The sequence below is a fragment of the Pituophis catenifer genome, unplaced genomic scaffold (genome assembly GCF_029215685.1).
Source record: "Pituophis catenifer annectens isolate HBS135680 unplaced genomic scaffold, rPitCat1.0.hap2 SCAF_4, whole genome shotgun sequence".
NCBI lineage: Eukaryota > Metazoa > Chordata > Lepidosauria > Squamata > Colubridae > Pituophis > Pituophis catenifer.
In genome coordinates this window covers 125,047,200-125,098,399 of record NW_027256884.1, presented here as the reverse complement: position 1 = coordinate 125,098,399, position 51,200 = coordinate 125,047,200, and the positions used below count along the sequence as shown (strand labels likewise).

The following is a 51,200-nucleotide window of genomic DNA, read 5'->3' as shown; positions in this document are numbered from 1 at the left end:
ATGATCCATAAGATCTGTGTAAGCCTTGTATTTTCTTCTTTTTGAAACATTCCTCCCACCTCACCCTGTGTCTTTCTCATTAGGTCTGTTCTAAAGGCCAGATCGCATACAGATCGGAGCTGATCACTGCTGGGATTGAATTCCTGTCTGACTCAATCGCCCGGTGGCTTGACTCATAAATATAAAGTAAACACATCAGAGTCATTAGCCAAGGTGATTCACGTTTCATTCGGTAAACAGTTTAAAAATCCAGCCGGGCAGATCTCGAGAGACTCTGAGACTCAAGATCTCCGAGAGAGGGATCCCTCCCCTCTTGCAGTGAAGCTCCTTTGGCAAAGCTTCCATATAATCCCTCTTGACAAGGCTAAAGTAATTCTTAAAGAACAAAAAACAAAGGTATTGTGGTCTGCTCATACAAGCTCAGGTGATTTGCATAAGATCTGATCAAAGCTACTGGCATCCCACAACAGTAGCAGAAGCCCATCAACTGGTTTCACCTTTGTGGTGTCACAGAATTCTCCCCTTATTGCAAACAACTTGCTCAACAACCTCTGGAAATCGGATTAATGCAGACTAGGGAGGTTGCAAAATTTAAATTAATTGTTGTTGTTAGTTGCGAAGTCGTGTCCGACCCATCGCAACCCCATGGATAATGTTCCTCGAGGCCTTTTTTTTTTTTTTTAATTTGATTTATATGCCGCCCTTCTCCGGAGACTCAGGGCGGCTTACAATGCGTTAAGCAATAGCCTTCATACTTTTGTATATTTATACAAAGTCAGCTTATTGCCCCCGCAAACTGGGTCCTCATTTCACCTACCTTAGAAAGGATGGAAGGCTGAGTCAACCTTGAGCCTTGGAGAGATTCGAACCTGCAGTAATTGTAGGCAGCTGTGTTAATAACAGGGTGCTTTAAACCACTGTACTACCAAGGCCTTCCTCTACCATCCTCTGGAGTCCATTTAAGCTCACGCCGACTGCTTCAGTGACTCCATCCAGCCATCTATCCATCCGTCCCCTTCTTCTTTTGCCCTCCATCGTTCCCAGCATTAGGCACTTCTCCAGAGAGTACTTATTTATTGATTGATTGATTCGATTTATATGCCGCCCTTCTCCAGAGACTCAGGGCGGCTTACAATGCGTTAAGCAATAGCCTTCATAGTTTTGTATACACTTGCTTAGTAGGACTTTCGGCCCCCCCTAAGCAGTGTTCTTTTTTATACAAAGTCAGTTTATTGCCCCCACAATCCGGGTCCTCATTTTATCTACCTTGAAAGGATGGAAGGCTGCGTCAACCTTGAGCCTGGTGAGATTTGAACTTGCAGTAATTGCAGGCAGCTGGTACTACTAAATAGCACTTTAGTCTGCTGCGCCACCAAGGCTCTTGTTAGGTGGGCAAAGTATTTGAGCTTCATCTTCAGGATCTGGCCTTCTAAAGAGCAGTCAGGGTTGATCTCCTCTAGGACTGACCGGTTGGATCTCCTTGCAGTCCAAGGGACTCGCAGGAGTCTTCTCCAGCACCAGAGTTCAAAGGCCTCAATTCTTTGGCACTCAGCCTTCCTTATGGTCCCACTTTCACAGCCAGACATTGCAACTGGGAAAACCATCGCCTTGACTATATGCACTTTTGTTGGCAGGGTGATGTCTCTGCTTTTTACTACGTTGTCTAGATTTGCCATAGCTTTCCTCCCCAGGAGCAAGCGTCTTTTAATTTCTTGGCTGCAGTTCCCATCTGCGGTGATCTTGGAGCCCAGGAAAATAAAATCTGTCACTACCTCCATTTTTCCCCCATCTATTTGCCAGGAATTGAGAGGGCCGGGTGCCATGATCTTAGTTTTCTTAATGTTGAGTTTCAAGCCAACTTTTGCACTCTCCTCCTTCACCCGCATCAAGAGGCTCTTTAGTTCCTCTTCACTTTCTGCCATTAGAGTGGTATACAGCCTGACAATTACATGGAGGAAGTGGTGATAAGGACAGGGAGATTTTTTTAATAGAAAAGAACCTGGGCTTTTGCATTCAAAATCTTGGTTACAATTCTTTCCCTTCCAGCAAGAGATTGCTTAGGCAGGGCTTTAAAATATCTGTAATCTAGAAATGTTGTGTCGTTGGTATCCTTTCTTAGAGCAAAACTCCAAAACATGCTGAAAAGAGTCCTTTGTGCTTTTTTTTTTCTTCCTCCCATTATTTTAAATCCCAAATTAAAAATTGAGAATGTTCCTATTTCTGGCTGAATCCAGAAAAGTTAACTTCCTAGTTTTGGAAGAAACTACAAGAAAAGGATTGGTTCATTGTTTGGAAGTGGAGAGTCCACAATAAAAAACATCCGGGCCCTCCTTCTTTGCAGGGTCCCATCCCCCAGAACAGGGGTCTCCAACCTTGGCAACTTTAAGACTTGTGGACTTCAACTCCCAGAGTTCCTCAGCCAGCAAAGCTGGCTGAAGAATTCTGGGAGTTGAAGTCCACAAGTCTTAAAGTTGCCAAGGTTGGAGACCCCTATTCCAGAGGTTGTTTGTCCCTGGTGGTCTCAAAAGATGGGCTTCTTTTAAACACTCCCTTCCCATCCACCTCTCTTCCTCCTCCCTCTCCTCACCACCCCTCCGGTCCCCCTCCTTTTCCTCCCCTTTTTTTTTTCAAAGACAGGCTGGGAGGTTTTTAATTGCCAGGCTCTTGGATACAGCTTGGTTAAGATTATAGGAGATTCTCTATTTAGCTGGGAAAAAAGTGAGACGTGACGAATGGCCCTTTGGGTGTGAGCATGGCCGGCTCGCAAGAAGAGATTTACCAAAGTTTCTTCATAGAGGACAGTTCAAGTCTCATATTCAGAATCAGAATAGAGCTGGAACGCAGGGTTGGGATTCAGCCGGTTCGGATCAATTCGAGTGAACTGGTAGTTATGGCCAGCGGCAGTGGGAGGGTGCTTCAGCGCTATCCCATCCTATACAATCGCTGTGTTTTTGACGCAGCGCGCTCTCACATTTTCGATTCTGGGCGAACGGGTTGTTAAATTACGTGAAGCCCACCTCTGGCTGGAAGGGACCTTGGAGGTCTTCTAGTCCAACCCGCTCAAGCAGGAGATCCTATACCATTTCAGACAAATGGCTGTCCACTCTGTTCTTAAAAACCTCCAGTGATGGAGCACCCACAATATCTGAAGGCAACTTCTGTTCCACTGGTTAATTGTCCTCACTGTTAGGAAGTTTCTCCTTGGTTCCAGGTTGCTTCTCTCCTTGGTTAGTTGCCATCCATTGCTTCTTGTCTTGCCTTCAGGTGCTTTGGAAAATAAATTGCCCCCCTCTTCTTTGTGGCAGCCCCTCAAATACTGGAATTCTGCTATCATGTCACCCCTAGTCCTTCTTTTTCTCTGGACTGACCATACCCAAATCCTGCAACCGTTCTTCATATTTTTTAGCCTTTATTCATCTTAGTTGCCCTTCTTTGCACTTTTTCCAAAGTCTCAACCACTTTTTCGTAATGTGGTGACCAAAACTGAATGCGGTATTCCAGGTGTGGCTTTATAAAGCGGTAATAATACTTCACATGATTTTGATTCTATGCCTTCACACGGTTTCGTTTCTCAAAACAGGTACTTGCACACAGGAAATTGTTGGGTTTCAGCGTGGGAGCAGAAGGCCATGAAATGTAAGGAGTTCGATCTGCCCTCTGGAGCTCATGGGGTTTTTAGATGAACCTCATCTTTTTTGGGGATCAAAAGGGCCAAAATCCCGTGGGATTTCGTGACGCAAAAATATATATATATTTTTGCAAAAACATTTTCATAGTAATTTAATAACTGCCACTTACACTGTCATGCCCGCACAGAAGGATGCTGGTTACTGGTAAAACTTGTTATGCCATCTTATTTTTGGAGATGATTTTTTTTTTTAAGGGCTGGGATCTTGAAACTACCTCAATTTTCATTGCGATGGCATTTTCATACATCCAAAGCATGCAGCCCCGAGGAAAGATGCTGTAAGTGTTGTTTGTTTCATGAAGTTTTTTATTTCCTCATCAGCAGATTACTGCAAGGCGCTGCCAACCTCGCAGGGTTGTGTCTGGTTTGGCTACTTAGCATTAATTCAGGCACATGTTGCTTTCCTTCCCTTGTGAATCATGCTGACTGCCTATCGCTGGGATGGCGAACGAACCTATGGCACATGTGCCACAGGTGGCACGCATAGCCATATTGGTGGGGATGCAAGCTCAGCTTGGTGGGACTGGAAGTTGGCAAACGGGCCATTTCCGGCTTCCGGGGTGGGGGGGAAGGCTGTTTTCGCCCTCCCCAGACTCCTAGAAAGGCTCTGGAGAATGGAGAGAGCAAAAAAACGGGCATTCCCATTTGTGTTCATAAGTTGAGGACTCCCTGTATCCATGTTTTCCAGTGGTGAAATCTAAAATTTGTTACTACCGGTTCTGTGAGCGTGGCTTGGGGGGTGGGGTAATGTGACTGGGTGGACGTGGCCAATTTTTTTTTTTTTTTACTTTTAAAACCATTTTTTCTACAACCTCTTCGGCGAAGAGGTTGCAAAAAAATGCTTTCAAAAGGCTCTGACAATCCAAGCTGAGTTGCCTGATCGGCAGAGGCTTTTTTTCTTTTAAATGCCTCTGACGATCAGGCAACTCAGCTTGGATCGTCAGAGGCATTTAAAAGAAAAAAAGGGTTTTTTTCTTTTAAAAGCCTTTGATGATCCCAGCTGAGCCGCGCGATCATCAGAGGCTCTTTTTTTTACTTTAAAAGCATTTTTTCGGCCGAAGAGGTAGAAAAAATGCTTTTAAAAGTAAAAAAAAAAAAGCCTCTGATGATTGTGTGGATCAGCTGGGCGGGGGGGGGGCAGGGATTTTTGCTACCGGTTCTCTGAACCACCCGCCTCCATCGCTACCGGATCAGGCGATCCGGTCCGAACCGGGAGCATTTCACCCCTGATGTTTTCCCAAATGCGAGTGGCTAGTTAGTGACTTAAAATCTATCCATGGTTTGTCTGCATCCATCTGTGGTGGCAACAATATATAGCTAGTCCTCAACTTACAATCTTAATGGAGCCTCACACTTAACAACCTGATCAAAATTGGGGCACATGAAAAGTGGCATGAATTTAAGAGGGTTGCAGTGCCCACAGGATCATGTTATTACCATTTGCAACCTCCTAGCCAGCTTCCAACAAGCAAAGCTTTGTCTTCACAAGTGCTTGATTCCCTTAAGAGCTGCGGTAATTCACTTAACGGTTGCAACGGTTGTCTTCCAAGAGCTTATTGCGGCGTGCGGCGTTCTCCCACCTCCTGCATGTATCGTCCCGACACCCTTGTGGAGTAGGCTGTGCTATCTTACATGATTAAATGGTACAGGTAAGTGGCACCTCCCGTTCCTAGCTCAATCCATGGAACGGATAGGATTGTGTGCAAGATGCAATGTTAACATCTACTAATGTCAGTCCATGTCATGCATTGCCCAGAGAGTAATCCAAGGCTGCCAGTGGTGGGCTTAATCAGTGGTGGGTTCCTCCCAGTTCGGCCGAGTTGGTAGTGGTGATGATATGATGTCACCGAACCAGTTCTCTTTGTTCAGGAGCTGGGCCCTCCCGCGCCCCCCCTCGCGTTATTCTTACCTTTTATTTGGCCCCGCCCCCAATCTATTTGCTGCCTCCCGAGTCGCAGCTGATCGGCTAGAAGGAAAAAAGCTATTTAAACTCTTGCCGCAGGGCTTCAAAGGCTGCCCTACAGCTGATCAGTGTTAAAAGGCAGTGGTGGTAGACCAGTGCGCTCCAAAAACAATTTGGTAGACCGGTGCCTCCAAAAACAAATTTCATTTTTTTCATTTCATTTTATTTAATTTGTATACCGCCCTACTCCCGAAGGACTCAGGGTGGTGAACAGGCACAGAATAAAACACATAGAATACAAAAATTAAGAGCAGAAGTAAAATCGAATTAAATCAATTTAGCCCAAGACAAATTTAAAACCCCAGGTTAAGAACAAATTAAAATTTACATTAAAATTTACATTAAAAAAGAATGGGACAGGTTAGGCCAGACCAGCCTGGTGAAATAAAAAGGTCTTAAGAGCGCGGCGGAAGGTGCGTAGATCCAGGATCCTCCGTATCTCCGGGGGGGGAGCTCGTTCCAGATAGTAGGTGCCCCCACAGAGAAGGCTCTCCCCCTGGGGGCCGCCAGCCGACATTGTTTGGCCGACGGCACACAGAGGAGTCCCTCTCTGGGGTAGACTGATGGGTAGACTGATGCCTCCAAAAACAAATGGGTAGACCGGTACAGCTCTGTAAGCAGTTAAAAGTCTGGTAGACCAGTATCTCTGCTAAATCCTAAAGAATTGTCACATGACCATCAAACCACGCCCACAAAATAAGCCACGCCCACTGAACCGGTAGTAAAAAAAAATAGAACCCACCCCTGGGCTTAATCCATAACGAGACTTGGTTGGTTGTCGTAAACTAAGCCAAGTCTACCTACTCTTGATTTGTAGGTCATAGTTAATGGCTTAATGGCAAACAGCCAGCTGTGCTTAATTCAGCAACTTGTGTTTAAGTCAATCATAAGGTATGAAGGAAGTCTGGTTGGTTGGCTTTTCACACATTGCCCTAAAACCATAAAGAGTTCACTTTATTTTGGCTTGATATATGGACGTTAACTTGCAGATTGGCTGTCCAATGTATTTAATGCATGGTTGAAATCTGCATCTGTGTCCAGGGTGGGGGAAATGCTGTTATTGTTTATATACAAAAGGAAAAAAATTGTAAATGTGAAGGCAAAGACTAAAGGGGGAATTTGTTCATTTTAATAATAATAACTTTATTCTCATTGTACGTGTATACACAGTATACCCATACAACGAAATTCACTTAACACCCAAAGACCAGGTCCAACACACATAACAATCCCCAAACCCACTCCCACCCACCACAATTCTCCACCCCTAAACCACCAAAACATCCACACAACAGACCAAGTAATGCTGTCCAACAGTTCACTGACGGTGGCCCTTTAGTTCATTGTTGAGTGCAATTATAGCTCTGGGATAAAAACTATTCAGAAAATGTGTGGTCCGAGTTTTAATTGTTCTGTCTCTTCTGCCAGAAGGCAACAGTCCAAAAAGATTGTAAGCAGGATGGGAAGAGTCTCTGAGAATGTTACGCAACTTTCTCAAACAGCGAGATGCGAAGATGTCGTCCAGGGCTGGTAGCTGGAGTCCGATGATATTCTGGGCAGTTTTAATGATTCTCTGTAGAGCTTTTATGTCTACTACAGAGCTGCTCCCATACCATGCAAGAATGCCGTATGTCAGGACACTCTCAATGGGGCTGCGATAGGAGGACAGAAGTAGATGCTGAGATAGATTTATCTTCCTGAGCATTCTCAGGAAGCACAGCCTCTTCTGTGCCTTCTTCACAAGCATGTTAGCATTCATCGTCCATGAGAGGTCCTCCAAGATATAAATGCCCAGAAATTTAAAACTACCCACCCTCTCCATCTCCTCACCATTTATATACAATAGTAAATGTACATCTCTCTTCCTCCTGAAGTCAATTATAAGTTCTTTGGGGTTTTTTGGTGTTAAGTGTAAGATTTTTGGGAAGGTATTTCTTTTATTCCTCCGCAGGTCACCGAAAAATGTATGACTATGAGAAGCAAACGTTTATTATATGCTTCTTGATTTAAAGAAAGTATCAAACTAAAGGGAAGAGGCTTAAATTATGGAGCGTTTTGCATGGATATAAGGTGGAAGGTTAGTTGTTCAACTTGATTTCAAGTAAAGCATTTGAAAGAATAAACTGAATGTTTAATAGATGGTTTAATATTAAGGCCGGGGTAAAATAAGATGGGGTGATTTTCCCTTGGTGGTTGAATATATTTAAAGATAAACGCATGAAGAATACTGATGGTAATAGTAGAGATGTGATAATAGCACAGAGCTGCTTGCTGCAAACATGAATATGTACATTTAAGTTTGTGGAGGGTGTTATATGCTGAAAAACTGAACGATTTTCCACAAAGGTTATATTATATGACATCGTGAGAAGGACAAGACTAACATTTTCATATTTTTTTTTTAATACTTACAGGTTTATTACTCTACTGTTACCGTTTTATTTTATAAAATGTTGTCCCCTGTGTTTGACGCAGAATGAATAATTGTAAGCGTTGAGTAAATGGCGACAGGCTACAGCACACAGGTGAATTTGTGTATACCTTGGTAGAATCTTTACTAAAAGCGGGGGAATGGATCGAGAAATGTTAAGATGGGGTTAAACTCCTGCAAAAAAAAAAGAAAAAAGCTTTAACAGGCGAGTGTGCACTTTGTTGTAAGAACGAACATTTGTCAAAAGAAGCAAAAATGGTGGTATATGAAACTGGGCCTACCCTAAAAGAACAGCTTGAAAGCAATAGCAACAGCGCTTAGATTTATATACCGCTTTACAGTGCTTTCCAGCCCTCTCTAAGCGGTTTACAGAGTCAGCCTATTGCTCCCAACAATTTGGCTCCTCATTTTACCCACCTCGGAAGGATGGAAGACTGAGTCAACCTTGAGCTTGGTGAGATTCGATCTGCCAAACTGCTGGTAGCCAGCAGTCAGCTGAAGTAGCCTGCAGTACTGCGCTTTAACCACTGCGCCATCACGGCTCCTTCCTTCCTTCCCTCCTTCCTTCCTTCCTTCCTTCCCTCCCTCCCTCCCTTCCTTTACAATAAGACTTATATACCACTTTACAGTGCTTTCCAGCTACAGGTGGTACTCAGCAGATTCTGACCAGTTCTGGAGAATCGGTAGCGGAAATTTTGAGTAGTCCAGAGAACCGGTAAATACCACCTCTGACTGGCCCCGACCCCATCTATTCTTTGCCTCCCGAGTTCCAGCTGATCGGGAGGAAATGGGGATTTTGCAGTATCCTTCCCCTGCCACGCCCACCAAGCCACACCCACCAAGCCATGCCACGCCCATCAAGCCACGCCCACAGAACGGGTAGTAAAAAGTTTTGAATCCCACCACTGTTTCCAGCCCTCTCTAAACGGTTTACAGAGTCAGCCTCTTGCCCCCCAACAATTTGCTCCTCATTTTACCGACCTCGGAAGGACGGAAGGTGAGTCAACCTTGATAGACATGCTTGCAGGAGTGTATGTGAAAATAATAATCACCTGCAACTTCTATTTTTTTTCCTGGCGGAGATAAAGGGTGCACCCAAAACTTGACAGGAAGTATGCTTTGGGCATACAGGTAGTCCTCGACTTACAACAGTTCATTTAATGACCATTCAGAGTTACAGTGGTACTGGAAAAGTCAGTTATGACCATTTTTCACACTTGAGTATTGCAACATCCCCATGGTCACGTGATTAAAGTTTGGGCGCTTGGCAACTGGCATGATTTATGACGGTCGCAGTGTCCTGGGCAGTGGTAGGTTCTACTTACCTTTATTACCGGTTCGCAACGGGATCGCTCGCGCACACACCTTGCTTCTGTGCCTGCGCAGAAGCTTCTGCACATGCACAGAATGCTTCCAATGACATCAGGGTCAGTGGGCGGAGCCTCCCGCCGGTTTTACTACCAGTTCTATAGAACCGGTCTGAAACGGGGCCAACCCACCACTGATCCCAGGGTCACGTGATACCCTTTTGCGACCTTCTGACAAGCCAAGTCAATGGGGAAGCCAGATTCACTTAACAACCAGGTGGCTGACTACACAATTGCAGTGATTCCCTTAACAAACGTGACAAGGAAGGTCGTAAAACGGGGGAAAACTCACTTAACACCTGCCTCGCTTAGCGACCAAAATGTTGGGCTCCACTGTGGTCGTAAGTCGAGGATTACCTGTAACTAATACAGTGGTGAAATCTAAAATTTGTTACTACCAGTTCTGTGGGCGTGGCTCGGTGGGCGGGGGTAATGTGACTGGGTGGGCGTGGCCAATTTTTTTTTTTTTTTTACTTTTAAAACCATTTTTTCTACAACCTCTTCGAAATGCTTTCAAAAGGCTCTGATGATCCCAGCTGAATTGCCTGATCGGCAGAGGCTTTTTTTCTTTTAACTGCCTCTGATGATCAGGCAACTCAGCTTGGATGGTCAGAGGCATTTAAAAGAAAAAAAGGGTTTTTTTTTCTTTTAAAAGCCTTTGATGATCCCAGCTGAGCTGCGCGATCATCAGAGGCTTTTTTTTTTTTTTACTTTTACTTTTAAAAGCATTTTTTCGGCTGAAGAGGTTGTAGAAAATAATGCTTTTAAAAGTAAAAAAAAAAAAGCCTCTGATGATCGTGCGGCTCAGCTGGGCATGGGGGGGGCAGGGATTTTTGCTACTGGTTCTCCAAACCACCCGCCTCTATCGCTACCGGATCGGGCGATCCGGTCCGAACCGGGAGCATTTCTCCCCTGAACTAACAGCATTAATTTTTCCAGGGTTTCTCCAAGTCTTTCTCAAAGAAAAAATCCTAACGTTTGATCTGAGAGCAGTCGTGTGTTCCTGTGGCTGATGTAATGAGATCACCAGAGAATTGGAGGGGGGAAAAAACCAGGATTCCCAGCAATTGATGATGGCATAGAAATAAAGTGGAAATATTAAGAGTAATATTTGGCTGGTGGCTTCGGTCAGGAAATATTGGAGATATGAAGCAAACGGCTTTGCAGTGTTTCTAAATGCAAGATTATATCAAGCCAGCTGGCTGTCCTGCTCTTCTCACCCCTGAGCATCCCGACAAATGCCTAGCTGGCTGAGGCATTCTGGGAGTTGAAGTCCACAAGCCTTAAAAAAAAGTTGCCAAGTTTGGAGACCTTCTAATATAAACAATTGTAATAGGCTGGTGTTCTGACCTAGGCTTCCTTAGAAATTAAACAGCACAAACTTAGTCCCGGCAAACCTCTTTAATTCATACGGCTGTAAATTACTTTCATTTACAGTCCGCAAGGCTTGATAAACTGCCTTTCAGAGGAAGGTTATCCACACCCACGTATCTCCCGTGGAACGCTGCCAGAGAGCTCATTTCCAGACGCAGGGCAAGGCCAAACTTGGCACAGAGTCACAAACAGAAGTTTCAAATCTTGAATCGGCCAGATGAACTAATTGCTTTCTACAAAAGCTCACTTCTCTTTTATGTCTTATGGGAGGGGCCAATCATCTCCAAGCCTTACTCCCAAGTCGACCCTGTTTCCTTAATTGTTCCTGTCTCCTGGCAGCTCTGCGCATGCGCACACTGGGAACAGGCTCACGCTGTTCTTCTGCCTCGCTGATGTCAGACTCCAGAGGCAGCAAAGAACTACCAGATGGCCTTGGCCCCTTCGCTGCCTCCGACTCAGAACCATCAGCCGAGACTTCCCCAGACTCCAGGACTGGCCCACGTTCCTCCCCAACCTCCTCACTGTCCGAATCTGCTGCCAACTCTGCTGGCTGCTGGCGGGCCACAACAGCTGGGTTTATTAACAGATTTCCTATTAGCACAAGGACAGTGGGATACCCGAAAATCCAACATGGAAATGGGAAAGAATTTGGAGGCAGGATTAAATGGGGGTGGAATGCTTAGATTTTCTTGTGCCATTCTGTTTTTTTTTTTTTTCTCCTGCAAATATTCCCTTTGGTGCTTTTATTAAAAGTTTGGTTTTTTTCTTCCAGGTACTAGAAGTAGCGGGCAGCTTACATTCCCGAAGCCCTCCCCAACTCAGGAGCATTTGAAAAAGAGGCATTAGGAAAGCATCCATCACATACGCACACAGTCACTCGTAAATTTTATCTGTTTCTTAAATTTATATGCCACTCATCCTGCTTTCAAACGACTTCTTGGCAGCCTTACAACAGTACAAAAATACAACATAAAATGATAAGAACATTTCCTGTCAAGTGAGAACAATTAATCAGTGGAACAACTTGCCTCCAGAAGTTGTGAATGCTCCAACACTGGAAGTTTTTGAGATTCGATAACCGTTTGTCTGAAATGGTATAGGATTTCCTGCTGAAGCAGCGGGTTGGACTAGAAGACTTCCAACTCTGTCCTATTCTGTTTTCTGTTCTGTTCTGTTCTATTCTATTCTATTCTATTCTATTCTATTCTATTCTATTCTATTCTACTTTATTCTACTTTACTCTACTCTACTCTACTCTACTCTACTCTACTCTACTCTTAAAAAACCTTCAGCAATAAAACATGAAAATCAACCTCATCCAAGGCTCTCTAAACTTGGCAACTTTAAGACTTGGGGACTTCAACTCCCAGAATTCCAAGCATGGCTGGCTGAGGAATTCTGGGAGTTGTAGTCCACGAGTCTTAAAGTGACCAAGTTTGGAAACCCCCTTTCCCAATCTACTAACCATGTCCAAGATGGGATGCCTTCATTGGGACCAGTTAGTAGAGCTAGGTTTTTCTGGCCTTTCCAGAAAGGTGGGGAGAGATCTCACCTCAAGGGACATAAAATTCCAGAGACCAGGAGCCATGGCAGAAAATTCTCTTCTCCTGGACTCCATCAGCCAAAATTCCTTAACTGACATTGTTCACAGCATGCCCCCTTTCTGCCACAACGAATGGGATGGGCCCAGTTGTGGGATTCATCTGGTTCTGGTGAACCGATAGTTAAATTGCTGGCTGGCCCCTCCCCACCCCATTTTGTCCCCCAGGTAAGTGCAGGGGGGCCTATTGAGCCCAAAACGGGCCACAGGGAGTTGCGGAGAGGCCAAGTGCTGCCTGTCACACCCCCTGGCCATGGCCACGCCCACCCAGCCGGTCGTTAGGGCAGAGAACCGGTTGTTAAATTATTTGAATCCCACCACTAGATGGGCCAGTCCCATTGGGATGACTCAGTTCCCCATGTAGGGGATAAGACAGGATAACTCAAGAGGATAAAACAGATTAAACTTTGTTTCTAATCCTGTATTTATCCCAGTGGGGAAATGTAAAATTTGTTACTACCAGTTCTGTGGGCGTGGCTTGGTGGGGGTGGTGGTAATATGACTGAGTGGGCGTGGCCAACTTTTTTTTTTCTTTTAATACCATGTTTTCGTATGAAGAGGTTGTAAAAAAATACTTTTAAAGCCTCTGACGATCCCAGCTGACTTGCCTGATCGGCAGAGGCTTTCTTTCTTTTTTAAAAGCCTCTGACGATCCCAGCTGACTTGCCTGATCGGCAGAGGCTTTCTTTCTTTTTTAAAAACCTCTGACGATCCCAGCTGACTTGCCTGATCGGCAGAGGCTTTTTTTCCCCTTTAAAAACATTTTTTCTATAACCTCTTCAGCCGAAGAGGTTGTAGAAAAAATACTTTTAAAAATAAAATAAAAAAGCCTCTGATGATTGTGCGGCTCAGCTGGACAATGAGTTGGGGGGAGGCAGGGATTTTTGCTATCTGTTCTCCGAACCACCCGCCTCCATCAATACCGGATCGGGCGACCCAGTCCGAACCGGGAGCATTTCACCCCTGATTTATCCTGTATTATTTTGCTCTCCTGTAATCCAGAAAGATATGAAAAAAAGTAAAAATCTCCACTGTTGCCCAGACCTGATAATTCAAAAATCCTCAATCGTGGCGGAAGCACGTCGTAGCGGTCTCTTTTTAAGAAACATTCCTCAAAAAAAATGCTATGCAAATAGTCCTCAACTGACAGGCATTCATTTAGTAACCAGAGTTACACCACCATTGGAAAAAAAAAAAAGACTTATGACCATTTTTCGCTTAACGACCGTTGGCATGATCCCCGCGGTTACATGATCAAAATTTGGACGTGTGGCAACTGATGGTTGTACTTTCCTAAGGTCATGTGATCTGCAACCTTCCAACAAGCAAAGTCAAATAGAGGTGTTGGAAGAACTGTCCATCTGGATTCAGTTCCAAGTGGGGAAAAAGATACTGGATTCATGGAAGTTGCTTGGAAAGAAGGTTTATTTATGAACGGGATCACATGCCTTGGAGATCTTGGGCGAAAAAAAGGGAAGAGATGTTGAGAGTCCCTGGGTTTTATACCCTCTCTGGCTTTGAACTTCCTGGGGCACAGGAAGGGTATCCTGATTGGTTGCTGTCAGAGGTCATGGCTAGCTTCGTAGGTTGTTTGTGTGCTAAGTTTGGTTGAATCTTGCTGGGTGATGCAATGAAGGGCAATTAAATGGCTCTGCCTGAAGGAGGTAGAACTTTGTTATGTAGAATGGACTGGCCCAGGCCTTAATGGCCCATTGACAAAGGTGGGTGGGGGCTGAGTTTCTGCCTCCCTTTTAGGGGAAATATTCTGCCCTTTTAATATTTCCTAAAATATTTCATTTTTCTAGAAGAGGGGTGGGTGCTAACTTCCTACAGGAGGAAGGCAGATTTGTTTAATGAAAGGAGCCGTGGTGGCGCAGCGGACTAAAGTGCTGTTAAAGTAGCACTTAGCTGCCAGCTGCCTGCAATTACTGCAAGTTCAAATCTCACCAGGCTCAAAGTTGACGCAGCCTTCCATCCTTCCGAGGTAGGTAAAATGAGGACCTGGATTGTGGGGGCAATAAGCTGACTTTGTATAAAAAAGAACACCGCTTGGGGGGGGGGCGAAATCCCTACTAAGCAGGTATATACAAAAGTATGAAGGCTATTGCTTAACGCATTGTAAGCCGCCCTGAGTCTCCAGAGAAGGGCGGCATATAAATCGAACCAATAAATAAATAAACAATAAATAAATAATGACCATATGATTCATGTAACAACAGTGGCAAGAAAGGTCGTAAAATGGGTCAAACCTCAGCTATCTTGCTTAGCAGTGGAGATTTTGGGCTCAAGGCCACATGCCAGTTGGCTCTTCCTGCCCTTCCAGGAAGGCTGGAATCCTGATCCTCTTTCCAGCCACCCAAATTTTAGTGACATCATTTGTCCAGAATTGGTAATCCAGCGTTTGAAATGGAAGACAGAGGAAATCCTAATATCACTTCCATGCAACTTAAAGAAATAAAGGCAATATTTAAAAATCCGCTTTTCCTCCTTCCCTTCCTGATACCACAATAGAAAATGGATATTAATATGGGTAGTCCTCAACTTACGACCTCAGTTGAGCCCAGAATTTTTGCTGCTAAGCGAGACAGTGGCCAAGTGAATTTTGCCCCATGTTAACGACCTTTCTGGCCAGAGCTGTTAAGTGAGTCACTGCAGTTTTTAATTCGTGACATGGTTGTTAAGCGAATCTGGCTTCCCCGTTGACTTTGCTCGTCAGAAGGTCGCAAAACGGAGTCATGCGATCTCGGGACATTGCAACCATTCATAAATATGAATCCGTTGCCAAGCGTCTGGATTTTGATCACGTGATCCTGGGGAATGCTGCAATGGTCGTTAAGTGTGAAAAAAGGTCACAAGTCCCTTTTTTCAGTGCCGTTGTAACTTTGAACGGTCGCTGAATGAATTATTTTAAGTCGAGGACTACCTGTACGCAATTCTAGCTTCCGTATTTAGCTCTGCCCCAAGTCAACAGAACCTCCAGCTCTCTAATGATTTGATAGAAATGAATATTTGTAGCTCAGGGTTGAAATTTATTTATTTATTTATTTATTAGTTCGATTTATATGCCGCCCTTCTCTGGAGACTCAGGGTGGCTTACAATGCGTTAAGCAATAGCCTTCATACTTTTGTATATACCTGCTTAGTAGGGCTTTCGCCCCCCCCCCAAGTGGTGTTCTTTTTTATACAAAGTCTGCTTATTGCCCCCACAAACCGGGTCCTCATTTTACCTACCTCGGAAGGATGGAAGGCTGAGTCAACCTTGAGCCTGGCGAGATTTGAACTTGCAGTAATTTGCAGGCAGCTGGTGCTACTTAACAGCACTTTAGTCCACTGCGCCACCAGGCTCCCTATGTGGGGTCCTTGGTGCTCTCTGGGTTTTTTTGCAGACTTTTCATTACCCAACTAGGTGACATCATCAGTGCAGGGTGGACAAAAGCCAGGAATCTTGGCTAAAAAATCCTTAAGATAATTAAGACGGAACTCGGTGTACTGATGATGTTACCTGGCTGGGTAATGAAACGTCTGCAAGAAAACAGCCAACCTCAGAGGCACCAAGGGTCTCAGAAATCTTGTAACAGTAACAGAGTTGGAAGGGACATTGGAGGTCATCTAGTCCAACCCCCTGCTCATGCAGGAGACCTGTACTAGGGATTCGAACCGCCGACCTTTCTGATCGACAAGCTCAGGGTCTTAGTCTATCCATCCCCAATATATGTATTGTGCCTGATATTTAATACTGATCTGTGCTATTTATACAGCATCAAATTAAAGAGGAAGGAAGTTTTAAAACAGGAAACCACCGCTGGACTTTATTCTGGCCCCGCAGATAGGACACTGTTCATGACAAAAAGAAAAAAAAAATGTGAACCCTTTTAAAGGGAGATGTACATTCCTACTTCTGCTTTCTTGCTGTGGTGAAAGGCTTGCAAGAATGCCCTTGACTTGTTCTGCCCCAGCTACGGACCCCAAAGAACACAGCACACACAAAGTTTGTACAAAACTTAAATTTACTAAAATAACTCAGTCTTTTCCAAACAAAGGCTGTTAAGAAACTTCCTTAACAGCCTACAAGAAAACAAAGATAAAGTAATCACAATCTTACTAATATTGACAGAAAGCCCAGAAGCAATTTGCAGAGATCCAGACGCGAAGGAGAGTGAACTAAAGTTGTTCCCTCCAAATTGCTTCAGTCGGCATTCCTCCTTAAATAGGCTAAGGGAGTGGCCAATTAGCCCCAAGCCTTACTCTCGAGGAGACCTCCTCCTGAGGAGCCACTCCTGCCTTTTGGCAGCTCTATGCGCCCGTGCATTGAGAAGAGGATCCTCCTCTTCGTCCTCTTCACTTAAGGGAGCTTCTGGAGGTTCTGAAGGCCCTGGCTGAATCCCCGCCTCTGGCACCACATCTTCTCCAGCCTCCTCATTGTCTGACTCGGGTGCCAGCTGCAGAGGCTGCTGGTGCAACACCACACCAGCCTCCTCGCTGTCAGAATCGGCTACAATCCACACAGGCCTCTGACGGGCCACAACATGACTTCACATCAGAAACAGCTGGGGTGGGAGGGGGAAAAAAGTCCCCAGAAGTTTGGAAACTTCAACGCTTTTTAATATTTTGTCGGGCATTAAATTAAAAAGCGAGGAAGTACGTCAGCCGAAGAGAGGACCTCTCAGCCGTGAGTCAAGTGGGAGAGAGAGATTTTGCAAAGAGTGCGTGAAATCCCGGCTGACAGGCAAAACCTGTTTAGAAAAATTATAGGGTGAGACAAAGGAGGCGATTTGCTTGGCGTCAGCAGGAGGATGTGAGCCATTAGGAGGTGGGTTGTTGGAGGCACAGGTGGAGGCACAAGGATCCAGATTTTCACCTTGGAGAAGATGCTCTCAGTTTCTTATCCCTATTCCCTATTTGCTTATTCTGGGTAGACAAGGCTCAATCGACAGTATTCTCAGAATGAGCCATCTAGAATTAGAATAAGAGAGTTGGAAGGGACCTTGGAGGTCTTCTAGTCCAGCCCCCTGCTTAGGCAGGAAACCCTACACCACTTCAGACAAAATGGTTATCTAATCTCTTCTTCAAAACTTCCAGTGTTGGAGCATTTATAACTCTTGTGGATTTTGCAAAAGCAGAACCAGAATCCATTTATTTTTTTGTTTGTTTATATTCCACTTTTATTATTTTTATACTAATTCAAGGGGGCAAACATATCTAATATTCCTTCATCCCCCTATTTTCCTGACCACAACAACCTTGTGAGATGGGTTGAGCTGAGAGCGAGGGACTGGCCCAAAGTCACCAACCAGTTTTCACGTCTAACGCAGGACTAGAACTCACCATCTCCTGGTGATTCGTTCAAAGTCACCCACCCGGCTTTTATACCTAAGACACAACTACAATTCACCCTCTCTAGGTCATTGGCCCAAGTCACCTGGCCAGCTTTCCTGTTCAAAGTGGAACTAGAATTCACAGTCTCCTAATAGTTGGCCCAAAATCACCCAGCCAATTATAATAAAGGCCGGATGCAAATTTAAAAAGTCATCGTTGTCCCAAAGGTGCTTTTTCAAGAGGCAACTGGACTTTCTGGTTTTTCTTTGAAGACATTTCGCTTCTCATCCAAGAAGCTTCTTCAACTCTGATCTCCATTCCCCACCATCCAATCAGAGCTGAAGAAGCTTCTTGGATGAGAAGCGAAACGTCTTCAAAGAAAAAAACAGAAAGTCCAGTTGCCTCTTGAAAAAGCACCTTTGGGACAACCGTAACCGGGATGACTGAGAATCTCCATAGGTAAAAAGTCATTTGTTTTCCGTCGCGTTTCAGCTTCAAATGGTCACTAAACGAATGGTTGAAAGTCAAGGACCGCTTGTATTCTTTCAGTACATAGTTTTTCTTCCGTGTTCCAAAAACTGAAGGCCAGAAGGGCTTGGAACTGAGTTTTGGTGTCCGTCTGCCCCATTCCCTGACGTAGGAGGAAAGTTGTTGCTTACGGAGGTGTCAGTGATTGACAGATAAGGCAAGAAATACCTGAGTCTTCAAGGAGCCATTGACAAGTTGACTGCAGCCCACAAGAGGAAAAAGGTTGTTCACTCTTGATCCAGTCTGAGATGTCGCAGGTGAGAATCAAGATTGCTGCTCCCTGGAATTACTCGTGGTACTCATGAGTCTGAGTATTTGCTGAAATCAAAATCTGTTTTGATCTAGTGTTTTAAGGTTAGCTGTCTAGAAACCAGAAGACTGTGGGTTCTATTCCTGCCTTAGGCATGAACGCTGGCTGGGTGACTTTGAGCCAATCACCAGGAGACTGAGAGTTCTAGTCCCACCTTAGGCATGAATGCTGGCTGGGTGACTTTGAGCCAATCACCAGCAGACTGAGAGTTCTAGTCCCACCTTAGGCATGAAAGCTGGCTGGGTGACTTTGAACCAATCACCAGGAGACTGAGAGTTCTAGTCCCACTTTAGGCATGAAAGCTGGCTGGGTGACTTTGAACCAATCACCAGGAGACAGAGAGTTCTAGTCCCACCTTAGACATGTACGCTGGCTGGGTAACTTTGAGCCAATCACCAGGAGACTGAGAGTTCTAGTCCCATTTTAGGCATGAAAGCTGCTGGATGACTTCGAACCAATCACCAGGAGCCTGGAGTTCTAGTCCTACCTTAGGTATGAAAGCCAAGTGGGTAACTTTGGGCCAATCACCAGGAGCCTGTGAGTTCTAGTCCCATTTTAGGCATGAAAGCTGGCTGGCTGCCTTTGAGTCAATGACCTAAAGACTGTGAGTTTTAGTTGCACCTGAGGTATGAAAGCCAGCTGAGTGACTTTGAGCCAATCACCAAGAGACTGTGAGTTGTAGTCCCCGCCTTAGGCATGAAACTTTGGGCCAATCATTCTCGCAGTCAAACCCACCCCACAGGGTTGTTGTGGCAAAATAGGAGGAAAGAGTATCATGTACCTTCACCACTTTGAGTTACTTATAAAGTAATAAAGGTGGGATAAAAATAATAGATTTGTAACGTCGTTGTTACATGCATAATATTTGACATATCCACATAAAATATATCGTCACCGGTTTGAAGCGATACTGCAAAAATGCAAACATCTCAGAATGCATGACAATTAACTCTCTCTCTCTCTCTCTCTCTCTCTCTGTGTGTGTGTGTGTGTGTGCGTGCGTGCGTGCGTGTGTGTGTGTAGAACTGGACAAAAACATATTGGCAATTAGAAAGCGCTCCAAATGGATCTGTCTTTTGAAAAACAGCCTTTAGTGGAGCATTTAACGGTATGCACATTGTGCACACACAAACAAACAAAAGCTATCATTATACTTCTATGTCTGGAGAGCTGAAAAGCAGCCACTTCTGAACTCCTTTAAGAAAGAACATTGTGACCATAAAAAGCAAAACTCAGCATTTTTCTCCATTTCCTCCACTCTTTTTGTTGTTCAAGCAAGAATCGCCACCGAGGGGGAAAATCTCCACTGAAATTAGATATACATTTCAATTCTGTCTCACCACTCCCACAAATTTCTGCCTTGAGCATCCTTGACAGGTGTCAAGAAGACCAATGTTTTACTCTCTATTTCAATTGATGGGTGAACTGCTTTGAATATACCAGTTGCCTGGAAGGTAAGAGCAAGACAAAAACAAAGATCAAGACAAAAACTGGGCCCTATCTAACAAAATGAAATTCAATGTAGAGAAAAGTAAAGTCCTACACTTAGGTAAGAAAAACCAAAAGTACACATAAACTGGGGAAAACTAGGCTTAATAACAGTAACTGTGAGAGGGGTCTTGAGTCTTAGTGGACAACCAGCTAAATATGAGCTAGCAGTGTGCAGTGGCAGCCCAAAAAGCCAATGCAATCCTAAATTGCATTAACGGAGGGATACAATCAAGAGGTACTTGATAGGGAGGTACTAATACCCCTCTATAAAGCCCTAGTAAGACCACACCTAGAGTACTGCATCCAGTCTTGGTCACCACACTATAAAAAAGATGTTGAGACTCTAGAAAGAGTGCAGAGAAGAGCAACAAAGATGATTAGGGGACTGGAGACTAAAACATACGATGAACGGTTGCAGGAACTGGGCATGGCTAGTCTAGTGAAGAGAAGGACCAGGGGAGACATGATAGTAGTCTTCCCATATTTGAGGGGCTGCCACAAAGAGGAGGGGGTCAAGCTATTTTCTAAAGCACCTGAAGGCCAGACAAGGACTAATGGATGGAAACTGAACAAGGAGAGATTCAACCTGGAAATAAGGAGGAACTTTCTGACAGTGAGAGCAATCAACCCATGGAACAGAAGTTGCCTTCAGAAGTTGTGGGAGCTTCATCACTGGAGACTTTCAAGAAGAGATTGGATTGCCATTTGTCAGAAATGGTGTAGGGTCTCCTGCTTGGGCAGGGGGTTGGACTAGATGACCTACAAGGTCCCTTCCAATCTGTTAATCTGTTAAGTAAGTAAAGATATAAAAAGGACCCTCACCCTAAAAAGGATTGCAAATTCTCAAAGTATCTGCCAATAGGAGGTGGAGGGAAACTGTCCCAACTAAGCCTGGACTTGACAACATGGGGTATCATGTTTGTGTTCACTGGGTAGAGAGAGTGAGTTTATTTAATGATAGACAACCTTTTCTGCTAAAATGCAGAAATGGCTAACTTGAGAAGGAGTTGATTACTTACAGCTAGGCCAACTCTGAAATCTGGGTGATGTCAGGAAAACTGGAGCTGTTATTAAGGAAGCTTGAAACAGCCTCAAAGAAAGGCAAAGCAGTGACGGCTAAGGTAAATGTCACATCGAATTAAAGGATGGGCCTAAATTATTCACAAGGGACATGGTGGCTCAGTGGCTAAGACGCTGAGCTTGCTGATCGAAAGGTCGGCAGTTCAACGGTTCGAATCCCTAAGTGCTAACTAATGGAGTAAGCTCCCGTTACTTGTCCCAGCTTCTGCCAACCTAGCAATTTGAAAGCACGTAAAAAATGCAAGTAGAAAAAATAGGGACCATCTTTGGTGGGAAGGTAACAGTGTTCCGTGCGCCTTTGGCGTTGAGTCATGCCGGCCACATGACCACGGAGACGTCTTTGGACAGCGCTGGCTCTTCGGCTTTGAAACCGAGATGAGCACCGCCCCCTAGAGTCGGGAACAACTAGCACATATGTGCAAGGGGAACCTTTACCTTTTAAAGAATTCACTGTGTGGGAAGGGCCCCCCCTTCCCAGAATATTCTACAGAAAAGAGGCAGAATAAAATATTTTCTCAAAACAAGGGAAGAAAAATCTCTTTAACAAAGGCAGAAAGCAGGTCCAGTCTTTCTTCTATAGGAAAAATAGCCTCAAGCAGAAGTCTGGAGAGGCTAGGTTTTATGAAGAGATACTTTGGAAATTGTGTGTAGGGATGCAGAAGTGTGCATGCTATCCCTGCCACCAAAGTCCTGAATGTGGGATTAATTTTTTTTTACTACCGGTTCGGTGGGTGTGGCTTGGTGGGCATGGCAGGGGAAGGATACTGTAAAATCTCCATTCCCTCCCCACTCCAGGGGAAGATTACTGTAAAATCCCCATTTCCTCCTGATCAGCTGGGACTCGGGAGGCACAGAATAGATGGGGGCGGGGCCAACCAGAGGTGGTATTTACCAGTTCCCCAAACTACCCAAAATTTCCGCTACTGGTTCTCCAGAACTGGTCAGAACCTGCTGAAACCCAACTCTGGAATGCATGCTAAAGAGGAGAGAAGAGGAGAGGGGAGGGGAGAGGAGAGGAGAAGATTATATATTGGCCAAGTGTGATTGGACACAAGGAACTTGTCTTTGGTGCATTTAAGGTAGGGTAGGGTAGAAGAGAGAAGAAAATGTTGGAAGAAATGTCCTTCTGGGTTCAGTTCCAAGTGGGGAAAAAGACACTGGATTCATGGAAGTTGCTTGGAAAGATGGTTTAATGGTGTACAGGACCACATGGTTTTGTGGAACCATGTGGAACAAAAGGGTGATCACAGGCTGTAAGATGTTGGGTGAAGAAAAAAGGGCAGAGATGCCGAGAGTCCCTTGGTTTTATACGCTCTCTTTTGGGCCCCCACCTTAGTGTTTCCTGTTCCTGTATAAGAAATGTATCCTGATTGGTTGTCAGACTCCCAGGGGGCAGGGGTCTTAGGTAGCTTTGCTGGCTGATGTAATCTTCCCAGGTGCCATGTGATGAGCTTCTGTTGCTAGAAGAGTAGAAGCTAATCCTATCTTTGTTATATAGAATGGACTGGCTTAGGCCTTAATGGCCTATTGACAAAAGTGTGGGGTGGGGCAGGGAGCTGCTTTGTCTTCAAAACATTTTTCTCCATTTCTCATCCAGGGAAATAGAATATTCTGCCTTTTTAATACTCCCTAAAATATTTCATTCTTCTAGGAGAGGGGTGAGTGCTAACTTCCTACAAGACGATATTGGCTAAGTGTGATTGGACACAAGGAATTTGTCTCTGGTGCATTTAGGGGAGGGGAGGGGAGGGGAGAGAAGAGAAAATTATATATTGGCCAAGTGTGATCTGACACAAGGAATTTGTCTCCGGTGCATTAAGAATAGGGTAGGGTAGGGTAGGGTAGAAGAAAAGAGAAGAGAAAAGATTCTTTATTGGCAAAGTGTGATTGGACACACAATCACTCCTGTGCATAAGCTGTCAGTATATGTACAAACAACAAAGATATAAGAAGATATAATAAGAATTGTATGTACAAAAAACAAAGAGATATAAGACACCAATAAGAGAAGGTAATAAGAAAAATGAGAAGGATAATAGTAATACAGTCATACGACATGGGTAAATATCCTTAAGCAGTGCCTGTGGGAATCGTTTAACAGAGTGATGGTGGCATGAGGAAAAAAACTGCCCTTGTGTCTAGGAGGTGTAGGAAATTAGCACCCACCCCTTTCCTGGAAGAATGAAATATTTTAGGAAATATTAAAAAGGCAGAATATTATGTTCCCCTGGTTGAGAAATGGAGAAACATGTTTTAAAGATAAAGCAACTCCCACCTTCCTGCCCCCCCACCCCTTTGTTAATGGGCCAGAGGTAGAAACTCAATCTTTGACAATAGGACCCATCTGCAACACAATAGCAACAGAAACTAACACAATGGGACCCATCTAGGACAAAAACTCACCACATGGCACCTGGGAAGATTACATCAGCCAGCAAGGCTAGCTAAGACCCCCACCCCCTGGGAGTCTGACAACCAATCAGGATACTCTTTCGGGGCCCCAGGAAGTTCAAAGCCAGAGAAAGCATAAAACCAGGGACTCGCTGTATCTCGCCCCTTTTTCTGTTCAGGAACTCAAGCCATGTGATCCTGTCCAACATTAAACCATCTTTCCAAGCAGTCTCCATGTTTCCAGTGTCTTTTTCCTCACTTGGAGCTGAACCCAGAAGGATATTTCTTCCTACAGAGGAGTTGAAACAGTTTATGTCCAGAATGTGAGGGATCTGTAGATATTTTCTCAGCCCTCTTTCTGGTTCGTGCAGTATACAGGTGCTCAATGGAAGGCAGGCTGGTTGCAATTTTTTTTTTCCCACAGTTGTCCTAACTATCTGTTGAATTTTGGGAAATTAGTTAAGGCATGGACATGAAGTGCTGTATCAGCCCAAGGAGAACCAAGTTTAATCACCAGCTTGTAAGTTGTTTGAGTTCAGCTGTTTGACAGTACAGGTAGTCCTCGACTTACAATCATTTGTTTAATGACCGTTCAAAGATACCCCAACAATACGAACTACAAGTACTTCAGGCAAAGCGAACAACATTTTATTAAGGCAGGGTGGTATAGGGCAGGGGTCTGCAACCTTAAACACTCAAAAAGCCATTTGGACCCGTTTCCCACAGAAAAAACACCGGGAGCCACAAAACCCTTCCCGTGCCTGACTATTTCTTGAGCAGCCACAAAACTAGCATATGTAGTTGAATTAAATGTTCTGTTTTCATCTGAAACTTTTATTTTCTTGGATTTATCCATGGTTGGCCTACTGGGGATTGAAAAGCTCAATAAATCGTGTGCCGGCGGGTGTCGCACATTGGCGGCTGTGACACATATTTTGAGTGGCAGGGAGCCGCAGCAGAGGGGTTGAAAGAGCCACATGCAGCTCCAGAGCTGCAGGTTGCTGACCCTTCGTATAGGGTATAGAAACAAAAGGTACATTTGGTATATGTGATGTGTGCGAAAGCAACAAACAATAAAAGATATGAGAAAAAAAAATACCCTCACAAATACCATCTCCACTTTTCTTGTCCAGGTTTCTTTCTTTTAACACTTGCAACACATAAAGAGTTTAGAATGCAGCCCTGTTATTTGATTGATGGTCACTGAAGGGGCTAGTTTTTGCATATCAAAGGAAATGGTTTGGGCTCAAAGCAAAAATGTGGTTCCCTAAAGTTCAGGAGGAGGCCTGGATGCCTTGCTAAAATGCTAATATTACCTTTATTGAAATGCTAATAATGAAGTTTAACATTCCATAACGGCTGAGGTGTTGAAATAGCAATTTTGAAGGAGGCTGTTGCAAATGACTTTCCTAGCAATACCAGAAAAGGAACATGGAATTATCCACCAAGCTACCAGGAGCTTCATTTGAAGGAATCTCATTCTTTTCAAATATGCATAGAGCATTGTGGCAAATTTTCCTTCCAGGAAAGTAAAGTTTGGCTGCAAAATCAGCTTGCTCTTATAGTTTTGAGTGCAATACAGAGGTTTAAGGGAGCTCCCCATAAACAGGAGCCAAACTGAGTCAACCCAAAGGTGCTTTTTCAAAAAGCAACTGGACTTTGTTTTCCCTTGAAAACATTTTGCTTTTTCAGTTCTGACTGAAGAACCGAAGAAGCTTCTTGGATGAGAAGCGAAACACCTTCAAGGAAAAACAGAAGTCCAGTTGCCTTTTGAAAAACTTTGTAAGTTAGAAAATCAAAACAATAGGAAAACAATCATGCCATCCACTCCTTTGGTTTGCACTATTTAATTCTTAATTTTAACTTTTTGGTTTTTTTAAAATCATTTTTTAAAAGTTGCTTAGGGCTTCTCCAACAGTGAGATGGTTGGCATAGAAATTTAATAAATAAACTTCTAATTTAAACCCGGGGCTTTAAGAAATTAATCTCCTCTACCAATGGTTAGAAAATAGAAGCAGAAGTTAGAAACTTGGAATAGAGGAGGATATGTAAATAAAATAAATGTCTAAGTAAATAATGAATATTGAATAACCAGGATAAGTAAACATTAGGATTAACAGGATTAAGAGGATGAAGGTTACAAATGTGAAGTTCATATGAGGTTTATAATGCTTGATATCATTAACCAAATGTAGATAAAACTGAACAGTGTTTTATTAAATAATGGAAAATGTTTAATAAGGAGAAGTGAAGATTATGGTGAATAGACTTTGAGAATAATAGTTATAGTTAATTGTATGTATGAGTTACTTGTACTTAAAAAGAGATTGTACCCAGACGGTACACTGCCATTATAGATATGGAAATTCTTATATATAACAAAGAAAATTGTATAATAAAAAATCATAATGTTGGAAGAAATGTCCATATGGGGTCAGTTCCAAGTGGGGGGAAAAGACACTTGAAACATGGAAGCTGTTTGGAAAGATGGTTTAATGGTGGACAGGATCACATGGTTTTCTACAGTACTACTACTACTACTACTGCTACTGCTACTACTACTACTACTACTACTACTAATAATAATAATAATAATAATAATAATAATAATAATAATAGGAATTCATCTCCTCATTTAGACCTCAGTAAATAATAGTCACACACACCATTTCCAATAGAATTCCTTATGGGCTTCTGGAAGGTTATTAAGAGCTTGTTTTGACTGAATTTTAAATAGGTATCTAGCAGCAAATAATCCTAGAGGTTTCATTATATAGATGCCATGAAGATAGGGGAGAAAAAGATATCTCTGAGGAAAAAGCTTTTTTCCCTTGTATTTTCAAGGGATTTCTCAAGAGGGTTAGTATGTAGGTGCTCAGAGCAGGGCATCCCTGCCATAAATCAGTGGCATAATTACTTTTTCTTCTAATTAAGCTGTTAGCAAGGGGCTGAAAGACTGATCAGTTCTGGAAAAACCTATTTTATAGGCCTGTTTGCAGTATAGAAATCGAAATCTCTGTTGGTGGGCAACATTTTTTTCTTTTAAAGGAAGCCACTCCCCAATTGCTTTCTATTTATTTTATTTTATTATTTATTTAGGAGGTAGATAGGTAGGTATTTGATAATATATATAAGTATAAGCATGAATTGAATACATAAAATGAATAAAGGGAACTTTCTAGTGGAGGAGAGCCCAAATCTGAGGGATTTTTTAAAAATGTGCATTATTATTATTATTATTTGCACCAGCCATATGCCAGCCTTTTGTAGTACAGCAGGGCACAGCGGATTATTATCAGTATTTATTGGTTAGTTTTACTACCCCCGCGGCTGTAACGCAAGGCCCGCCTGACCGGCCGTGTGACTTTTAGGTAGGCCTCAAAAAAGGCCCGTATTCCCATAGCAACAGTTGAGCCAACGAACGGGGCCAATAGGAAACGAGGTCTCGCGGACAAGTCTTGAACGCTTTAAAAGACGTTGAAAAGGTGGGGGGGGGAGAGGGAGGCAACCGCAACTCTTCCCCCCGCCGCTCACGTCACGCGACAACAAGGAGTCCGGGTTACATTCGGAAAGAGCCAACCCCAAAGCTTGAAGAAATAAAGAAAGGCGGGTTCTAACAAGGCGAGCCCGCCAATCGCGGCGAGGAGCGGCGCCGTTCAATAAAGAGGGAGATCGCTCTCCCCCACTCCCCAATGGGACGCGGGGGGGGGAACGAACGGCGGGGCGGCCCTATCAGAGCGCGGCGGAGGTGGCCCTCCCCCTCCCTCGCGGCGAGCCAATGGCGTCGCGGCCAGCGAACAAAAGGCGCTCTCCAAAGCGCCCCGCCCCTTTCCCTCCTTTTTCGGAACCATTTCAGATGACGCAGCGGTTGAAGCCGGAGGACAGAAGGCGTTCGCGAGCCGCAGGAGCCGTCGTCGTCGTCGCCGCCGCCGCCATTTTGTGCGTGCGTTTCTGAGGGAGGAAAAAAAAGAGAAAGAAAGAAAGGCGGTTGGATCGAGGCGGCTGAGGAGAAAGAAGAGGCGGCCGACGACGACGACCTGAGGAGAAAATAACAAAAACAAACGGCGAAGCGGAGGATGAGCTAGAAGAAAGCCGGGTGGGATCAGCAGCGGCGGCGGCGGCCACTTTTCACCACCACCACCACATCGGCGAAGGGGAAAAAAAAAAGAGAGGCTTGCCTGGCCTTCCCTCCTCGGCGGGAGGGGGAATCGGCCGGCCGTGTCCCCGCGGCCTGGTCAGGCCTGAGGCGGGTCTGCGTGTGTGTGTGTCTGTCTGTCTGTGGGAAGAATGTCGGGCGGCGGCGCCGCGACGACGACGACGGCGGCGTCCGAAGGGGCCGCCAGCGGTGGCGGCGGCACCACCACCGGTGGCGGCAACAGCGAAGACGCCTGCCGCGACTACCAGTCGTCGCTGGATGACCTGACGTTCAACAGCAAGCCGCACATCAACATGCTGACCATCCTGGCCGAGGAGAACGTGCCCTTCGCCAAGGACATCGTCTCGCTGATCGAGGCGCAAATCGCCAAGGTTTTTATATACTCTCCCGCCGAATACGCTCTCTCTTATTTAAACCCCCCCACCCACCCACCCATATCCCCATCCTCCTCCCCTTCCCATCTCTAGGGCAAGCAGGTCTTTCTCCCTTCCTCCCTCCCCCCCTTCTCTTATCCTTTTCCAACCCCGCGTGTTTGTTGAGCCATAGAATTAGTGGGGGGGGAGGGGAGACCCGATAGGGGCCCCCGCCTATGTGTCTGTGTGTGAGTGTGGGATTCAGAGAAAAGGTCACAACTCAAAAGGGGGGAAGGAATAGCTGACTGGAAGCGTGGGGGTGGGGTGGGTGTTTAGTATGGCAGAGGTCAGGATTGAGGCCTTAGGATAGAGCCCACTAGGTGTACGCCACAAAGAGAGTTGTACAGGTAGTCCTCGACTTACGACACTTCATTTAGTGCCTGTTCAAGGTGACTGACCAAAACAGCACTGGGGTGGAGGGGAAAAGTGACTTATGACCCGCTTTATCACACTTTTTACCGACCCATTACAGCATCCCCATGTGGGTCACGCGGCCACCATTTGGGATGCGCTCCACAACTGGTTCATCCTTATGACCATTGCAGCGTCCTGGGATCCTGTGTCAAGTGGGGGAAGCCAGTTTGACTTAACCAGGTTACCAGCAATTCGCTTGATGACTGTGGCGAGAAAGGTCATGAAGTGGGGGGGCACAAAGTCACTTAAATGTCTCGCTTGGGTGACAGGATTGTGGCCCTAAGTCGGAGGACTACCTGTATTTTGGAAGGAGAAGTTAAGAACTAGAAGGACCTAGTTAAGATTGACTTGGCCTTCCTAGGTGGGTAAAATGAGGACCCAGATTGTTGAGGGCAAGGTGCTGACACTAGAACCGCCCAGAGAGGACTGTGAAGTGATACATAAGTCTAAGGCTAATAAATGGGAGGGGTAGAGAAGAGGAAGCCCTAAGGAGGAGAAAGGGGAAATGGATAGTTTTGTTAGGAATGTCACATGGGGAGGCACACACACCCCAGGCAAGGCAGCTTCTGAATCTCCTTCCTTGGGTTTCTTTCCTTGGGTTTCTCTGTGGCTTAGAATTGCCCTCAGTTCAGGCAAAACATTTTCCTAGCCATATCTGAAAAATAAATGCTATATCAAAGTAGGTCAAGTTATTAACAGTGAACCCCCAAGTCATATAGATAGCATGTTTTTCAGACAGACATGGATGGAAGGGGAGGGGTGTGGAGTGTAATCGGGAGCACTGTAGATTGTCTAGAGTAAGAGGGGGGCCATGCAGGCAATTTGAAAGTCAGTCCAGATGCTCTGGGAACAGCTGGGGGGGGGAAGAGAATCTAGAGCTGCCATCTACCCTCATGCATGGCAGTGCAGCATTGTCAGGGACAGATAAACCTGTCCTAACTGCTTTGTTTCAGATAACTTTATGGAATACAATTTACATAAAAGGGAGGTGAAGGCAATGGATTTTTTTTAAAGTTATTCTGTTAAAAACAGGTAGGAACCATGTTTGACAGAACAATGTTGTGGGAGATAGCTTTCAGATCAAAAAAGGAAATGGAGAATGGTAGTGTGAGCAAAGATGAAGGTGGAAAATGAGACTAGGCCGTAGTTGGCAGAAAAAACCCCATTTATGATTAGATTAAGGCATGAATTATTCTTTTCTATGGAATAATTCCAAGGAAGAGGTAAATCTGCCCAGTTCAGAAAAGGGACTGTTTCTTCCTCCCCAGAATTTTGTGAGGGATTTTTAAGCCTGCATGAATTGGATATACAACATGGCCGCTTAGCTGACTCTATGCAGCAGTTACTGTGCTTGAAACATGCAGTTTTAAGTCTCCTAGCCTACATATGGTTAATTAGCTCGGTTACATATTTTTGAAAGGATAAAATCATTTCAGGGACAACTAGCCTTAATATGTAAGACCTGTAAAGGGAGTTTGGTTAAGAGGAGTGGAATTTCATTATTTTCTGTAGAATAAATTTCTATAGGCGAAGGAGGATGTTCCGGGAATGTTTTTAGTAACAGATGCATGACAAGCCAAGGGTGTGTGTGTCTGCATGTGTATGCATGATCCATTCCTTGTTAGAGCAGCACGTTCATTAAGGCATGGAAAGAAATGTTCAGCCCTGCCTGCAGGAACCACAGCAGCCTGTCTAATCCCAACATGGCGCCCGAGAAGCATATGATGCAAAAAGTCTAGGGCTCATATCGGCTCAGAAATTTTCTGATAGAAGTCACCCTTATGGTGCAGGATCTTTTTTTCCTGGAGTATTTTAGTCATTTAAGTAGCAGAAGGGTAGCACATCTCCATTATAATTGAACATTTCTGTTCTCTTGCTGTTTCTTCTTCCTCACCCATTTTCCTTAGCTTTTGCCAGTATGTTGGGTTTTTATTTTGCTAATTTAATCTGGGATATTAAGTTATAATAAAATGGAAATGCAGGATAAAGGGTGATTGTTTACAGTGCAGATTGGTTAGTTTCAGCTCTCTAGAAATATTCCCTATTTACTTTTAATGTTTTTGATCTCTCCAGAAGTTCATAACACATAAATTCCAATTCTGTTATTTGGCTTTTGGGGTAATGGGGATGGTTACATAGATATCCCCTTGAGTGTATTTAAAAATACCTAAAACCTGTATTTCTAATTGGATTTGCATAGCTGTCTTTAGTGACCAGGATGAAATGAGATTTGAGTTCTCTGAAAACCACTTTTGAAAGAAAATATTGTCTGGAGACAATTTCTATTTAGTGTAATGCAGAGTGGTTTGCCTACCTTTTTAATAAATGATTTTGAAATGTGTGTGGTATTAAAAATGTAAATAAAATATATAAAATATGTATTTGTCTTTTTATTTACCGGGTGTAGTGCAGAATCTGTTATTAAAGTGCTAACTTTTCTGTGGTGTGGTTTACAGGAAAAAAAGTCTGAGGAAAGTTCAATTTTAGGGAAATATTAAGAAAAACACAGATCCACATATATTCAACACTCAATTCATCTGATGTTTGAAGGAGTGCACCAAGCATTCTGTTGAGAACTCTGGACATGGTTTTTCTAGAAATAAGCTTTTTAAATTTTATCTCCATTTTCTTGGTGATTTTGAGTTGACTTTCTCACCTTCCACGACTTCTTGAAAATCTGACTTGGGGTTTGCCTCAGCTTGGGTGGTTCTCCAGTATTTCACAATGCATTTCTCTTCATGAATTATTGCAGTTGTAAATCCTGGTTCTCAAAACGGGGCATTCCACTCATTTAAAGCTGGGATTGCTTTCCAATATCTAAAAACTGATTCTAGGACAAATTTGCCTCCTTGTTTCATAATTTCACACATAATTTGCACAGTTTTGTGAATACAATAGGACCTTTTCTAATCCTTGAAATATTTTTATAGCTTAAAAAGGAAGTGCACACATACTTTTTTGGGAATAAGATTTTAAAGGCTAGCTATATTTTTGACAGCTATCCTTCACAGTCTGCAGATGGGGTTTAAGAGCAGAGTACTGAAGTGTTCAAGAGACTTAATACTTTGCAAGCCCTGTTGTAACAATCCAAATTCAATTTTAGCAGATTGCACCTAATAAATTATTTTCAAGTCCAACTATTAGGGAATTGATAATTGGCCAGGACTGATATTCATGCCTTACCAGTTTGGGAATTCCTTTCTCTACATTTAACTTTTCCTTAAATGCTGTCCATAAAAGCCCTGTGTGCGTGTGTGTGGTTAAAGAATTGCTGATCTCCTTCCCTCTTGAGCCGATTTCAAACAAATGTTTGATGTAAGGGTTTGAATAACTTGTTTTGAGGAAGAAAAAAAACCCTACACATTTTAAAGTGAAGAAGATAAGATGTGGTTTAGATTTTTCAAGATTTGAAAACTGCCTATGTGTTTGCATCTTCTATAAATATCTTCACAATTTGAACTATGTTAAAGGGAAAGACACTAGTTACAAGAAAAAGACCCTTGCTCCAAGGACAGCCAAACATATTTGAGCAGTGGAATTTTGGCAATAAATGCAGACACTGTTAGCTGCTTAATGTTACACTGCCTGCAAATTTTGAGAATTGATGGGTGTTAAAATGGGAATTAAATTATTCCTGTGTAAAAAGTCAATGTGTGTAAGAAACAATTACCCTCAACAAGTTTATACATGCTGATGCTTTTTGGAAGTTGGCCCTTCCTTAATGTGGATGAGACATTAACACTCATTTTGAACAGAAACGGGAAGGCTTCCACTTTCTTTGGAAATTCATTTTCAACAATCGTTCGTACTACATGAACTCCGGGCGTGCCTTATGTACAGAGGGAAAAAAAACCATCTTGACTCCTTGGCCATTGAGGAGTGACCAGACATTGAAGATTGTCTTCTGTGCCAGTCTTTGGTTCCAGTTATTTATAAATTCAGCAACATAACTCCATTGTGGATTTTTATTTTTTCGGTTCCAGCTATATGGCTTGCATATAATTTTGAGAGTGTCTGATTGCTGTTTCTTCAGCTGTCTAGAGTCGGTATTACTTGCCTTTGGATGACAGCAAGTGAAGCATGGCTCACCTAACAACACTGGTATTCAACTTTCTGTCCACTGAGAATTCTCCCCTTCATTTTATGAGATCTAGTTAATTGATCCATGTCCCATTTTATAGAGATCCCAACAGAAACTACTGTGTGTTCCCTCAAAGTATAGTCCAATAGAACGTGAGGTGGCTCATATAAAGACCCCAGTAGTTAATTTTGCATCATGGGCCAGTACTTCCTGCCACTCACAATCCAATCCCCTTAAAAGAAAACCCAACCTACCAAATAATAGCTGCACTGGTATCTTGATTGTTTTAATAGCTAGTTCTAAAATTAGTAAATTGTATTTTTTTTGTTCGGATTTGTTACCTGCCAGAGGTATGGTGATTTGGGGTTGGTAATTCCTTCATTTAAAAAGATCATTTTTGTTTTGTTACAACTAAATGTCTCAGTTTTCTTCTTATTACTCCAGGCTCCTTCTAATGAGAAACTTCCTGTTATGTACCTAATGGACTCCATTGTCAAGAATGTTGGACGAGAATATCTTGCTGCATTTACTAAAAACCTAGTTTCAACATTTGTTAATGTGTTTGAAAAGGTATATATAAATGTGTTTCTCTAAAGCTTTAAAATTGCTGTTGTATAAATAAAGACATGGTACATTGTCTTGTTTTTTTGCAGTTTTAAGGGTGGAGAACATAAAGAACAACTAAATGTAATCATATCATGTGTTTGCTTTCTGTGAGTCACTCAGAAGGGACAGTAAAATGCAGCTCATTAGATTTTTACGTGTGTTTTTAGTTCTACAGAAGAATGAGTGACCAAGTGTATGCATCCTATTCTTGTTTGTGTTAATTATACAATAATTTAGGGTTTTATTTATTTGAACCTGCTTACCAGGATCTATAAAAGTCTTACTTTGATCACCTTTTCTCTCCAATATCAAGCCATTTCAATTTTCCATACCTGACCTAATTTATAACAATTGATCATGGACAGTATATTTTGCATTAGTTTGCTTGCTAAATTTTAAAGATAACTACCAAAGGCAGAATTTTCCTTTACAAATGTACATTGCTGTGAATGTTAAAGGAAATTGAAATAACATTTTCCATTTCAGTATGGTTTGGTTGAAAGAGGCTAAAATTTTTGAATTGCTCAAACGTTAAATCAGTTTAATCTTAAATCAGTTTAATTTTGCCATGGCGGCTTTCAGAATAACAGCAGTCATATTTCTGTGTGACCATATAAAGATTTAGGCAATGGAAAAGATTTCACTTTTTGACTGAGCTTTTCAGAGTTGGGTTTTTTTGCATATTGACATACAAAAAAGTTTTGCCTTAAGTGGAGTAGTGCAGCCTCTTCAACCTGGCGCCCTTCAAATGTGTTGAACAACAGTTTCCTTCATGCAAACTCAGCAGTGGACATGCTGTCTCTGAATAATGGGAACCTCAACATCCCGAAAAAAACCTAAGGAATTGATGAATGTGCCTGTGTTGTTTATTATATTGCTGGAATATACTTTAATAATAAAAATAAGATTTTATCCAATAATGCTGAGAACTCACTCGTGAAATATGTCTTGTTCCAGTTGGTAGTGGAAACATTCTAAAAATAAGATATAACTGCTATATCACTATAAGTCATACGTGGAAGATGAAAGAGACACTTGACTGCTGAAATCTTTGTTGTACTGTGCAAATTAGCACATCAGCAGAGTACAGTACTTGTTTCAGTTGTGCCCACTTGAATTCTCCACTTTTCACTGGAACTTGTGTACACAAATGAGTAGGGTATAACCCTAAAACACTTAGGTGATCTTGAATTTTAGAAAGATGGATAACATGTTATATGGACTTAACAAGCCATAGAATTGTTCTATTGTTCTTAGGTGGATGAAAATACTAGGAAAAGTTTATTTAAATTGCGTTCCACGTGGGATGAAATTTTCCCTCTGAAGATTCTCTATGCTCTTGATGTTCGGGTGAATTCAGTTGACCCTGCTTGGCCTGTTAAGCCGTTACCCCCTAATGTGAATACTTCTAGCATCCACGTGAATCCTAAGTTTTTAAGTAAATCGGTAAGTTGCTGAAACTAATGTTAAGTGTTTTTAACTGTGGCTTGACTTTTGCACACCATAAATTAATAATTAACAGTTAAGGCAAAGAATTATCACTCCCCCTTTTTTATATTGTATGATATGCCCAAGACACATTCTGATTTATTTGTATAAATAAACGAAATTACAAAATAATGGCCGGTTATTTTCCTTCTTCATAAGTAAGAATCATGTATTTTATTACCATTTTCTCGGTAGCCTGAGGAACCTGCTGCACCTAGCTCTACAGTCTGTTCTCTTCCTGTGTCCTGTTCTGCTGTGTCCTCTACTCCAATTGTTCCTGAAATACAAAAGAACTTAACGCAAGAGCAGCTGATAAGACAACAGCTGCTGGCAAAACAAAAACAGTTGTTAGAACTTCAACAGAAGAAATTAGAACTTGAATTAGAACAGACAAAAGCACAGCTGGTGAGTAAGATGACTATGGCGGCTCTGATGTTTCAGGAATGGATTTTTTGGTGTTCCTGATAAAGTCAGTTTAGCTTCATGGTCCATGCAACCTATTCTTTTTCTTTAAACTACTAGAATTCCAAGTAAAATGTATTTTTTCCTATTGATCAATCATTGCTATACTGCAGATAATAACTATGTCATTCCAACATGTTAACAAGGTGGACAAAGATCAGAATTTATAACTCAGTAGATAAAATGCTTACTGTGAAAGTGTTCTTGTATATATCACACTTGATATGTAAATGGCACTTAACTATTTTAGCATCTTCCACAAGTTCCACATCTTCAGTGAAGCCCAGTGCTTTAGATGGGATCATCACTGTTCACTTTGTCAATGGAAATAGTAGATTAGAGCTGCAGGTTTAACATGACAGAGACTGACTATGAGGAATGTAAATTCTATTAGAAAAGAAACACAAGGCAGAATCTTGGTATATTTTTCTTCCTAAACTAAAAAAAAAATGTATAACGTGGTTTATACTGTGCTGCTGATGGGTCTTCAGTTTGAGATTTTGAATAATTTTCATATCGTATCATATGCTACATTACTCTAAAATGACTGGATTACAGAGTTTTGAAGAAAGCACCAAGTAATGCAAATACAGTGGTACCTCGGTATTCATCATTAATTGGTTCTGGGAGGTGATGAGTATCAAATAGATTTTTCCCATAAGGAATAATGTAGTATGTCACAAGGTAGCCGATAATGACGAGTTCTAGCTTGTGTGTTGAATGCCAAACAAATGATGAATACCAGAACAATTTTTTGCATCAAAATGTGTTGAGTTCCAAATTTGATGAGTTTCAGTTGAGTATCAAGATACCATTGTTTTGGTTTCAGATTTGTGATCTTTTTATTATCATTACTGAAATACTAGCTATAAAATGTACTTAACGTCATTTACCACAACTAGATATTGAAAACATTTTATTAGATTTTAACATTGACAGGTATGAAAAGAAAATTGACCCAAAACCTATGTTTATTGTGGCATCTACAGTATATATTATACTGGAATTGGTTGATACATGAAAGTAATTTCTTTATGCAGCTCAAATTGTGTTACAGATACTCCTCACTTAATGACCAGACTTGGGACAGGCAATTCCATTGCTAAGCAGTGTGGTCATTAAGTGAGACATCATGTGACTACAACTTGCAATTTGACTGCCAGCTTCTCCATTGACTCTGCTGATCATAAGTCAGCAGTGAAATGTGCAGATGGGGATTGTGTGACCACATATCACACTTGGTGGCCATAGACACCTGCCAGTTGCAAAACATCTAAATTTTGATTATGTAGCTATGGAGATACTGCAGCAGTCATAAATGCAAGAACCAGTCATAAAACTTTCGGCACTATCATAACTTTGAAGTGTTGTTAAATAGGGTAGTTCATTAAGCAAAGACATGTATATTGTTGAACAGCTACGAGAAATAAAGTGGTGCTTGTGTCTGAAATACTTTCCCCCCCTGCCTCCTTATTTCAGGCTGTTTCCCTCAGTGTCCAGCAAAGTGGATCTAATCTGGGCCAAGCACCTTTAAAACAACATGTGCCGCAGCCACCTCATATGCCAGTTAAAGCTCCCCATCCAGCTTGTCTGCCACTGGAGAAAAACCGTTTGTCTCCACTCCAGGATGCCAAAATAGCCACTAGAGACCCTCGTCTTAACAGAACGAGTCAGCATTCGTCTCATTTGAAAGAGCAGACTCATAGGAAGGACTTTCTGATGAATGCAGTCAGTCAGCCTGACCCGAAGACTAGCAAAATTCCACAAAGTGAAAAGCAAAATGCCACAAAGCCAGAAAAATTAAAACAGAACGAGAAACTGCAGAAGAAAGAATTTGATCAAATGGATGCAAAGTCGAAATTGGCCTCTCCATTGCAAAATAAGCTGCTTCACCCTAAAGAAACCAGGAACCAAGAATGTGAGAATCCCAGAGTGTCTGACATTAACAAGAGAGACCCCAGGTTAAAAAAACATCTCCTAGAGAAACCAGATGGCAAAGATGATGACCTCAAAGAAAAAAGAAGATGTGTGGAGAGGAAAGACAAAGAGGAACATAGATCAGTTGGTGGTAGAAATAAAGTAATCAATGGCATTGTACAAAAGCAAGATCCCAATACAGAAGAGTCAGAGAAGCAGAGTGGAAAACCAGGAAGGTCAAGTACTAGGAAACGATCACGTTCTCCTAGATCTCGGTCACCATCTGCACATTCTCCAAAACGAAGAGAAAGGAGGTCACCTAAAAGAAGGCTTAGGAGTCTCTCTCCAACTGGATCTAAGATTGGGAAACCACGACAGTCTGGGCCCAAACAGTCGCATCTAGAGGATTTTGGGTCAGGAGCACGGGATGACAGAAGCTCGAATAAGAGGAATATCAAGCAGGAGGTGAGAGATTCTAGGAGGCCAAAGAAAATCCACGAAGACCGACCCCAAGAAGGAATGAATCAACATTCTTCCAAGTCAAATTCAGAACCCAAAGAAAATCTGGAGAATTGGCAAGGTTCCAAATCAAGCAAAAGGTGGAAATCGGGCTGGGAGGAAAATAAAAAGTAAGTTGATGTTTATGAGCTGTAATTGATTATCACTAAGTGCAAATCTAAAATTACTGCTGAAATAAATTGTCTTTACAAAACAAAGATATAAGATAATTTCTAGTCGCTGTGGATGGAGACATTACGTAAAATAACATGTCATTTCTATTGCTTTCAGCCCTCAACTTACTGAAGAGCATCAAGGACTTGGTAAATCCCTTCATCAGAGGCACAGGGATACTTGGGCAACTAATAAAGGAGTTCCTTCACCTCGCACCCCAAAACAGCAACATCGATTAAGCGTAGATGCTAATTTGCAGATACCCAAAGAACTGACCTTGGCAAACAAGAGAGAGATACTTAAGAAGGTAATATGTGAATTTGTTCTTGCTGATTTAGTTCTTTTTTTTTTTTTTTAAAGCATTGAGGATTAACTCTTATTTTTTTTTTCTTTCGACTCGCAGGCAAGTGAACGTCTCACATCTGGTGAAATAACACAGGATGAGTTTCTTGTCCTGTGTCATAAGATTCGCCAACTTTTCCAGTATCAGGAAGGAAAGCATAGATGCGAGTGGGATAATACACCAGGTGAAAAAGGGATTTCCAAAAAGAAGCCCTTATTATCTGAATCGGATTTAATATACCATGAACACAAAGCTAAGCTAAAACGAACGCAAGTTCAACATTCATTTCCAAGACTCAATATGATAGATCCTGAAGAAATATTAGACTATCATTTACCAATTCTTTCTGGAATTGACTGTGACCAAACAAAAAACAAATGTGGTGCTCAGTTTGGTGAAAGATCAAGACGACATTCTCCTGTTGGTGGTAGCAGACCATACTCTGATAATTCTCCACATGATGTCAGGAGAAGACACGATGAGCCAAGTGCCTCGAAAGGTATAAAAACATTTATATTAGCGAAGCAAAATCAATACATGTTTTTGTATGTGATTGAGCTAATGTTTTGAATTTTTTTTTTTCCATAGAGATGTGTGAGCTTTACGTAATGGGTTTAGTGAATACACTTTGTAATTTTAGTCTTATTTTTCCTTAAAGGTCTTAGAGAAGAGCAGAGGATCAATGACATTTTCAAGCGAACAAGATACGAAGATACCGAGAAACCGTTCACTGACCTTCCAGGATCCCGATTTGGAGTCTCTGATGGGAAGCAAAGATTTAGTTCATTGATTGAGGACAGAGCTCATTTTGAAGGTTCACCTAGACATCCTGGCATAAGGGCAAGTGGAGATGGACAACCAGGTCATTTTGAAGGGCCAGCTAATGCAGCTCCTCGAATTGAAGGGCCACAAGCACAGACAAATTTGAGGTTTGAAGGATCTCTAGGTCAGCCAGCTTCTCAGTTTGAAGGGCCCCAAGGACAATCCGGAGGAAAAGGTTCTCACCTGTTTGATGGGCCACCAGCACAGCTTGGGGGTGGTCCCTTAAGGTTTGATGGGCCCTCGGGGCAAGTTAGTACAGGAAGTGCTATACGATTTGAGGGTCCGATAGGACAACCAGGGGGAAGTTTACGATTTGAGGGGCCTTCAGGCCAATCTGTGGGTGGAATGAGATTTGAAGGGACCCATGGTCAACCCTCAGGAGGAATGAGGTTTGAAGGACCTCACAGTCATGCAACGGCTGGTATTAGGTTCGAGGGACCTCATGGCCAGTCTTCTGCTGGAATGAGGTTTGAAGGTATGCACGATCAGCCATCAAATAATATAAGATTTGATGGCCAGCCTTCGGGTGGATTGAGGTTCGAAGGGCCTCATGGCCAACCTTCAAATGCCATAAGATTTGAAGGACCTCATGACCGGCCAGTGGGACCTCATGGTCCACCAGGAAGTGGAATGAGATTTGAGGGACCGCATGGACAGCCTGTAGGGCCTCATGGCCAACAAGGATCTGGTCTAAGATTAGAAGCCCCACATATGCAACCGGTGGGGTCCCTGGGACAACCAGGAAGTAATATGCCATTTGACACGCCACATGGACAGCCCATTGGTCCACACGTGCAGCCTGCAAGTGGTCTGAGATTTGAGGGCCCTCATGGGCAACCTGTAGGGGCACACGGTCAACCCCTTGGCTCTAGGTTTGAGGGGCCTCACAATCAGCCTCTGGGGCCACATGGACAGCTGGGAATTTCTCCCAGGTTTGAGACACCTTCAGTTCAGACTGGAGGTGGTCTTAGGTTTGAAGGGCCTATTAACCAGACAAGGTTTGATGGCTGTCCGTCAAGATTTGATGGTCAGCCTGGCCAGCCATCAATTTTACAAAGACTGGATGGATTACACGTACAACCTGGTTCAAGGTTTGAAATTGGCCCTGCTCAAACACCACCTCGATTCGATGGCCCACCTGGTCAGCAGGTCCAACCTCGGTTTGATACAATACTTCAGCGGTTTGACGATCCTCAACACCCAGCAACACGATATGACATCCTCCTTGGTCATCAGGGCCCAAGAATTGAAAACGTAGCTAACCATCCTGGCTCCAGATTAGAGACGGCACCATATGGACAGACCGGCCCATACAATGAAGCTCCCAACCAGCCACCTTATAATGGGGCATCACAAGGACTGCAGTTCCAAAGACCTGACCAAATATTTGATAATCCCCAAGGACCAAACTTCAATGGCCCACCTGTTTCTGGAGCACAGCACTTTCCTAATGCAATTAACAGGGCCCCAGGACCTTTTTATGAGGACAAGAATATTCAGGGCCCTCAGTTCAGAAATTTTAATAATATGACAGTTGGAAACGTTCAGCCGCCACAGCAGGTAAGAGTCTTAACAGTATTTCTGTTGTACTGCTCTTCAGAAACCTCATATGTTTGTATTTTTTTTTTTATTAAGATTGATTTGTGTGTGTGTGTGTGTGTGTGCGCATATGCCTTTGACTAGCAACTGCCTGGACAAATCCCTGCAGTTTTCTTGGCAAGATTTTAGAAGTGGCTTGCCATTGCTTGCTTCCTAGGGCTGAGAGGGAGGGACCGGCCCAAAGTCACCCAGCCAGCTTTGTGCCCAAGCTGGGACTAGAACTCACGATTTCCTGGTTTCTAGCCTTATGCCTTAATCAGTACACCAAACTGGCCATGGATTAAGAAATACTTAACACCAATAAAGTCTTAAAATAGTATAATGAAGTGAATCCTAAATTGTCTTTGAAGTTGACTGATGCCATGAAAAGTTTTGAATCTTTAATATTAATTTCTGAGACAGTCAGAATGTCTGAAATGATTTCATCAGCAAAAAAAAAAAAAAATTGTATTCCTAAACTGTTTTTTTGCATTGATTAATTACCATGCCCTGCAAAATTATGTCAGTAAAACTAGTGTAATCCCCTAGTTTCATATTGTAGATAATTTCATTGGCTAAACGAAGATTATAAATTATAACCTTATCAGTCATCAGCCTTCTTTTGGAAAAACAGAAGCAAAATTTCCATGTTGGTGGTTAGTTTATATGGATGGTATAAAAGGATTTTAAGACTGGTGTTTAACATTTGATTTGATATTTATAACATGGTTGGGGGCAATATGCTGACATTGTAAACTGTTCAGAGAGTGCTGTAAAGCAGGAGTCCCCAACCCCCCGAGCCGTAGTCCTCTACCAGGCCGTGGCCTGTTCAGAACTGGGTTGTATTGCTATTTTATATTATATAAAATATTTTATATTATATATATTTTATATTATATAAAATATATTGCTGTTGCTGATTTCATTTCTTTAAATGGTTTTATGTTCTGTACAAGACTGAAATAAAGATTCATTTATTTCTGTCCTTAAGAGGGGAAAAAAGGCCTTTTGATCAGGGTTATGTCTTTTCACAGGTACCTGTTCTGCCAGTATCTTCTGGCCAGCCTTTCAATCAAGCGCAGCCACTATTGCCAGTCCATGGACAAAACCCTGGAGGTTTTGTTCAAAATCCACCAGGTTAACATTCACTTATTTTGGGGGAGAAGGGGGTTGTTTTACTGAAATACTGCTTTATTCTAAACTGAACTGGGGATGCTTTGTCTATATTAAACCTGAAAGATGTGTTCAGCAGTAAGGCTTGGTTACAACTGTCTGAAATTTTAATTTAATTCAGTTTGGTATCATAAGGTCATTAAGGTAAAATTGGTATGTATGTTCTGCTTATAGATGAGATATTTATATACAGATATTTTCCTCTATAAAATAGGACGAATATGAAATTCAGAGTTCAAATTATAGTTGCTAAATGCATCCTAGAAAATAATATGTACCCATTGGGAGTCGAATTTTCATTGTTCAACATAAAGTAATATCTCCCCACCCACCCCTTCCATACATTCAACAGTGACTGAGAACATAACAGTTGTAACTTGCTCTAGTTTTCTGTATTGTGATCTGTGATAGCGAAAGGAATTTTAACTTAATTCTGAATTCTGAAGAAAGCAGGAGTAAATACTGTAGGCAATGATTGTAAGTAATGGCATATGAAATGAAGAATCCTTTGAGTGCTGGATATTAGCTGTTCAAAGTTTCATTGGACTGCAAAATTTGAATATAAGTGAAACAAGAAGTATTAAAAATAGCTGCATAGGATCGGATTTGAATTTTCTAGAACCACTAATGTTTACCACGCAGAACCAACCCTTTTTTAAAAAAAATAATGCTGCCATAAAATGATTTATAAAATTATAGCTTATTTCTCCCACACTCTTGAGAATATAACTAATATATTTGATTTTAGTACACAAGATTTACATTTTAAAATAGTTTTTTAAAGCGATTTTTATCATCTGACCAGAATCACATTTTTGTTTATAATGCTTATAAACAAAAATATGTATTCGTGTTACCATGGATTAATTATTAGGTCTGAATTGATTAAATATATTGTGGTAGAAATTTATTTAAAAACTAAGGCTTCCAGAACATCAGAAGAGGAATTTAATTTGCGTAAAAAATGGTATTCAGGAAACTACATCTTAAACTACATATTTAAAAATATAAATACAGTATATATTTATAAAAATCCCAGTAGACACATAAAAAACTTCATCGACCAGGGATATAATCATGTTTTTTATTGTCTATTTTGATAATAGACATAATTGTTATTCCTGACTATAAAGCTTTTTGTGTCCATTGTGATTTTTTTACTTTTAATTTCTAGAATTGTATTATGTAATTTTGAGCACATGAAACTAGTCCAGCATTTTTTAAAATCACAGTCTTCTGTCAGATAGACAGAAGATAGATTGTTAGATAGATTCTCAAAGGCTGCTTCTGCATTTATACATGCAAGGTCATTGTATAAATTGAAATGGGAAGGTGGTTAAAACGGTCCTCAAGTTCTTTTAAGAGGAACCAAAATTAAAGATGGAGAAAGGGATAATTAATGATTTGTTTGTTTAATCTTTGACAATAACTACTTAAGATACTTGAATTCTAAATTGAGTTTTGAGAGTAATATCTTACAAATGTTCACATTTTCACTCATTTCTAGGGAACATCCCACTTTCCTACCCTGATAATCACCTTGGACAACTTGATGTGAATGAGTTATTTTCAAAACTACTCTCTACAGGAATCCTTAAATCTTTACAACCCGATTCATCTTCATCACGTAAGTATCCTTTTGTCATTATAGAATATCCTTTGTATCCTAATAAATATCCAGTCTTGTCGGTCTGTCTTGTCTTATCTTATCTTATCTTATCTTATCTTATCTTATCTTATCTTATCTTATCTTATCTTATCTTATCTTATCTTATCATCTATCTATCTATCTATCTATCTATCTATCTATCTATCTATCTATCATCTAATTTAGGTACTATCCATCTCACTCTTGGCATTCTGAACCTATTGTACCAAGTAATGTTTATGGCTACCATTCAACATGAAGCATTAGAAATAATTTGGTTTTCTTTTCTCCGGGCAGAAATTGACCAGTTGAAAATGGATCTATCATGTGTAAGAACTTAGTTTTTAAACCTATCAGTTGGAAATAGTGTTTATATGTCTGAATGCACAAATGTGTGTACTGTGCTTCCAACTGATACATTTTTGTACGTGTATATAAAGAAAATTAAACCAGGAGATAAAAGTTAGATGTATTGAAAGAAATTGATCACAATCACTACCCCTGAATACTGTACCTGAGATCAGTGTTGATCTTACAGATAAAGTTACTTTAAATTTTTTAACACTGTTACAATTGAGGAAGCAAAGGTTATATCCCAGTATTTAAAAATACATCTCATTTATTTAGAAGTCAGTGAAGTTTCAACTCAACCACCTCCAGAAGAAGAAGAGGATGATCAAGATCAGAATGAGGATATTCCAGACCTAACTAATTTTGTGATAGAAGAACTAAAACAGTATGTGTATTTAATGGGGTGAAGAGGGGATTATATCCAAATGTGTAGTTTAAATAAGGAATTCCAAATGAATTGTAAAATTTAAAAAAAAAATCAGGTGCCTGACTCCTGAGGGTAAAAAATAGTGGTAGCTGTGTATAAATTCAATGTTTACTTTAAATATTGCAACATTTATTCAGTTGAGCATTAAGCATTCCAGATGAAGAGGTCCCAAGGTTTGCAGTGGATTTCTTTAACATAGTGTCTTTATATAATCAGTTTGAACTCAAAAAAAATGATAAATCCAGAGAAAAATGTATGTTCTTGCCACTGAACAAATCCCTTTTAACATCTTTCATACATGAACTAAGATACAGAAATTTATCTAGCTGTTCTATTTTTGGAAAATTTACACATAAATATGCCCATGGAAAAATATACATAAACTGAATCCCAAATAACCCAACTTAACAAGCAATTCTTATACATTTATCTTTAAAACAGATATCATACATCAGTTTTTAACCTCTTGTTTAGTACATTAATCCTCCATTTATTGTGATATATGGTTTATTTCCATCATATGTCATTCTTAATGTGTTCATCGCTGCATATTTGGGCAATACATATCATAATTAAAAGCTTTTGAATTTTCAGTAAACATGCAATAAAGCTACTTTTCATATATTTCTGATTGATCTGCAGAAGATTAAAAGTCTGATTTGCACAATTCATTGGCATCTCTGGTATGTTTTCAATTAGAATTGTGCCAATCCCTTATGCAGGCACACTTAACAAACTAATCCCTCTGTAGTTTAACTATCTTCCACCTTGAAAATAAAATTGGCCTGTATTTCCGTGTTATAGTATGTATTTGGACTTAACAATTTTCCATTTCAGGTAGGAGCCACAAATCAGATACTAAGTTTTTTAACTATTTCTTTAAAAAAAAGATTATAATTAAATTTCCAAAAATAAAAAGCTAATTTTTTTTTTTAAAAAAAAAAGCATAACAAAAGAGCAAAGGTGGGGCAATGGAACAACAGGGAAAGTTTAAAGCTTAAAAAGTAACAATAAAAAACAAAGCAAAATAAATAAATGAGATTGCTTCCAACTCTCTTCCGGATTGATACAATTACATAATAAAACTTAAAAATATAAAGTAAAAAATATAAAGTAAAATTAAAAAAAAAACAAATAATAACAAATAATAGCAAATAATAGCAACAGTATGTAATGTCATAATATCAGATCTTAATTTGACATATAACCCATATGTGTATCGTGATAAATTCCATGAAATACACCTAATATTGCTAGATATTTCTATAATAGAAAATCTACAGTGGAACATCCTCTGTGCTAAATTTTCTAACTTGACATTTCTCTCTTGTTTTCAGACGTTATGATAGCATTATAAACAGGCTCTACACTGGCATTCAGTGTTACTCTTGCGGAATGAGGTTTACAACTTCCCAGACAGATGTGTATGCTGACCATCTGGATTGGCACTATCGCCAGAACCGTACAGAAAAGGATGTTAGCAGGAAAATCACTCACAGAAGATGGTACTACAGCTTAACAGTAAGCACCTGTTTACATTGTTTGGCACAGAGAATATTTATTCCGTGTTCTTGGTTCACCTTTCCCAAAGGACTGAGAGTCATAACAGTATCATCAAAATCAGTGTAACACAAGGAATCTTCTAGCCTCTTACAGATTAAGACAATAATTGGGGATCATAGACCATTTCATCAGTTAACCCAAATCGGTCCCGAGAGAGAGAGAGGGAAGGAAGAAAAGGGGATAATACACCTAGTCCTCAACTTACGACCAGAATTGAGCCCAAAATTTCAGTTGCTAAGTGAGACTTTTGCTAAGTGAATTTTGCCCCATTTTATGACCTTTCTTGCCACAGTTGTTAAGGGAATCACTGCACTTCTTAAGTTAGTAATACAGTTTTGTTAAGTGGCTTTCCCGTTGACTTTGCTTTAGAAGGTCACAAAAGATGATCACATGACCCCAGGACACTGTAACCATCATTAATATGAGTCAGTTGTCAAGGGTTCGAATTTTGAACATGTGACCCTGGAGATGCTGCAATGGTCGTAAGTGTGAAAAACAGTTATAACTCACTTTTTTCAGTGCCGTTGTGACTTTGATGGGTCAGTGAACTGCTGTAAGTTGAGGGCCACATGCAAAAAAGTTAAAATTACTTGAGAATTACTTTTAGGCAGCAACAAAAAAATATTAATATGAGATAGACTTTCCTCCATTGATAAATACGGATAATTGTTCTTGTTTAATTCATGAGGAATACTGTAAAACCTGCAAACTTTAGTTTGCTGTTTTTCAGGGAGATGTGATGTTGGTTTATTTCTTTAATTTATATGCTGCCCATCTCACTTTACAAAGCAACACTTTGTAATTCTTTTGTTTGAAGAGGAATATTTCTAATAATGCATCATTTTTAAAACGATGCAAGGCTTTGTCGGGTTTTCTCCAATAGATAGCATGGCTATAAGTTTGGAAACCAAGAGGAAACATTAGGGTAAATTGTGTAATTTGTCTTAAATTCAGTATTCTGACTGCTAAGCTTTCTCGGGAGAGAGAATATTTGGTACTAGCCTTTCAGTAGTATTACGTCTTGCTTGGATCACTTAAGATCATTTGCTGCTATTGTTTTAATAGGTCTTTGGATAGTAATCCAGTTTCTAGGCTTAACATACTTTGTCCTTTGATTGATTCACATAAACCACAGTGCGTTCTCTTTGTAACCAGTACCATACAAGTGCTCTCTGCTGGTGACGTGGTCACAGCCTCTGCCTCTAAAAATAATGCCGTATAGCCTTGCCACTGTGTTTAGAAGAAAAGAATATGCAGCTGCAGCAGTTAAATTCTAAACTGAGAAGTTGAAAGCTACAGTTTTTAGTGGCATTAGGTAGTCAAAGCATCCCCCCCCCCAACAATGCCTGATCTAAGCGTTTTTCCTAGGTGCTGTGTCCCACATGGACCTTGGTCTTATGTTTGCTTACAGATATTTGGTGGTAGAGTTTTCTTGCATGTAGGCACCTGTTGAGTGAGAGCTGAATAGCTTGAAGTTACTAGCCTCTTGCTTCAATCTACCCTTGAAGATTCAGGGAAGGATCAAAAACAAGTCCCAAAGGTGGTTTTTCAAAAGGAGACTGGACTTTATTTTTCCTTGAAGATGTTTTGCTTCTCATCCAAGAAGCTTCTTCAGTTCTAACTGAATGATGGAGAATTGAAGATTCATATTCCTTGCAGTCATCTGGTCGTTAGCACTCTTAACACAATGACCAGATGGCTGCAAGGAATATAAATCCTTCCAGTCTTCATCATTCAGTCAAAACATCACATGGCCATGCCAGCTTACAACATCAATTCTGGTTGTGTCACGAAGCAAATCACCCATGGTCATTAAGCTTGATGATTCATGACCACAACTGGCAAGTTTCTATCAGCTTCCTTAAATGACTTAGTTTGTTGGTAGCTGGTGAACATGTTGTGGTTGTTGTAAAAGCATTCTGGTTGCTAAGTGCCCACAACACAATCATGCAGCTTTGAGGATCAGTCAAAACTTATTTTTCAGTGTCGCCATAACTTTGAATAGTCACTGAAGAGCAATCAGTAAACAAGGATTACCCATACATCACTGGGTATAATGAGTTCCACCTGGCTCAAACACGTTTCCTATACTGCTGGAGAATTCAGATGGATTGAAGAGCAGCATGTCAAGAGGTCTGTTCTTTTCAGGATAAAAAAACTGCACGGACTTGATCCTGTTGCCGAAATAGGATCATAAAGTGCTGTTGGTCACTGGGAACAAGAGACAAAGAGGAATAAACTCATGTTGCCATTTTAAAAAATTGGAAAATGGGTTAAACGTTTTTCAATGTTCTTTAGGATTGGATAGAGTTTGAAGAAATAGCCGATTTAGAGGAGCGTGCAAAGAGCCAGTTCTTTGAAAAAGTACATGAAGAAGTTGTATTAAAAACTCAAGAAGCTGCTAAGGAGAAGGAGTTTCAGAGTGTCCCTGCAGGCCCAGCTGGCGTGGATGAGGTAGGCATTGCTCTGTTAAAACTGGCTTCACGTAATTGAAGTTTTTAGTTGGTGTAATTATACTGCAGTCCTTAGTTTGGCATTTAACATTTTATTATAGCACTTGGAATATATAAAAATAGATCCATGTGGGTTTTACATTTGTAAAATTTTTAAAAAGGCTTACTATGAAAAGCCAAATACATAGATATTTACAATATTTACAATAAGAAAAGTTTTTAAAAATACTGATCCCGCCCCCCCCCCCCGCCCCCCAATTTCTTAAAAAAAAAATTGTTCACTGCTTACCTTTGGACTTCACATTCTAGAACTTTGTGGTAGCAGTAATTTATGATCAGTATTTGGAGATGACAATGGATTTTAAAATACTGTAGTTTCCCAAATGACATATCTATCTATAAATTAAAACACCAGTGTCTGTTTGTAACCTTCAAGTTGAGCGAAACAGTGCAGTATACAGCATCCATTTCTGAACCAGCGTACCTCAAATGGGTTAATTTACAGAATGCCAGGATGCATTACTCCTGGGGGGAACAAAATCTGGGCAAATTGTGGCCACTGTGTTTCTGCTGCTGCTTTGGCGCTGCCACAATCGGCTGTAGTGCTTATTGTCATTTCCAACACTCCCCAACACAAGTCAGTCATCCTTTCCATTGATTGCTGACAGCTTCCCAGAGCAAAGCCTTTGCTTCTGGGAAGCTAGCCGGGAGCATTGGCAATGGAGAAACTGTCAGAGAAAGTTACAAGCAGGAAACTAGCAATGAAGTTTGCTTGCTTGAGAAAGTTGGCTATGGCAGATTGTCCTATTCCGGGCTGAGAAGGTTGTGTTGGGGTGCACAAGTGTGGGAGATGTGGTAAAAGTCAAAGGGGTGTGTGTAGGCTATATGAGTTACATAAGGAAATATATCTGAAACAATGACTCAACAGGTTAGGGGGTTGTCTAGTTACAGTAGTAATGCCAGCCTACACATTTCTGGGCCAGCTAGTCTTAGGTGGAAAATGAAATTGTTCTGCTACTCATCTGAAAATGTAAATGACGCTTTGTAAGTATAACTATATTTGATTGCTTTCAGAGCTGTGAAATCTGCCAGGAGCAGTTTGAGCAATATTGGGATGAGGAAGAGGAGGAATGGCACTTAAAAAATGCAATTCGTGTAGAGGAAAAGGTACTGTTGCATCTCTTCGTGTACGCAGTCTGCTTAAAAATGTCTATTTTGGCTTGAATACGCTATTGTTATTTCTATAAATTTGAAGAATTGGTATCCCTGAAAATACTCCCTTGTAATCATGCCCGGGCTGCCTTCCATCAGTCTACTTCAGTGAGATTTGCCACAGGTTCAAAGAAAATTGAATCAGATGGAATGAAATATCAGCAAAGGAAAAATAACAGCTACAACTTCCTATTTTTATAGAAATAGTTCAGAGAGAGAGATATGCCCCTGCAGAAAGAGTAATTGTTTTGCAATATACTTTGTGTGCCTTTTTGTGTATTTATAAGCTAAGATCTGTTTCCTTTCCTTTTGTAGATCTACCATCCATCGTGTTACGAAGATTATCAAAAGGTAAACAAAAATTGGCTTTGATCTTCTGTAGGCTTATATGTTGAGACTGCAAAAGCTGTTATTTGAATCACTAATCCTTACTGAGCATATTTGGCTACAGCGGTAAGAAGTAGCAATATTTTCCAGGTCAGACTAAAGGTTTCTTGCTGTTGATGATTATATCTAGGACTGATTGACATTGAAGAATGTCCGAATAATATCTGGATTTTACATGTGTTGAATTAACCATAAAGACAGCTGGTTGACAGTAGGCAATCTCCATTATGAAAAACCTAAATACAGGGACTCTGAACCACCTTTTGAAGATGGTTTTTAGAGATGATTCTTAAAAATCGCAAAGATTTAAGAATGACTTTTATTTAAGTGGCTTTTTTAAACCCTTGCCATCTTGTGAACCACTGTTGACTAGGACCCCTTTTCTGCATGAAATCATGAAATCCCTGGTATTCCAACAGAAATTTTACTCTGCTCATGGACAGGTAATGAAAGAGTCCACCCAGATAATGAAAGCACCGTTTTGTTTATTTAAATTTTATCACATAAAAAAAACCACTGTCAAGCTTCATCACAAATATGATGTTGATTTTGACTTGCAGACTTCATCATTTGATTCCACCCCATCTCCAAGCAAGACTCCTGTGGAGAACCCACTAAATATTATGTTGAATATTGTCAAACAAGAGGGACAGGACTCATGTAACAGCCCCAAAGTTAAAGAAGAACCGGAAGAAAAAGCTACGGATTGCACGGATGGGAATATACCTGAATCTGCTGAAATTAAAACAGAGCCTCTAAAGGTTGAATCGGTTTAAACTGTGGGTTTTTTTTTTAATTACAGAGAAATGCTTATTGTGTCCTACTGACTCACGAATGCAAATAATTTTTATATGAATAAAATGTTTGCCTGGGGCAGGGCCCCAGCTACTGACTTGGTTAATAAATACATTTTTGTATTTGAATTTCTTATTGCCTGCACCGTGTCAGGTGTCTATCGTGTGGAAGTTCTGTAGATGGCGTACAAATTTAACAGGAATAAGACTGTATATGTAAGAGAAAAAAAATGTACATTTTTTTTTCATTTGTGGAAAATGTAAATTATAAATAAAAGATATTTTTGCTATCTACGGAGTGTAATGTTTATGCACACCATCCAATTAAACAACACCACCACACTTAACCTTGGGGGTGTTTTAAAGGCAACAGAACTCATGCTCCTACACACAAGGCTTTTGCTTAACTAGGATTCTTGCAGACATAACAAGGAAGGCTTCTTTTGCTGTAAAATTTGATAAGGAGAAAATTACTGTCTGAAGAAAGTTCTTTTGCAAACCTTGAATTGCTTTTCTTAAGCATTCACATTAGGCATTTAAAAAGAAAAGTAGGCTTACATAACAAATATAACATAGTTCCCTTTGGATACTTACCCACACCTTACATCCGAGCTAGATTCTCATAATTTCAACTTCTCAGTACACAAAAAGCTTAGTCCTTCCTTCCTTTTTTTTTTTTTTTTTTTCATTTTAGAGGAACA

The 51,200-nt window shown here is 41.4% G+C and overlaps 1 protein-coding gene across 1 annotated transcript; it reads left to right on the top strand.

The window, feature by feature from the left end:
• Positions 1 to 27,392: 27,392 nt before the first annotated feature.
• On the top strand, positions 27,393 to 50,791 carry PCF11 (PCF11 cleavage and polyadenylation factor subunit). The gene is made up of 16 exons (XM_070942957.1): positions 27,393 to 28,066; positions 33,048 to 33,173; positions 34,467 to 34,655; positions 34,893 to 35,102; positions 36,639 to 37,705; positions 37,866 to 38,055; positions 38,152 to 38,590; positions 38,750 to 40,473; positions 41,526 to 41,628; positions 43,172 to 43,291; positions 43,940 to 44,048; positions 45,428 to 45,611; positions 47,952 to 48,107; positions 49,181 to 49,273; positions 49,634 to 49,669; positions 50,266 to 50,791. Exons 1-16 carry the CDS (start codon positions 27,827 to 27,829, stop codon positions 50,479 to 50,481), a joined length of 5,202 nt encoding a protein of 1,733 aa, XP_070799058.1. The 5' UTR covers positions 27,393 to 27,826; the 3' UTR covers positions 50,482 to 50,791.
• The last annotated feature ends 409 nt before the right edge of the window (positions 50,792 to 51,200 follow it).

What these genes read in the sequence shown, in the direction of transcription:
- PCF11 (XM_070942957.1), top strand. Translation starts at nt 27,827, where the DNA reads ATGTCGGGCGGCGGCGCCGCGACGACGACGACGGCGGCGTCCGAAGGG. An exon ending in ACGTTCAGCCGCCACAGCAG is followed by an intron (nt 40,474 to 41,525) that starts GTAAGAGTCTTA and finishes GTCTTTTCACAG; the next exon opens with GTACCTGTTCTGCCAGTATC. An exon ending in TTTTGTTCAAAATCCACCAG is followed by an intron (nt 41,629 to 43,171) that starts GTTAACATTCAC and finishes ACTCATTTCTAG; the next exon opens with GGAACATCCCACTTTCCTAC.